Source organism: Phoca vitulina, unplaced genomic scaffold (assembly GCF_004348235.1).
Source record: "Phoca vitulina isolate PV1807 unplaced genomic scaffold, GSC_HSeal_1.0 scaffold65, whole genome shotgun sequence".
Taxonomy (NCBI): domain Eukaryota; kingdom Metazoa; phylum Chordata; class Mammalia; order Carnivora; family Phocidae; genus Phoca; species Phoca vitulina.
In genome coordinates this window covers 6905044-6976210 of record NW_022589768.1, presented here as the reverse complement: position 1 = coordinate 6976210, position 71167 = coordinate 6905044, and the positions used below count along the sequence as shown (strand labels likewise).

The following is a 71167-nucleotide window of genomic DNA, read 5'->3' as shown; positions in this document are numbered from 1 at the left end:
TTTGTGCTTCTAAAACCACCAGCCGCTCCCAGTTCGCGTGGGCGCGCAACTCCGCCGCTTGGGGTTCTGTCCTGGGGACTGCAGTTCACCTGCGCGCGACTCCGCTGCTGGGGCTTTCCACCCCGGGGGTTGCAGTTCACCGGCGGGACCCCGTTGCACCGGGTTTCCGTCTCGGAGGCTGCAGTTCGCGTGCGTTCGACCGTCGCTCCGGGTTTCTGTCCGGGGGGCCTGCGGTTCGGGTGCATGCGACCCCGCCGGACTGGTCCTCCACCCCGGGGGCTGCCCTAAAGTCCTTTCCCGACGCTACCGGTCTGCGAGTCTGTGCCCGCCTGCAGCGCGCACGAGGCTGTCACTCACCGGCGGTGTAGGATCCCCACGTCCAGGCACCCTCCTGCTGCCGTTTATCCTCCAATATCTGCCCGCAGGATCACGGCTCTCCGCTTCGTATCTCACAACCAACTGCCTGCGATATTCTGTTTGTAGAGATCCAGATCTTCTTACATCTCAGGCTGGTTTCGTGGGTGCTCAGAGTGGTCTGGTAGATATCCAGCTCAATTCTGGGGACCAGTTGAAATAGGGTCCCCTACTCCTCTGTCATCTTTCCCCCCTCCCTGATTGATCCTCTCTTAGTGCCTCCACCTCCTGCCACCCTTCAGGCCTCTACTGAGACTGGGTCCAGGGCAAGGCTGAGTTATGAACCTCATTTATTGACATATAAAATCCAAAGGTTTGTTTCCTTAAGATTCTGCTGAGCACACATTTTTAAAATATGAGTCCAGCCACTGGAAAACACGCCTCTCCGTTTGGTGACTGCCTTTGAAAGAACTGGTATGCTTCTGAGCATTTGTTTATTTAATATTTACAAATTAAATTTAGAATTTTTACAGCATTGATATTAAATATGTGTCACCTATTTTGAACTGTATATAAACTGTTTATAAGAACTGTATGCATTTCCGAGTATTAATCTCCTAAATTAACCTTTGAATTTCTGCAAAGTGCCTCACTAAGCATGTCACTTCTTTTTCTCTAAATGTAGTACATAAAAACATGCACAAGGATTACATTGTTTTTGAGCATTTATCTGCTTAATCAAAATTTGTGTGTTTGTGCATTCATTTAATTAATTCACAGTTTTTAATTTTCAAGAAGGGTAAAGATGGCTAGCCAAATATAAGAACTCTGAGCAACCACAAAGTAACTGCTTATACAGCTTTGGAGAAGCAGTGAAATAAAGGGTAATGCTGGGGAAGGGGAGCAGAGGTCTGAGGGTGGAGAGAAAAAAAACTAGAAACAGAAGAGAAAATGATGCAGAACTGCTAGACAAAGAGATGTTCCAGATATAAATCATCAATCAGTGTCATGGGCTGAACAAAGAGTGTTTGTGTCCTCCCAAAATCCACATGTTGAATACCCAATGTGATGGTATTAGGAGGTGAGGCCTTTGGGAGATAATTAGGTTTAGATGAGGTCATGAGGATAGAGCCACCATGATGGAATTGGTGCCCTTAAAGAGGACAAACAGACACCAGAGCTTCTTTCCACCCTATGAGGACACAGCGAGAAGGAAGACATCTGCAAGCCAGGAAGAGGGCCCTCACCAAGATCCAAATCTGCCCGCTCCTTGAACTTGGACTTCCCAGCCTCCAGAACTGTGAGAAATAAATGTCTATTGTTTAAGCTACCCAGTCTATGGTATTTTGTATTTTGTATTTTACAGCCCAAGCTATAATAAGCATGGCTAGGCCCAAGATAGGAAGTATGTAACCAATAATGAGTCCCACAGTGAACTCAGACACTATTCACCTCTGACTTCCCCAGTTGCCCTACATATTCAAAAGGACAGGTTCCTGGTTTATTCAATGATCACAAGCCCAAAAGAAAAACTTCTGGTAGAACTTCAAATCATGGAGAATAATTGGCTCTTTCAAGACCTTGGTTATTGAGCTCATTAAGAGTTATATTTGAGAAGAATAAGATTAAATTTTCACAATGAGACATAAAAAATATGATTTTATTAATAGCAGGTGAGATCTGCTAGAATGAAGTCTGTTTGTTACACTGGGTATGGCTCACTTCCCATCAGCCCCTGACCCTGGAGCCATTCTCTACCTTTTGGGTCCTTCTGATAGACTTCCTAATCCAAGCCTTTGGCCTTTTCTGGACTTGTAGAAAGGCCCGCCTTGCATTCTGTCCAGGTACATGGGATTATACACCACATTGGACTTGGTGATTTGGATAGTCCCACCCAGCTAATTTGTTTCTCCAATTGCCAATTGCTCCCTGCCACCACACCCGCACATGCGCGCACGCACACACACACACACACACACACAACCCTAGCAACCTCAGTTCCTTCTCTTCTCCACTCCAGGAGATCCCATCCTGTTTGCACTCAAGGTAGGGCTTGTTGTGATCCAAGGATTTAAGTGATTGAAGGACTATCAACCATGAGCACCAATAGCAAAAGTAGATTTAGCAAGCAAATTCTTAACATTTTTCACCATCATAACACTTGTGAAAGATGTGAAGAACTTAAGCATGATATATTTTAACAAAAGTCTCAAACCATTTTTCAGGGAAATAAGTAGGATATTATAGTAATTTATAATTATTCCATCAATAATAATTTATTAATCAATTTTAGATCAGAGCTATAAATATGGGCTAAAAGCAGTCTAGCTCACAGAAGTATTTCCTTCAGCCTTCATAACATTTTTTAAATATTGGGATTTTTTTGCTACCTTGAAAATGAGATGATTTCACACTAAAGGAACAATCATCTGGGCTTCCAGTTAAGATGGAGAAGGTCATGAAAGATAATCACTTGAGAAAACATCAGGTAAACCATAAAATCATATTTTGTAATCCCAACAAAGAGCTAAGGATGCAAAGAAATCTAAATGAATTAAATTCTAAAGAGAGACAAGCCTTTAATAATGAATAGAGTCTAGGGGCTGCTTTTATTCTTGGGGACATGCAGAGAAGCAAATCTGCAATAGATAGCGGTACTTTGCTGAATTAAGAGGAAATCGGATTAACTCATGATGGCCATAAGGGCTGACATGATGGATTGGATTCTGATTGAGCCCTCATGTAGAGATGCCACCCACTGCCCACCAATTCTCCCCCAGAGGATATTTATCAAGTACACAGCAGCATGTGGACCTGGGATGGACAGCAGAGCAAAATTCTCCCACAGGATGAAAATGTGAAAGCAGGAAAGGAAATCAGAGAGAGATCTTATAATCATTTAACATTTAGATCCCAAAGAGAAGCCTCATCCCATCCTTAAGGCATTTGAAACCAATGGTGATGAAACCATTATTTTATTGCTGAGAGAAGAAAGGACATCATGTTTCTGGGGATAAATATTACCTACTTCAGTTTCTTCTGTCCTTTTACACAGAACATCTAGTTTGTGATCCAAAATTACAATGAATGCAAAAGAAGGACAACTCTAATCAAGAGGAAAATGGTCAATAGAAGCAGACCTATAGATGACCTAGATAATGAAATTAACAGACAAGAACTCTGAAATGACAATTATAAATATTTTAAGAAATAAGTGTGAAGTATAAACATAATGGGTAAGAAGATGGAGAATTTCATCAGAGAAACAGAAACTCTAAATAAGAATCAAATGGAAATTTCAGATCTAAAAAATATATATATCTGAAATGAAGAAATCACTTCATAATCGACTGGATAAAGTAGAGGAAAGGATCAGTACACTCAAAATTAAGTCAGTAAGAAAAATTACAAAACTGAAGCACAAAGAAAAAGAATTTTAAAAAACAGAATGCAGCATCAGAGTGCTGTGGGGAAAAGAAACAAAAACAAAATAAACAGTGTATGTAAATGCAATTATCCAAAAGGAAGAGGAGAGAGAACTGGAGCAAAAGAAGTATTTGAAGAAACAATGACCAGAATTTTCTAAATTTCACGATACATACCAACCCACAGATCCAAGAAGCTCAATGAATCCCAAAGAGAATAAATACAAATAGCACAACTAAGCAAGTTATGGTAAAACCACTGAAAAACAAAGATGAGAGAAAATTTTAAAGCAGCCATAGAAAAGAGGGATATTAAATTTAAAGGACTAACCATAAGATTTATAGCAAACATCTCAACAATGTAAACATTGTTTATAGCAAACAATGGATTTTAGACAACAATGGGATGACATTGTTTAGATGCTACAAGAAAAAATGGTCAATCTATAATTCTATATGCTTTGAAAACATTATGCAAAAATGAAAGCAAAATAAAGACATTTTCAGAAAAACAAAAGAGAATATTCATCACCAGCAGACTGCACTAAAAAAATACTAAAGGAAGCTCTTCAGGCTGAGGAACAGATGGAGGCCCAGATCTTTAGGAAGGAATAAAGAGTATAAAAAAGGATAAATATTGGCAATCATACATATATATATATATATACATATATGACTATTGAAAGCAAAAAATAATAATAATAGCATTGAATTGTGGGGTTTATATCATGTCCAGATGTGAAATACATGAAAAATAGCAGAAATGGTGGGAGAGGAAGGAAACAGAATCATATTTTCTAAGATTCTCACATTGTTAAATGCAATAATACTGATCAATATTAATTTTATGATTTATTAAATGTGAAAAAAGTATGATTATTGTAATTTCTACAATAGACATTTAAAATAATACAAGAAGATACAGTTTAAAAGCCAACAGAAGAATAAAATGGAACAATGAAAAATGCTTGATTAATTCAAAAGAAGGCTGGAAATGAGGAACAAATATATAAGACAGAAATTGGACACATAGTAAAAGGGCAAACTTAAAGCCAGACATATCCTTAATTATACTAAATGTAAATATATGAAACACTTAAATAGAAAAAATTATCTAGATAAAGAATCAAATTATGCTATTTGCAAGAAACAAACTTTAAATAAAAGGACACAATTTGAAAGTAAAAGGATGAGAAAAGGCATACCATATAAATGTTAATCAGAAGAAAGTTGGTGTAGTTGTATTCATATCAGACCAACAGACTTCAAGACAAAGAATATTACTAGAAATAAAAGGAACATGTTATAATGATAATAGTGTCACTTTATCAGGAAGACCCAATAATCATAAATGCATATGCACCTAATAATAGAGCTTCAAAATACATGAAGCAAAAACTCACATAAGTAAAAGGAGAAATAAACAAATCCACAATCACAGATGAATATTTTAATTAATAGAATAACTAGTAAAAAATTCAAGAAGTATATAGATTTGAAATATTATCAACTACCTTGGCCTAATTAGTATTTATAGAAAACTATATTCAGGGGTGCCTGGGTTGCTCAGGCAGTAGACCATGCAACTCTTGATCTTGGGGTCAGGAGTTCAAGCCCCACATTGGGTCTAGAGATTACTTAAATAAATAAATATTTTTTAAAAAAACAAGATTCAACACTACAGAATATAACTTTTGTTAAATTCACATGGAACAGTCACAAAAATAATCCATATGCTGGGACATAAATCAAGTCTTTATAAATCTCAAAGGGTTAAAATCATACAATATCTGTTCTCTGACCACAGTGGATTAAAATAGAAACCATTAACAAAGCAAAACCTAAAAATCTCTAAATATGTAGGAATTAGGTAACACTTTTCATAACAACAAAAACAACTTCAAGTATCAAAGAAGAAATTTCAAGGAAATGAGAAAATATTTTGAACTGAAAAAACAGCATACTAAAATCTGTGGGATGCAGCTAAAGCAATGCTTAGAGGAAGATGTATAGCTTTTTTTTTTTTTTTTAAATTTTTTTTATTGTTATGTTAATCCCCATACATTACATCATTAGTTTTAGATATAGTGTTCCATGATTCATTGTTTGTGCATAACACCCAGTGCTCCATGCAGAACGTGCCCTCCTCAATACCCATCACCAGGCTAACCCATCCTCCCAACCCCCTCCCCTCTAGAACCCTCAGTTTGTTTTTCAGAGTCCATCGTCTCTCATGGTTCTTCTCCCCCTCCGATTTCCCCCCTTCATTCTTCCCCTCCTGCTACATTCTTCTTCTTCTTTTTTTCTTTCTTAACATATATTGCATTATTTGTTTCAGAGGTACAGATCTGAGATTCAACAGTCTTGCACAATTCACAGCGCTTACCAGAACACATACCCTCCCCAGTGTCCATCACCCAGTCACTCCATCCCTCCCATCCCACCCCCCACTCCAGCAACCCTCAGTTTGTTTCCTGAGATTAAGAATTCCTCATATCAGTGAGGTCATATGATACATGTCTTTCTCTGTTTGACTTATTTTGCTCAGCATAATACCCTCCAGTTCCATCCACGTCGTTGCAAATGGCAAGATCTTATTCCTTTTGATGGCTGCATAATATTCCATTGTATATATATACCACATGGAAGATGTATAGCTTTAAAGGCATCTATTAGGAAAGAATAAAGATGTAAAAAGTAATGGCCAATGATTCTACCACAAGAAGCTAAAAAAATATATTTAACTCAAAGTAGGAGAAAGAAAATAAAAGAGCAGAGAATCAATGAAATCGAAAAAAGAAAATTAACAGAGAAGTCCAACAAAGCAAAAATTTGTTGTTATTTAAAATTAATAAAATTGGCTAATGTCTAGTTAGAATTATCAAGGCAAAAGGAGATAAAACACAATATTAATATACGGAATAAAAAGGAGAGTATTATGACAGATCCTACAGATATTGAAAAGATAATAGGGGGATATTATGAAGAACTTTATGTTAATAAATTTGATAACTTAGAAGAAGTGAAAAATATCCTGTGAAAAACACCACCTTATGAAACTCATACAAGAAGAAAGAGAAAATCCCATCTTTGTTAGCTGAATTTGTAGTTAAAAACCTTATACAGATTAAACTTCAGACCCAGATGTCTTCACCAATAGATTCCTTTTTTTTTATTATTTTATTTATTTATTTGAGAGAGAGAGAGAGAGCACAAGCGGAGAGAGGGGCAGAGGGAGAGAAAGAAGCAGACTCCCCACTGAGCCGAGAGGCCAATGTCGGGGCTTGATGCAGGGCTGGGTCCCATGACCCTGAGATCATGACCTGAGTCAAAGGCAGATGCTTAACAAGCTGAGCCATCCAGACGCGCCTTCACTGATAGATTCTACCAAACATTTAAGGAACAAAGTAATAGCACCACCAAAAATGTAAAAAGGCAAGCCACAGACTGGGAGAAAATATTCACAGCACATATATCTGACAAAGGATTTGTATTTAGAATATATAAAGAATAGAGAACAAATATATATAATATATAATACATATTTTATATATATAATATACATCATACATATATATACAATATATAAAATAGTAATAAGTCACCCCAATTTAAAAAGAGGAAAAGGAATTGAAAAGGAACTTCACAAAAGAAAACATTGAATGGCCAACAGATATATGTAAAGGCGCTCAATATCATTATTCATCATGAAAATGCAAATCAAAACCATAATGAGGTACCACTGTGCACCTGCAGGAACAGCCAAAAGTGCTGGTGAGGACGTGGAGCCCCTAGAAATCTCATACATTGCTGGTGAGAATGTAAATTGACATAACCTTTATGGAAAACTGTCCATTTCTAATAAAGCTTCGTGACCTATTTTACGTCCTAGCAATACCTCTCCTATGTTTCATATATATATATAGTCATGTACATATTCATATATATATGAAACATACATCCAGAAAAAAGACTTACACATGAAGGTTCATAAACAGCTGTATTCACAATAGCCAAGAAGTAAAAATAATCCGAATATCCCTCAATAAGAGCATAAATAAATAAAATATGGTATTTGGTACTACCCAGCAATAAACGGAATGAACTACTGATAATGTGCAAGATGGACAATCTCAGAAGTATTATACTGAGAGGCCTGACACAAAAGAATTCATACTGTAAAATTTCATTCATAGGAAGTTCAAGATCAGACAAAACTACTTCATGGATATAGAAGTCAGTGGTCACCTTTGGTGGGAAATAGGCAGCTGCTGGTGGAAAGGAGCACAAGGAAACTTTCTGAGAGGTGAAAATGTTCCCTATCTTGATATGGATGGTGGTTACATACGTAAAATGTATACATATGTAAGAATTCATTAAAATGTGTGCATTTTAGGGAAAAAGATAGTCTCTTCAACAAATGGTGTTGGGAAAACCGTACAGCCACATGAAAAAGAATGAAACTGGACCACTTTCTTACACCATACGCAAAAATAAATTCAAAATGGATTAAAGACCTAAAGGTGAGACCTGTAACTCAACATCAAAAAAAACCCCACAAATAATCCAATTAAAAACTGGGCAGAGGACGTGAGCAGACATTTCTCCAAAGAAAACAACCAGATGGCCAACATACACATGAAAAGATGCTCAACATCACTCATCATCAGGGAAATGCAAATCAAAACCACAATGAGAGATCACCTCACACCTGTCAGAATGGCTAGAATTAAAAAAAAAAACAAGAAATAACAAGTGTTGGCAAGGATGTGGAGAAAGGGGACTGTTGCTGGGAATGCAAATCCGTGCAGCCACTGTGCAAGACAGTATGGAGGGTCCTCAAAAGATTAAAAATAGAACTACCCTATGATCCAGGAATCAAGCTACTGGGTATTTACCCAAAAAATACAAAAACACTAATTCAAAGAGATACATGCACCCCTATGTTTATTGCAACATTATTTACAATAGCCAAACTAAGGAAGCAGCCCAAGTGTCCATCAATTGATGAATGGGTAAGGAAGATGTGGTGTATGTGTATATATATATATATATATATATATATATATATATATACACACACACAGAAATTATTCAGCCATAAAGAGGAATGAAATTTTGCCATTTGTGACATGGATGGAGCTAGAGAGTATAATGCTATGCAAAATAAGTCACTCAGAAAAAGACAAATACCTTATGATTTCACTCATATGTGGAATTTATGAGCAAAGAAAAAAAGAGAGACAGTGACAAACCAAGAAACAGACTCTTACTAGAGAACAAACTGCTGGTTACCAGAGGGGAGTTGGGTGGGGGGGATGGCTGTAATAGGGGATGGGGATAAAAGAGTACACTATTCATGATGAAAAAAATTAAATTTAATTTAAATTTAAAACCACAGCATTCATCATAAAAAATTGTGCATTTTATTGTACATAAATTATGTCTCAAAAACAAAACCCCACATATATCTCATTTCTTTTGAAAGCATGAGACAATCTGGCAACACAGAGCCCACATTTGGCCACAGTTGGCTGAGGGAGTGCACATGCCACTTCACCACAGACCCCACCACTCTCTATTGCTCACCCCCAACCCATCCCACTCATTTCTGCTACCTGCCTGGGTCCAGATCCAACCACTTTAGCACATGGGTCAGGATGGGAGCCCAGATGAGGGGACCACAGCAACCGCCCACACAGACCACCAGCTATCGGACTAATCAAACTCTGGTTGTTTTCTGCCTGGCATTTGGAAGTAGGTCTCCTTCCTTCATACTGAGCCAACAATTCAACGGGGGCAGGAAGCCTCCAAAGAGAGATCCTGAACTTCTGAATAATAAAGACTGCTCAAGCAATTAACTGGAGAAATTAAAGAAATGTGACAGTATTTGCATTCCAACCTGGTGAAGCAGTTCATATTGATTACATTTTTTAATCATTTAAGCAAATCATGTGCAAACTCTATTTTAACAGTAATGTGCACTCCGTTTCCCAGTTCAGCCTCCAGATACAGAGCTCGGTCTTTGTCTCGTGGCTGTGCTGGGGGGGCACTGTGGGCAGGAAGCTGACAGTGGTGGGCCCGGGCATCACGTCCACAAGCCAGGGTCACTGGGCCTACTGGCCTGGCACCTCTCGGTTGCAGGCTTGTGATATTCGAGTGATTTGCCTACTGGTCAGGCCCAGTCTTGACCCTTCAGAATGAATATTGGCCAAATCAGGGGGACAGGGTTAATGGGCCCGTGGGAGGTCTGGGAGGAGCATGATGGAAGGGGCCAGGGCTAACGGATTCAGAGGAGGACTCATGAGGCAGTGCCTATTTACCAGCCAGTATGAAAATTTGTAATATTTATTAAGCAGCCTTATCATACCAGTGGTACTGGGCCGGAGCTCCCGCCAACTCTTGAGAGCCAAATGTGGGCACCTCTTCCCAATTCCTCATTTAGTGACACGACAGTGGTGGCTCAAAACCGGCCACAGTGGGAATGTTTACACCATGGAGATTGGCAGGAACTACAAAACAGCACTCCCACCCCACTGCCCACCACCTCCAAACACCTGTTCGCCTGCACACTGGTGGGAATGACTAAATATTCCCACAAGTATGTCCTACTTATATTCCCATTTTGCAGGTAAGGAACTGAGGTGCAGAGAAGTCAAATGACTTGCCCAAGGCCACCTAGCTATTGGCCACTCAGCTATTAAGTGACAGAGCTGAGCTCAAACTTCACCGTTTAGGGGCGCCTGGGTGGCTCAGTCAGATAAGCATCTGACTCTTGATTTCAGCTCAGGTCATGATCTCAGGGTGGTGAGACAGAGCCCCGTGTCAGGCTCCATGCTGGGTGTGGAGTCTGCTTAAGATTCTCTGTCCCTCTCCCTCTCCCTTCTCCCACCCTCCCTCTCCAAAAAAAACCCCAAAAAAATGAAAACAAAAAACTTGACCATTTAGAGCCAGAGTCCATATGCCTCACCTCTATATGACACTGCCCTTCTTCACTTCTTCCTCCCTCAAAAGCTTCAGTGGGCTATGGGCTCTCTGTCAGCCATGAAAGCAGAGAGCCTAAGTTACTAGCTATAGAAAATCTGGCTTCCATTCCTCACAGGCAGGGAAGGCCCAGGCCTTCAGAAGCACACTCCATTACTCGGGCTGCACTTCTTTTTTTTTTTTCTTTTTTAAGATTTTATTTATTTATTTGACAGAGAGAGAGAGCGAGAGAGGGAACACAAGCAGGGGGAGTGGGAGAGGGAGAAGCAGGCTTCCCACGGAGCAGGAAGCCCGACGCCGGGCTCGATCCCAGGACTCTGGGATCATGACCCGAGCCAAGAGCAGACGTTTCACGACTGAGCCACCCAGTCGCCCCTAGGGCCGCACTTCTTAAGGAGGACAAGAAATGTTTGCATCTAATTGGGAAAAATTCCTCTCCCCCCACCCCAACCCCAGAAATGTGCCTAAGGATGCCTTCTAAAATGCAAGGTGGAGTTTTCATTACACCAACAGGTGGACCATCCATATGCGGTGTTCTTGGTAATGAATGGGTATCCACATTCCCGCTGGGGCTACAGCTGCCCCGTCCTGCCTTCCTCACTCAGGTACTGGGTGCAGAAACCCATCCAGACCCCTTGGACAATCCTGGGCCCTGGGCATGACAATGTCGTCCGGCCCTGCATGGGGACCTGGGAAGGTTTCTGGGAGATTCTGGCCAGCGGCGCCAAGACCAGATGGCCAGAGAGATTACTGCAATTTGATTTCCACAAAACCCATAAACTTGGATGAGCTAATGTTCCTTCATATGCATTATCTTGTAATCCCAGGGAAAGCTGTGCAGAGCATAGAGCCTGGCTCTCTCTACCTCCACAGGCCCTGGTGTGCTGGGTAATCCCTGCTCTCCTGGGAGGGGGTCATAAAGGCCAAGGAGCCCTGCCAGGGGGCTGGGGAAAGATTCACCATGGCCCTGCTGGCTCCTCAGAGCCTGGAATTTGAGGACAAGAGGGGAGGACCTCAGGTTCTCAGAGCCTTCCAGAAGGAACTGGATGTCATGCTGAGGCCAGGCAGACTCCACATGGTGTCTAGACAAAAGCCCCAGGCTGGGAATCAGGACTCCCTGGGTCTCTCCCCTTTGCCTCTGGCTCTGCGTGAGACCTAAGACAAGAGACCCCTTCTCTGGGCCTCATTACCCTAACTGTAAAGGAATTCCCTGCTCTGCCCACTGCTATGTGAGAATCTGGCCAGCACCACCTCCTTGTGGCATGTCAGGAGCTGCTGCTGGCCAGATAGGATCACTTGAGGCCACCCTGAGGCAGGTGACCACCCTGTTGACTGTGCCCAATACCCAGGGGTGTCCCTCCTGGCTGACGAGGACTTGGATTTAAGTCCCAGCTCGGCCACTTTACTTCCCCAGCTCTTGGCTCCCCTTGTCTGTCCACCAGGAATACTGATATGGCCCTGCCTTCCTCAGGCATGTTGTAAAGTTCACATACATGTAGGACACTGGACAACGGAGGATGCAGCATAACCGTCTGCTCAAAGTAAAAATATGTTAAAATGAATCAAATCCCTGTGAAAATGTTTGAATGTTGGCATTATGCTTTTTTTCCCTGGCTCTGTGTTCCCTTTCAAATTTTACCTCCCCTGAGTTCCCACAAGCTCTTCATAATTCTGCCTAATCCTTATGAGCTCACGCTAACGTGTGAATGCCTTAGTTGGTGACTTCTGCCCCACCATTATCATTGCATGTTTGCATTGGCCTTCGGTGCCTTAACTCAGTGTGCAACAGGCAGTTGGCCACTCAGAGGCGCAGGCATGCAGGGAGGCTCTGCGGAAGGGTACCTTGGGCTTTCTGAAGCTGCGGGCAGCACAGCTTTTGGCCTGGAGGGTCTGGGGCTGTGTATGCATTTGTGTGTAGAGCCTCCCTGTGGACAACACAGGTACTGCCTGGGACCCACCCTGATCACCAGCACCTCATCACCGGCCCATGACAGCCCCCATCAGCATTGGGAATCCAGCCTCCTAACATCGCAGATGAGAAAGCTGAGGTTCGCCCCGGGGTGGGGCATATGACTTGTTCCAGATCAGACAGTTCCTTAGACATTCTGCAGACAGGAATAAGTGATGGGTAACAGTTGCTTACGATTCCACAGGCAAGAATGCCGAAACAAAGAACAGCTTGCCCCAGCCAGTTTCTGAACTAAGAATTTAGATTGGGGGGCCAGTGCACAGAGCACAGGTGCTCCCAAACCATTAGGGAAAGAGAGATCTCCATTCTCTCCTATTCACCTCGGGCACTGAGAGTCTCTGTGTTTCTGAAACGATATCTAGCCTACTGATGCAAAACCTGGTTACACATTAGGCTCCAGGAAAGTTTCCATGACTCAGTCAAGGGCTGTTCACACTCCACTCTCCAAATGGGCTCTGGCTGGAATGACCTGGATCCCATGAGGCTGGGCTCACTGCTGTCATTTGCTACCCAGCCAGAGAGGGCTGAAGATGCCCTTGAGCCACGTAGTTCAAGAATACCACAAGCTCCGACCCAAAAATATCCCGGAACAGGGAGGAGGGCCCACCGTACTCATTTATTCAACAAATATCCAACACCTACTCCGTGCCAGGATTTGACCCAACAAAGATCTGAGCGCAGTTGGAAGACAACCTGTCGGTCAGGGAAGAGAATATCCTTAAGTGTGAGTGTCAGCAGAACAGCAAGTCGGGTCCAATTAGGGGAAAAGTCACCCAAGCCAGGTAGGTAGGAAGAGGGAATTTAATCCAGGGAACTATTTACACAGGTGTTTGGAAAGACTGAACAAGAACGGGATGGTCAAACAATCCAGAGATGAGCAAGAGTAGAGGCCACCACCACCTCCGGAATGGAGGGACCGAGGAAAGAGGTGGTGCTGCCAGGAGTCTTGACTGTCCTGCAGGAATTGGAATCGAGAAGGCTGCTGGTGGGACTTGGGATCACAGAGGGGATACTGCCACCTAGGCAAAGAATGAGGAGAAACACGTGGCCCTTCCTCCACCCTCCCATCTCTAACCAGTACCTCTTCCTGGCCAAACCCAACTGGAACCCAATGGCAAGGAAGCTTGGAAAATGCAATTTTCAGAGGTCAGCACCCGCCTCGATGTGTGCGTGCAAACGCATGCGCACACACACGCTCTAGAGCACAGCGGGCGAAGGGTGAGGAGCGGCTCTGAGAGCAACAGGCAAATGACCCGAACAGCATGTGAGGTGAATATTCAAGTCTGTGTGTGATGTGAATGCTCAAGAGCACGCATGTGCATTATCAGTTTCAAAGGTGCGTGTGTATAGAATGTGCATGTGCATCTTTTAGTGTGACTGCTCAAGGGTGTGTGTGGATCAGATGGATTTCGAGGATGTGTATAAATGTGTGATAGGAGCCAGCATCCAAAGGTTTGTGTGTGATGTGAGCGTTCAAGGGTACGTGTATGTGTGATGAGAATATTTAAAGCTCTTGGGGGGTGTGTGTGTGTGCTGGGAATGTTCAAGGAGGTGTGTGTGTGCTGTGAATGCTCAAAGCTGTGTGACGTGATGTTCAAGGGTGTGTGTGTGTGTGGCTGTGTGAGAGACTGGTGAGAAGTGGGGATAGGAGAAAGGAAGTGTACGGAAACATTCTTTACGGACGTGGTAGAGAATGTGGCCATGTGTCTTTGTCGGGGACAGAGATGTATATAAAACTTGTCATTGTCATCTATGCACACAAAATGGCTAGGAGGAGGGTGTCCGGAGAAGGATGTGTATGAGGTGGGACTACAAGAAACATTTTTTTTTTTTTTTAGGAAAATAATATTCCATCCAAATGAGTGTCCCCTGCTCCTAAGCATTCACCTTTTAAAAAGTTAAATTCTTATTTTATTGATGCAGCTGCAGCTCAGGGAAGTTTTTGGACCTGCTTTCAGCCAGTTTGTGTGCCATACATAAAATCTACAATCATTGCTACAATCACCCCATATTCTTACTGGGTGAGGCTAGAATTACCCAACTTAATCACTCCCATCTCTGGCTTAAGAACTTTTCCAAAACCCAAATCTCTCTCCTTAAAAAAAAAAAAAAAAGTGCCAATTTGTCACCCTTATGGCCAAGTCTCTTTGGGGTATGTCAGTTAAAACATACGCTTCATCGCCTGATAATTAGCCACTGCAGATAAGAGTGTGCGGGGAGCGACAGAAACAACTGGGAACCAGATAAATACCATAGAATCACATCATATAAACCTTTGACTCTTAAGAATTCAAACTACTGTTCAGGGATTTTTAAAGGTGAGACTAATAATGTGTAAACAGTACGGGCATTTCCACTCACTGGAAATGAGCCTCCTGCTCTCACGGGCTCCTGCTCTGGAGTGAGCCTGAGATGGGTAGGCAACTCCATCTTGGATCCTGAACGCCTATCTTTGTGTGAGCATCTCGTGATAACTGAATGTGGGTCTGAATGTGTTCTTCCAAACTGCCCCAATCTGGGCTTTTCCTCGGGGTACATACACCTGCAATTTCCCCTTGGTGACAGGTACGGGAGTCCTAGTATTTTATATGACCTAGCCCCTAAACCCAAGCCACCGGTTAATCCTGTGCTCAACCAAATAAACCATGATTGGTTCCATCACGGGAGGAAACACCAGCAAAGTCTTTCTAAAGGATAGTTCAGTAGTCACTTTGTACATGATTTTGTGCACTGGCTTTAGAATCCAGCCCCTGGGAAGATGGGGCCTCACTGTAATAAGAGATCATGGAACCCATTCTCTTGGTTGGCAGGATGGAAGGATGGAAGTCATCCTTCAGATAACACAACTCTTAAGCATCTTCAAGATATTGTAAAATAAGTCCCACACGTACTGCACTCCAGCCTCACAGGACTTCTTTCAGGCCTCTGTGGGCATAGGCTCCCTACTCCTTCCACTGCCCCAGCTCACTTCTCCTTGCTCTTCAGGCCTCGGCTTGGCCATGTGTGTCCGGGAGGCCTTCCCTGAGCCCCAGACCAGGCCGGGTGCATAGCACTAGTGTTCCCATGGCCCCCTCCCCTTTGCTGGTTGATGGGTCTGTTTCCTGCCCCCACCCTCAGCCCTAAACCATTGAGAGGACTTTGGCCAGGAGTATTTTGATCAACATTTTATCCCCAGAGCTTGGCAGTCAAACCACCTCCTCCACAAATATTTGCTGAATGGTCACTGGAATGTTTCAGGAATTCACTTTGATGTTTAATAAACCTAAATGTCAAGGAATTCGTCTCATGTTGTAGTCTCCCAAAATCTCCCCTGCTGCATGCAAAGCTTACTGCCTCTAATCCAAAGGAGACTGACCAACTTCCCTTGTAGAAGTAACATGCACAGTTGAGGACCACGACTCTTGTCATTCTCCAAGTTCAGTGGCTTCAACCTCTTCAGTCTCATTGTTCTCAACTCCAAATCCTCTTCATATGCTCCCAAACTGCACCCATTCAGGCCTTTCCAGGGATCCGTGGGCCTGCAGCAGACTGGCCCTTGGTGACAGGTGCGGGAACTCGATGATACAAAGACAACTGTCTAGGCAGCATTGGGCAGCGGGTGGCTTTAGAGTTCAATCTTGGCTCCACCACACATTAGCTATGAGGCATTCATCCCTTCACCACCCCAAGCTGCTGACCAAAACGTGGGGAGAATAAAAGCTGCCATGTAGGGCTGACAGGAGAATCAAGTGAGGCAGCGGATGTGAACACGCATCTGTGTTGGCCGGTGGCACGTTGGCTTCAGGCTACCCCTTGGCCCCAGGGGACATGGCACTGGGGGTTCTGCAGATCCTGGGCAAGGAGCCTCTCTCCAAGGCGGTGGCCTGAGGCCAGGCGCTGTGAGATTGCAAGGGACAAAGTGGTTGTCAAGCAAATTCTGCCACCTTGTGGTACTCATGCATAAGATCCAACCCCACCTGGATCCTGAAGCCCCGCCTTACCCCTCTCCAGCCCCACCCTGCTTCTTAGTGGTGGTGGGGGGGGGCCCTCTCTCTTCTCAGCCCTGTCTATCCCAAGGCTTCCTGACCTGGAGGTGTCCTCCCAAACCCTGTAGTCCCAGGATGTTCCCAGTGTTGTCTATCAGGAGACCAGTCTACTCCATGGTCCATGGACTGTATTAGGGCCATTTTCCCCCTGCTGGGCCAAAGGAGAACCCAAGCAGGGGTTCTCTCCGCCCACCTCAGTCCCTTCTTCAGCCACCCAAAAGCTACTCGGTGCCTGGGCATCTGATTCTTCAGCAATTAATGGTGTGTCTGTACTTGCAAATCTTCTCAACAAAACCTGCTGCTGGCTGCTCTGGCCCATTTGAGGAGGACTTGGGGCAGGGTAGCTAGCGTGTGCGTGTGTGTGTGCGTGTGTGTACATGCACACGGACCTATTCCTTGCTCTGGACTAGTAATGCCCTTCCTGGCCATCTACAACCCAGCTCATAGGGCGCCCCCACTGCCAGGCCCTCAGCTGCGGCACTGCTTCAGCTGCCGGGGCCTCTCCCTGAGCCTGTCTGTTCTGGATACCTCTCCTGGATGCAAGAAGAGCAACTCCCCTCTTCCCTTCCCCTGGGCCTGGCACTGACACTCCAAGGTAGGTGGGAGGCGGCTGATGCCTGCAGGTACTGGGTATCATCCAGGCTTCCAGGAAATACAGCAGAGAAGGGGGGATGGAGGCTGCCCTCAGATTTTAGGCAAACAGCCTTTACCTTGCTGTGTGTGCTTGCAGCTTAGTGATCTGTGAGCTCTTAATAATTAGGTCGCTGACCTTTTCGCTGTGCTTTTCCCCCTGCTGGGGTAATAAACGGGTCCGCGAGTCCATTCTGTTGTTAGTGCTCCACCGGCCGGCACCTAACGATGGCTCTGGATTGCCTGGCCCGGGGTGGGACAGGGCTGGCATGCCCAACGAGCTGGATGTGGTTATGGGACTGACCTGCCACCCACCCATTTCGAAATCGGCTGCTGGAATCCATTAATCTCCAATTCCCCGTGTCCCTTTCCAAATAGGTCAGAAACGTTTGGTTGCCACAAGGTATCACCTGGAAAAGGTGAGAATGGGAGCTGCAAAAGCTAAAGATGGTACAGGTGGGTTCGGGAGAATTCAGGAGCCTAAATATGTTGGGTGGGGCAACATTAGCTTAGTGTTTACAACAAGGCATGCGCAGTGCGAAGTATTCTCACATACATGATCACATTACCTGAGAAAGAGGATCACCTTCCTCTTAGAGATGAGAAAGGTAAAGTCAAGAAAACTTAAGAACTAGCTTTGTGCACGGATCTGAGCTCAAATGCTAATCCCACGGCTTACTAGCGAGTCACCCTAAGCAAGTTAACTAAGCTCTCTCTGTTCTCACCTATGAACTAGGGCTAATGATGCCTGCCCTACTGGTTTGGATAGAAACGTATGCTGTAGGTAGGGGCCCTGGTACCATTTCTCTGCTTGGCCAATAGTGACAGTACAAGTGACTTATGTAAAAGGAGATTTCAGGATGGAGCAAGCAAGCCTAGTTGAGAGAATGTCTTATTTTTTTAAAGATTTTATTCATTTGAGAGAGAGCGTGCGTGCGTGGGGTTGGGGCGGGGGGAGATGGGGGCAGGAGGAGCAAAGGGAGAGGGACAAGCAGACTGTGTGCTGAGGGCGGAGCACCACGTGGGGCTCCATCTCACAACCCTGAGATCATGACCTGAGCCGAAAGCAAGAGTCAGAGGCTCAACCGACTGCCCGGAGAATGTCTTTTAAAATAGGGTCGGGAGGCCACAAGGGTGGAGGAACTTAGGCCCGTCCTCATCCCTCATGGGGGGGGGGGGGGGGGGGGGGGGGGGACTAGGAACTTCTTGCCAGCTACAAGCCTTCAGCCTGGACTTCCCTTACTCACCACCCCTGAATCATTTCCATTCTTCACTTTGAAAAGAGCCAATTCAATCCCTCATTTGCATTAACCTAGTTTCAATCCCTGTTTTGCATTGAGGACCTGAATGAGAGCTGTACTTGTGACCTTTGGCCTTTTTCACTCCATCCCTTCCTTGTCTTCCTCAGGATGCACAGTGAGGTTTTTGCCTGAGACCGGGTATCCCAAATGGCAGAACTAATTGCCCAAATAAAACACCTGTTTGCTTAAATTTTCAGTGAATCCCTTCTAGGTTGACACTTGCCCAAGGTCATAAAACAAATTCAAACCCAGGTTTCCTGACTCCCAAGTTCAGGGCTCAGGGGGAAGGAGGCTGGTTCACTTAAGTATTTTTTTTAAAGCATGGCCACCGAAGCAGGCTCTGCCCTAGGATTTGGAAGTTCAGTTAGGTGTAGGAGCCACACAACTCATTGTCCTATAAAGTGCTAGGTCTAGAAGCACATACATGGTGCAGAAAAGGCACAGCAGGAGGGTCTCCTGAGGTGAAACTACCAGGAAAACGAGTTCGTAAGAGTGGTACTATTTTCTCCATACTACCAGCAAAGGTAAAAAATAGAAGTGACTGGAAATCACTTGGGAAGGCAAAGACCAGGAGGGAGCTCAACTTTTAGAGCAGGCTTCTAGTGAGCTGGGTAGTCTGTTTTACATGTCTTTTACACACACACACACACACACACACACACACACACACACACACAGTGGCATTTTCTTCTGAGGGTGAACAAGCATGCTCAAACCACAAGTCCTAATTCCAACCTCTCACACCTTACTCTTTCTTCCTCCCACCGTCTTCTTGGAAGGTGCCCATCCCCTGAAACACAGAGAACATCACCTCTTGGTTCCCTAGTGATCTCCCCAAAGGATACACTAGAAACAATTTTTTGGTCATGTCTGGCAGCCAGTGGAAGATTCGAGCTGGCATTCAGCATATACAGTCATTTTGACCATAATGCCAAAAAAGCTTGCATTCTGTAAAATCACACTCCAAAAATAACAAGGCTTCTGGGAAAGGGGGGCTAGGGCAGACCACACAGAAACAATGGGATTTTTGTGGCCAGAGCACAAATTAAACAGGACCAAGCCCAGTGACGCTACTGCAGTTAAGCTCCCACTGGCCACGTGCACTGGTCCCTTGCACCTCTACTCCTGGGGCTCATGCTTCTTCCTGACACACACAGACTAGTTCCATCAAAATAAAAAACGTGATCCAGAAAGGGACCTTCTTCATCAATTCTGTAAAACAAAGGGGAGGGTGGTGCCTTCCCAGCATCTTTCTTTCCACTCCATCTCCCTAGACAGCCTAACACAGTGGAGACGCTAATAGGGATTTTTGAAGCTACAAAACCAGCCTCTAGTCATAATAAAGGAAGGTACTTCCATAAAATTTGCGGCCTTTTTCTTAAGGTAATTCAATCCTGTCCCTGATCACTTCAAAATATTAATGTTCTGGGGAAAACGTTATAGGAACTAACCTAATTTCGGGTTATTCTGACACCATTTCTCTATTTACCAATTGTATATGTTATTTCCCATTAAAGAAACAACTTTATACCAAAACAGAGCATCTTAAAAACAGTCGTTAATTCTGGTACCAATTCCAATGTGTGAGTTCTTCCCACACAAAAAGCAATTCTCAGATGCTAGCTGGGTGTCCTACAATTCAGCTCAATTCTGACACCATCTACCTGGAGACAGCATCAGATCCAACAGGTTAAGGGCTCAGTCCTACAAGATACCCCCACCCCCACCCTGCTCCCCCAACCCATCAGATGCCAATCACCTGTCCAGGCACCTGTGCTTCTGAAAAACAGGTTCAATCGGACGTTCCAAGGACCACCCCCAACTTGGGTTCATATACTTTGCTAGAATGGCTCACAGAACTCAGAGAAACATGTTACTTACTGGAATACTAGTTTATTATAAAAGGACATAACTCAGGAACAGCCAGATGGAAGAGGTACGCAGGGCAAGGTAGGGGGGAAGGGTGCAGACCTTCCATGCTGTCTTGGAGCACGCCACTCCCCCCAAATCCCCAAGGGGTCACCAACCCAGGAAGCTCTCTGTCCACCCATCCTTTTGTATTTTTATGAAGGCTTCATTTCATAGGCAAGACTAATTCCATCACTGGCCATCGGTGATTGAACCCAATCTCTAGCCCCTCTCCCCTCCCAGGTCAGGCGGTTGGACTGAAAGTTCCAACCCTCTAGTCACATGGTTGGCTTCCCTGGCAACCAGCCCCAATCCTTAGGTTACCAAGGGGCTTTCTAAAACTCGCCTCGTAAACATAATGAAAAACACCTTGATTGCTCTCAGCACAGGAAATCCCACAGGTTTTAGGAGTTTTGTGCAAGGAACGGGTACAGAGACCAAATATATATTTCTTACTATCAATCACACTATCAGTCTTGAATATAGTCTCCACCTCACTCTGGTGATTCCTTCCCTTCTAGACTGGAGGTCCCTGAGGCGAATATGCAGCATAGTTCACGTCTACAACTCACCCCAAAACCCAGAAAGAGAAAAGCACCCCTGGTCCTATGTCTGCCCTCTCCTAGCACCCATGTTTCACTCCCGGGGCAGCACGACTGCCTGTGAAATCAGCAAGCCTCAGCTCGGGGACATCTCCCCACTGCAATGAGGTTCAGGGCAAGGAGGACATATCAGGACTAGGCACCTCAAGTTCGATCACAGAAAGCAACTTCCCCGACCCTGAGTGAGAACACAAGGCTACATCAGAAGCAGAAACAGAAATCCCATTTCACCAGCTTACATCACACAGGCCAGCTGTCTGAGGAAACCAGGAAGCTGGGATCCAAGATGCAGCCTGGCTACTGGAACGACTATCCTGTGCAGACGGAGGCATGCCTGAGACCCGCCCTCCCTTCCACTCATTTAGCAAATGTTCACTGAGTGCCTTCCGCGTGCCAGGCACTGGGACCAGTGATGACTCAAGCAACGCAGGGGGATCGAGAGCCCCAGCCCAGAAGCAAGAGATCAGCCTTCTCCTCCTGTGCCATCAGTGACGTCAGACTCTTAGCTGAGTCCCATCTAGCCATGATTTCCCCATTTGTAAAATGGAGGGGACAATCGGAGCCTGTTTATTTCACACAATTGTTTCAAAACAGATAGGACTAAATTGTTTAAAAATTGCTTAAAAATTAAAAAAGAATGAAAGAAAAAAAAAACAAGAAAGAGAAGAAAAGAGGGAACCTGAGTGGCTCAGTCAGTTAAGCACCTGCCTTCAGCTCAGGTCATGATCTCAGGGTCCTGGGATCGAGCCCCACATCGGGCTCCCTGCTCAGTGGAGAATCTGCTTCTCCCTCTCCCTCTGCAATCCCCCCACTCCTGCATGCGCACGTGCTCTCTCTTTCTCTCTCTCATTAAATAAAATCTAAAAAAAAAGGAAAGAGAAGAAAAAAAGGAAGAAATTTTCCTAGGCTAGGCAGATACACTTTCATATCAAATACAAAGTGAGGAAAACACAAAATGGCTAATGGCTAAGGAACTGCATAGAACTAGTTTCTTTGCATGAGCCTAGAAGCTTTCACAGAACTCGGGGTTTTTAGAAGGTCAATTCATTTCCTTCGGTTCTCTCTTTCTGGGTCCAGGAAGCTAACTGATTCACTATGAAGTAATGCAACACTCAACTCTCAGCCTGGAAACAAGGGAAATCACCCTAAGAGACGGCTCTCTCTACACAGGGAAAAGCCAGTCGTCCTCAAAGGACAAAATCAGCCGAGACCCACACGGTGATAAACTCGTTTATTTCTCTGAATTTAGTTGGCTGCGTGCTGTTCCCTGCAAAGACGGGACAAGCACATAATGTCCTCGAGGTCCCGACCACAGGCCTGGTCGAGGATTGTCCACTGGCGGCCCCGCCCATCAGAGGTCCAAGAGAAATCTCCTAACCTGGGCCAGGTACTTCGGTTTCAAATAGTCACCCAGCTCCTCCTTACAGACCCAGACATGACGGCCCTTCTTCCCGGTCTGGGAGAAGTCTCCAGTTAATAGCAGTGCTTTGAAGAAGAATACTTTGGCCCCGAGGCTACTCTCTGTCCGCATAGCTTGAGGGAACTTGAACTTGTAGTGGCCACAGGGGGCATTTCCCAGGAACTTGGCTTCCAGGTTGTTTTCTGAAGGGAAGAGGGGAACATTTGGAAGATGAGGATGCACCCACCTGTTTACTCTGGCTCCCCAAATCACTGGGGGTCTCTGTGAGAGCCATTTCCAGCGCGAGGTAAAGCAATCCCTGAGAGTGAGGATGAGGGTCATTCCTGAAGAGCCTGTCCCCCTCTCCATCCATGGGCTCACGGGCTCTAGATTCACTGGGTCCATCCCATGTGCCAAGCTACTGCTCTCAGACTGAAGTCAGCGATGCCATTCAGAGACCACTACCTGGAATCAGAGCACCAAGCTTCTAGACTCAGCTCAGCCACCGTCTGCTGATGAAGGACCAAGACACTTAGTATCTGTAAAGCAAAGCTCATTAACCTTTCAAAGGGAGTGTCATTTGAAAAGCATAAAAAGGACCCAATTTGACTTCTGTGGGGTGAAAACATTGTAACCAAAGTTAAAAGACAAAGACAGATGGCTGGATATTATCTAGATCTATAACAAAGGGTTAACAGCAACCGAGCCATTTCAAAGGAAAGGGGAAAGGACAGATGAATGACAGCATTTGGAGAGCCAGCTAGCTAAACAGGAAAAATAAAGCTGGATTCCACCAACCTCAGTCCTCACATCAAAAATGATACCACACGGATCAAAGATTTAACAACAGAAATTTCACTTTTGTAAAAAGACTGTGTATTCTGGATGGTGGTTTCATGGATGTTTAATCTTTTCTGAATTTTTCTGTATTTTCAAGTTTTTCATTAAAGGAAAAAAAAAAAAACCGAAAGAGTACTAGAAAAAAATGTGGGACACTTTCCGTATAATTTTTGAGAGGGAAAGCCCTCACCAAGACACAAAATTTTAAAAATCCATAAAAGAAAAAACTATTGGGGCGCCTGGGTGGCTCAGTCGTTAAGCGTCTGCCTTCGGCTCAGGTCATGATCCCAGGGTCCTGGGATCAAGCCCCGCATCAGGCTCCCTGCTCGGCCGGAAGCCTGCTTCTCCCCCTCCCACTCCCCCTGCTTGTGTTCCCTCTCTCGCTGTCTCTCTGTCAAATAAATAAAATCTTTAAAAAAAAAAAAAGAAAAAACTACATAAAACTAAATCTTTCTACAAGGAAAAACGAAGCATAAGAGTCAAAGGCAAAATGGCACACTAAGAAAAATATTTTCAACACACTCCACAAAGGAAGGGTGTCTTCGGGTGTAAGAAGTACTGAGGAAAAAGCCAACAAATCTACAAGAAAAGTGAACTAAGCATATGAAGAAGGAGTTCACAGAAAAATAAATACCGCTGACCTATAAACTCATTAAAAGGTGCTCAATCTTATTAACAACTAAAGAAACATAAATTCAAACAACAACATGTCATTACTGAAGTCCCAAAACTTGGGAGCTGTCCACTGCCTGTCAAGGACAAGAGAAAAATGGGCACTCTCACACCATCGGGAGGGGGAGAAATTAGTGTGAACCACTATCTTTGGCAAGAGTTACCAATTTTAGGGCGCCTGGGTCTCGGCTGGTTAAGCGACTGCCTTCAGCTCAGATCATGATCCTCGAGACCCGAGATCAAGTCCCGCATCGGGCTCCCTGCTCAGCGGAGTGTCTGCTTCTCCCTCTGACCCTCCCCTACTCTCATGAGCTCTCTCTCTCATTCTCTCTCTCAAATAAATAAATAAATAAATAAAATCTTAAAAAAAAATTACCAATTTTAATTATGTGTACCCTTTCATCCAGTGACTCTGCTTCTAGAACTTGATCCTCCCAGATACATTTCTCTGCCCGCATGCACAAAGGTGACTACGCAAGGACGCTCATTACAGCTTACTTGTAAAAGCAACAGACTGGTGAAGTGAATGCAGTACACGTGTATTATGAAATCGTATGCTGGGGTTAGAAAGCGTTAAGGTATGGCTTCACATGCTGATAGACAAAGATGCTTAAAAGCTGCATAGAAGAGAAATGAAGGTATATAACCATGCTCCTACTATGTGGGGGAGAAAAATCAGATGAAGTATGTATGTACTTGCAATTTCTAAAAGGATATACCAAAAAAATTAAATAAATAAAAAACAAAAGGATACACCAAAAACTGTTAACAGGGGATGTCTCTGAAACAGGAAAATTACTTCTCACCCTGTATTACATTTACTAGACACTGTTTTGATAATTTTCTTTTCACCATATATAACGAATTGCTTCTCTCAATACTAAAAAAACAAGAAACAAAAAAACCACTATTGGCCTCAGAAGAGGAAGTGATATATGTGAGCTCACCTACAACACAAAATGCCAATAGGGGGTATCTGTGAGTGGTGGAATTACACTGGCTTTATACTTTATACTTTCCTGAATTTTCTCCTTATTTCACTGAATATATACTTATTTTTCTATAATCTGGAAAAAAAAGTTAAAAAATATAGTCAAATCAAGAAGAAAAAATAGTTTATTACAAACTGGGTAAAGAATCACAAAGAAATGCAAGTAGCCAGTAAACACATGAAAATATGGTCAATCTCACTAACAATCAGGAAAATGCTAATCCAAAAGAGATCATTTTGTACTAACTAGATAGGCAAAAACTAAAGAGACAAGTCCATGTGTCGGTGGGGTCTAGACAAACGGGTATGTACATTCTGCAGGACAACTGGACAGTACCCGTGGAAAACTTCAATGTGTTCATCCTTGACCATTAATTCCACCTCGAGGAATTCCATCTTGCAGGACTTGGGAGTGAGGTGCCAACGGGGAGGAAATAAATGGACTCTTTTACATGTATGTATATATATACACATACACATACACACACACACATTTTTACATTTCTTGAGCTTCTCTTGGCCATTTTAATTATTTTCTATTATTTGCCGTTTTAATAACTTTGCAATAAATCAACATGTTTTCTTTGTTATGCACCTGTTTAACAGTGGTATGTCGTTCGTAGGTTTCCTCTCATGCCTATTTATTACAGCAGGAACGTTACAAGGAGGACAGTGAGTTCCGAGGTGGAAGCCCTTTCCACGTGGCACACGGGAGGGAGAGCAGAGCATCCATCATGTATGTGTGAGGGAAGCTGGGCATCTGAACAGTGATCCCGGTGAGAAACCCACATGCCACCTCCTCAGGGACAGCTGAGGCCGTGGGAGAACCGCGAAGATCCCCACCCACTCCATTCTGTCTCGCTTCCGCTCTTGCAGGCCACACAGGGCCCTCGTGGGGAAGGAGCAAGGGGGCACTCCGTGCTGCTGCTTCGTTAGCAGGTGCTCGTGCTGGTGACAAAGGGCCAGTAGAGCGCTGTCGATACTGCCAAATCTACATGCTCAATAAACACTCAGCGGGCATCTACTGTGAACCAGGCTGAGAGCTGGGATGACGGGGATGATACTGCCCGTACCTTTAAGGGAGTCAAAATTCTAGCTGGGGGGGAGAAATGTGTCAATACACAGATTACAGGCAATGGAGTAAGTGAAAGAGCGTGTTCTCCACTAGAATGTAAGCTCCCACAGGACAGGGGTAGTGTCCTGTTCATCATGGTGACCCCACTGCCTGGACAGTATCCAGCAAACGGGAGGCTCGGAGTAAATGTTTGCTGCATAAAGGTTATGGGAACCTAGAGGGAGGAGTAGCTCTGTCTACCTGGAGGCCTGGAGAAGGTCCCAGCACAGAAGGTAAAATGTACAAGCTCAGTCTTCAAAACTGAGTAGTCAGACCAAGGAGGAGTAAACTGTTCCAGTCAGAGGCCAGGATGCCACAGAAGAGATGCATGAATGACCACATTACTGGAGGAATGAAGAAGGTCTGCTAGGTTGGAACTCAGACTATACGTCAATATGTGGTCAGATGGGAGACTGGCAAGCTCAGGACCAGAGCAAATGGATTTGTAGGTCATGCTTGAAAGTCTGAACTTTTATGGGAAACCTTCTAGGCAGAGAAGTGTTTGAAAGGTCATTCTGGAAGCACTGAGGGGCATGACATGAAAGCAAAGGGAACTTATTTAGCATCCACTTCAAAGGTCCAGTGCCATGGTTCTCAACCACTGTGACTTCACTCCCCAGGTAGTATCTGGCCATGTCTAGGGACATTTTTGGTTGTTACACTAGGGGGAGTGGGAATGGGCTAGCGCTACTGGCATCTAGTGGGTAGAGGCCAGAGATGCTGTCAACCATCCTATAATGCTCAGAACAGCCCCCACAAAGAATTCCCTGGCCCCAAATGTCAACAGTGCCACGGATGAGAAAACATGATCTGGTGAGAACCAAAAAGGGTGACAGCTACCACTGTGGGAATAAAGAAAGAAATACTGAGAACAGACCAGGCAGGACTCGAGAACTTCGGGATGTCAGAATGAGGTCAAAGATAACTCCGAGGTTTCTAGTTGGGTAAATGTATTAAGCGTCAGGCCAGTAAGCAAGGCTGCAAGGATAAGAGGTGCAGGCTGAGAGTGGTAGGATTGTCCATTTTGAAAGTACACACTAAATTTTTCAATCTCGGCAAGGGACAGGGAGAGCACAGGGATGGTGCCTGCCAGCCCGCATCCCCAGAGGGTATTTTAGCAGACCCCGAGATGTGTGTTGAATTGAATGCGTGCCCCTCAAGCCAACCATTTTAAGATAAGCAAATAAGCCTCTAGGCACTTTCCAGGTGGCGGCCCCTGTGCTGGGCCCTGGGGCAGAACCTAAATCACAGCAGAAACAGCTTTATCAGAGATAACAGATTGTCAAATACTGAGTCACCAAGAAATCTTCCTCAAAATGACACCAGACTGCCAAAAAATGAAAAATGTCCTCATTTTCAAAGAGACACTCAAAAGTCAAAGTCAATTTTAGAAGGCAGTGGATTACCTAGACAGAGACATTCTGAGAGACCAAGTACTTCTTCAGGATCTGAAGTATGGGCTAAAGAGAGAATCATGAGTGAAAGGCCATATTCCAGATATGAAAGAACTAAACACACTTCATGTCTTTTAAGTTCTCAGCACAATGATGTTGCTTAAAAAAAAAAAAGGATAACTCTATGCAGAGCAGATCAGGAAAAGATCCATCCTACGAAGAGGTGAAATAAAATCCACTTCCTCAAATAATCCATATATTAAATTAATCAAAAACATGGCAAAAGATAAAGCCAAACAGCAAATCATGATCATTTTTATGAACAATAAATAATGAAGCTTTCAGTGGTGTAAAAACTGAAAAACATTTTACTGTAAATACTGATGATTGGAATCCTGTCTGAACTGTTCCACTCGTGTTCCAGAGACAGAAATGCCACTAAAGAGAAGGTGAGTAGGACCCACGATGGCTACCCACGACAATAAAATCTTACAATCGTGGGCTCAAGGGAAGATGTGGGCCAATTAAACCCAAGAAGGTACTAGAATTATCTATTCCTATGTAATATGCCAAACTGTGGAAACCTGGAAATGAACATTCTATACTTTGCTGGGGAGACAACAAGGTTTACTGGGCAGAAATTGAAGCTCTCCATTTTTCAGGTACAAGAGCAGTTGTTAAATTTGCTGAATGAGGAAACCACGAAGAAGCACCCTTACGCAACACCGACCTGCTCAAAGAGAGGCACGAGAGGAGGAAGGACCTACAACCAAACTCTTGAGTTCCGCAGAGGAGGTAAAGGCCAAACAAGAGGATCTACTCAGCCAACCCAACAGTTTTACCAACCTCCCCAGGCTTGGAGCTAAGACCAAGCAGAGTCTTTATGAAGGAGCCATTGACTAAAATTTCCAGATCAAATCCTGTTGTCAGACCTCATGCTTTCCCTTCAGAAGCAGCAGCCACTGTGGTGGATATTATTATTTAGCGAGTGAAAAAGTAGATTTTAGGAGGAAAAAAATTCAACCCACACAAAGGATGGAAAAAAAATATGGAGTTCAAGAAAGCGAACACTTTTTACAAGTGAAAGAACTATTTCTTCTACCATCAATAAGACCAACATGCTATATTAAAAAGAAAGAAAGAAAAGAAAAGAAAGTTTTAAAATCTCAGTGGGACAAAGTCTCTCACCTGATCTAAAATTCTTTCTAGGTGAAATTTTTATCGATTTCAAAGTTCCCATTAACGACACACTTCCAATCCTTCCAGCCATCCTCACAAGTCAGTCTGCAAATCCCACGGCTGAGTGTGAAGGGAGTCTTGTGAGCTTCAGATAGAGGCAGAGAACTCACCTGAGAGCGCGGCCAGGGTTCGCTCCGCTGTTCCCCGGAGGGTTTCCCCAGGCTGCCACTCTGCCTGGGGAAGCATCCAAACATCCTGGTCTCCAAGCTTCTCTTTGACCAACAGAACAAGGTTCCTGTCTAGCTTCCGGTGCAGTGAAGTTCTGTCATTCTTTTTATCAGCTTCTGTGAAGAAAAGGGGATCAGAGAAGACAAAAAGACTGTAATCTGCTAGAACCAAGGAGAAGAGAGTTTTTACAGTCTTCCTTTAAGGTAGAGCTATAACCTTTACCCTCTTATAATCAAATTATGACCCTGACCCATCTCTCTAATTCAGACCTCTTTAAGGGTAGAGTCTCACAATCTTAAGAAAACTACAGTGTAAGAAGAGAAAACCAAAAGCTGAACTTCTCCTTTGAAGAGCACAACGCAAGGTACTTTGAGCTGTTGGAAAAGAAGCTATACCCACACTACTTCAAACACTACTACTTCACTGGCTTTGACACTATTACTGACTTAACTTGGCCCCACTTTCTCTGTTCTTCAGTCTCCATCTGTGAAACAAAGGTAAGAGAACTCAATCCTCTGCTTTAGGAGAGATTTCAGAGGAAACACAGGAAACCCTAGTGGGAAAGGCTTAATTTCCCCCCACTCTCACTCCCAAACTCGGAGGTAAACTCAGATAACATTCATGAAGTTTAACTGAGAGAGAATAGGTTATCACAACACCCTTACCTCCCACTCAAAACTAACATCGACCTTTAAAAATTATATTAGGGGCGCCTGGGTGGCTCAGTTGGTTAAGCGACTGCCTTCGGCTCAGGTCATGATCCTGGAGTCCCGGGATCGAGTCCCACATCGGGCTCCCTGCTCAGCAGGGGGTCTCCTTCTCCCTCTGCCCTCTTCCCTCTCGTGCTCTCTGTCTCTCATTCTCTCTCTCTCAAATAAATAAATAAAATCTTTAAAAATAAATAAATAAATAAATAAATAAATAAATAAATAAAAATAAAAATTATATTAGTCTGGAAATGAGGAACAGGGAAAAGAATTTATTTTTCTCCCACCTGAAAGAAGTTTTGCAATCATTTGCTACTTAAAATACAAAGCAGGGGCTAAGCAAATGTCCTCTGTCTGGGAACCGAAATACCCCCCTTTCCCTTCTTTCTTGCTGGCCTGAAAAGACCACAAACCTGTTATGCGAGCTCCAGGTTTGAACTGTAGAAATTTCTGCTCCCATACATCTTCCATATCCTGCACCAGCAATATATTCTGTTCATCTTCTTCTTCATCATACAAGTCAGCTTTCTTCTTTGCCAGTCGTTGGGCTTCATCCAAAGCACGAAGCTCATGGTCCGAATACATACTTCTCTCTACCTCAATCTGGGAAAATTAAAGGACAAAAAACAAAACAAAACAAAAAACAGGCAGAAGAGAAAACAGAGCTATAGCACATTTGACATACTCAGAAGTTTACCACCCAGCATAACCAGACATACAATCAAAACACCACAGAAAAAAAAAAAAAGAAGGGGCGCCTGGGTGTCTCAGTCGTTAAGCATCTACCTTCGGCTTGGGTCATGATCCCAGGGTCCTGGGATCGAGCCCCACATCAGGCTCCCTGCTCGGCGGGAAGCCTGCTTCTCCCTCTCCCACTCCCCCTGCTTGTGTTCCCTTTCTCACTGTGTCTCTCTCTGTCAAATAAATAAATAAAATCTTTAAAAAAAAAAAAAAGAAAAGAAAAAAAGTCACCCACACTTTGGGCTTGAGTTACATTTGCTAAAATGTTAGAATGTGATTGGAGGTCAAGCTGCTACAAAGAACAGAGGACTGGGACAGGCACTGCCTGCCCACTTAACCACACTCCAGTCCTGTCAGTCCTTGATCTCACCATGGACTTCCCTGCCTCAGGGAGTTCACAGATGTTGTTCCTTTTTCCTAGAATGTTTCCCCTCATGCTCTTCTCCTAGGAGATTCCTACTCATCCTTCAGATTTCAATTTAAATATCACTTCCTTAGGGAGATATTCCTTGACACTCCCCATAAAATCAAATTAGATGTCCCCGTTAAAACTTTTTACAGTACCCTGTGTCTTCCTTTATAACACTTAGCAGGCTCTGCAGTTATATAGTCATATGATTATTTGGTTATTGACTGGCCCACCTCCACTAGACTGAACACGCTGAGAACCAGAGGCATGTCTGTCTTACTCATCTCTAGCACTTAACACAGTGTCTATACAAAATATGTGATAAGTGACTATCTATAAAATAATAAACTATTTACAGAATAAGTTTATAAACCAAGTAAAAAGTACGAAGTGAAGTTTAGAGCTCTCAGCAGCCAACACAGAAAACATCTCAGATTCTAGGGAAACAGCAACCTTCAATCACTACCTGTTGGGATTTGAGCCCCTCACAGCCACTACACTGAATATTTGCCCGTTTCCTCACTTGCCACTCACACAGACAGACTTTATCACTGTCACCTAATAGATGCGCCCACTACCGTCTCCTAAAACACATCACAGACTCTCTCCTCTCTAAATTATCGACTACCTACGATAGGAACTAAGTCGTCTTGTCACCACCGCATACCTAGTGTGTTCAATGAAAAAGAAAAGCAACTCTAAAGAGTTGCCTAACGTGACAACAAAGACAGCCAATGAAAACAAACTTATTGAACGCCTTCTAGGTACCAAACCAACCCAGTAAGGTGGACACCGATGCTCAGGTTGAGTACGCTGAAGTTCAGAGAGATGAAGTGACTTGCCCAAGGTCACTCAGACCGGTGCCGGAGTCGGGATCGAACCGTGGCCCACGTGCTTCTGTTGGTTCCCCACCGGCACCTCGAAGCCGCTAGCCGCACCTCAATCCTACCTGTTGTAGTAGAGCCGCCATCTCTTCCTGCAATGGAGTCAGCGGCTTCGAGACCAGCGGTGGCCGCTGCAGGCACACCGCGCCCAAAAGGCGCCATGGAGACCCGCTGCTCGAGGGTGCAGCCGCAAGGGCCAGGCTGCGAAAACCCAGGCTACCGGCCCAGAGCCCCTCGAACCGCCTCCAGCCCCTCGCCACCCCAAACAGAGTCCGCCTTACGGACGCCGCCATTCTTCTACCCTCCCACAATGTACCGCGGCTCCCTGCGGGGTCCTGGGCCAATCCCATGCTCCCACAAGGCAGCGCGGGAGCGGCAAGACGGAAAGAGTTCTGTCGGGTGAACAATTAGAACGAACCATTCCAATATGGAGGGGTGGGCGAAGATCTCATGTTAGAAGGTTAGGGGAAAGGGAAGAAATTTCCAGTTGACACTCGAAACGATAGTTATTGTAGAGCATTTAAATGGGAATAAAAATCTTTAGTGGACCTTATGAAGAGGACTGAGATGACTTTCCTTCTACGCCCTCCCCCACAAGCGCTCGTGGTGCGGGCCGCTGCAGCTGCGCCAGGCTCCGCGGTCGTCGCGGACGGAAGCTGACGGGGGTCAATCCAAGTCATGCAGGTGGTACGAAAGACGGGGTCTTGGTTCTTGCGGTCGTGGGCTTGGCCACCGACGCCCAGGTAAGAATGATCACGCGCACACACACACGCACACACACGACTGCGCTCCTGCCTGTGTCCCTGAGCCGCCTGGACTGCAGTGGCCTTTAAGCCTGACCTCACCGAGCCTTCCTTCTCCGCAGGGTCGTGGCCGGGGCGCCGGCCTCCACCATCCACACCGGCGCCCAGCAGCTGCAAGACGCGGCGGCCAGTCAGGAGGTTGAGGAGAAGGCGGCGGCTCCGGCTTCGAGCCGCAGCAGCTTCAGGTGAGGCCCACTTAAGCCCAGCTGTCGGGACACCGGCACGGCCGTCCAGAGCCCGAGAACCAGTGAATTCCCAACTTTGCCACTTGACGTCTTTGGGACCTTATGCAAATTAGTACCTGAGCCCCAGCTTTCTCGTCTACAAATGGAAAGGATGCCGAGAGAGTTTGCGAGGATCAGATGAGATGAACCTTGGCACAAAGTGGGCGCTCTGTGAACAGTTTGATGAAAGAATGAGTGAATGTCGGAGGTGTATAGTAAATATCACTTTTTCCCTCTGAGAGGGGTATCACGGCAGACCAACAACCTTCCCTGGGCCTCGGATGCAAAATGGGAGTTGGGGGGCAGGGGGCGCTACGCTGTGGTGTAGATTATTGAGTTGGGGCAGGGTGGATTTTGTGCTCAGCCCTGGGGACTGGCCCGTTGCTTTCCATCAGTGCCACGACCCCTATGTGCATTCACATCCATTTAACAAATATTTACTGAAAACCTGTTTGGTGCCAGGCACTGTGCTAGGGTGCTGGGAATACAAATACAAAAGATCATTCTTCCCCCACGAGTAGGTCACAGGCTACTGGGGAAAACAGACATGCAAGCATTTTCAGCATAATCTGGTCAGTAGTGTGCTGGAGGTAAGAACTGGTTGCTTGGAAGTATGAAGGAATGAGTGTCTCACTCCTGAGGAAATCAGGCAAGACTGCTGGGAAGATAATGTGGAGCTAAGAACTGAACTGAATGAGAGTTCAGCTGGACAACATGGAAGAGATGATTTTAGGCAAAGCTAGTATTCTGTGTAAAGGCATGCAGTATGAAAGCACATGGTATATTCAGGTGTCTGTGTGATGGCAGATGAGGCCAGCAAGAGAAGGAATCAGAAAGCTGAGGGTCTTATCTGTAACAGTGCGACTTTCACACTCTTCCCACTGTAGACGGTGGGGAGCTCCTGAAGGAACTTAAGCCAAGATCCTGTTGGAGTCATTCAACAACATCAGGCACTGTTTTAAGGCATTAGGGACACATCAGTGACCAAACACCCAAAAAACCCTGCCCCCATAGAACTTAAATTCTAGTGGATAGGGGGCAGTAAATAGAAAACACGTAAAACATGAGGGTATGACAGATGGTGAGGGTGTGCCTAGTGTTTGGGAGGAATAGCGAGAAGGTCAGTGTGGAGGAGTGAGGAGTAAAACAGGAGATGGGGGAAGGGGATGAGTGGTGCAGCAGATACACGGGGTGCATCTGTTCCGGCTTGTAGGACTTCGTGAGGACTTCAGCTTTGACTCAGAGTGAGATGGGAAGCCACTGAGAATTTTGAATAGAGAGTTGAAATGATGTTGCTTCATTTTAAAGAGTCCCTTTGGCTGCCGTGTCGATATTGAACTGTAGAGAAGTAAGGATGGAAGCTGGGAGACGTCTTCTAAGCAGTTAGAAGATTTTTGAAATAATCCAGGCAGGAAATGATGGTGGCCTGGACCAGGATGACAGCTTTTGGGGTAGGACATACAGAAAGTGGGACCAACAGGATGTGTTCATGTAAGGTGTGAGAAAAGGAGAGGAAGGAAGGAACACTAAAATTTTTGGCCTAAGCAGCTGGAAAGGTGGAGTCATCATTTCTTGAGATGGGGAAGGCTGCAGGAGTTCGGCTTTGCTTAAAATTAACATCCAATGGAGATACACTGTAGGCTTTTAGAAATGGGGTTCAGGGGACTGATCGGGGCTAGAGACACATATTTGGAAGATTCATCATATCGGTGATGTTTAAAACCACAAGACTGTACAAGATCATCAAGAGAGTAAAGGTAGATAAAGAGGAGAAGAGGTCCAAGGACTGAACCCTAGAGCTCTAACATTTAGAAATTTAGGAGATGAGGAAAACTCGGCAAAAGAGACAAAGACGGAAACTCCTGAGAGGTAGTAATAAAACCTAGAGGGATTTTTTTTTTTTTTAATGTAGTTCAAGGCTGGAGAGATCAGCTGTGTCAGATGTTGTTATGATAAGTCACTGTGCTGATGACAGAACTGCTCATTGGATTTAACATGGTGAGTTGGTTGGTGACCTTGCCTAGAGCATTTTTGGCAGAATAATAGGGCTAAAGTCTGATTGGAGTGAGTTCAAGGAGAATAGAAGACAGAAAGAAACGTCAAGTGTAGTCAGTTCTTTGAGAGGGAGTAGAGAAATGGGCAATAGCTCAGGGAGGCTTTGAGATAAAGAGGTTTTTGTTTGTTTGTAGGTTGGGGAAATGACAGCATGTTTTGCTGATGGGAATGATACAGGATGGAAACATTGCTGGAGTGATGTCCTTGACAAGTGGAGCATCATAAGAGGAGAGAAGGCAAAGATTGTGGGCACAGATGTTTGGTAGTGGAAGCTGGGAGAAACTCTGATTGCTTGTATTTCTCTACGAAGGTCATCAGCTGGCCGTGAGGAGACAGGAGGGAAGTGGAGGCTTCCACTTCCTACCTAGACAAAGGAAGGTATAAAGTAGTCATCCAGGAGAGTGGAAGGATAATTGAATTGGGGACATGCATCCAGTGCCGAGGGCCCACTCGATGTTAGAAGTCATTAAAATAAAGCAGTTCTCAACTGGGGCAATTTGGCCTCCAAGAGGAATTTCAGCAAGATCTGCAGGCATTTGGGGTTGTTACAACTCAGGACAGTGGAGGGACAACTAGTGGGTAGAGGCCAAGGATGCTGCTGAACACCCCGCAACACGCAGGCCAGCCCCTCACCACCAAGAATTATCTTGCCCAAAATGTCAATAGTGCTGAAGTTGAGAAACCATGCTATGTAGAGAGACCAGTCAACATTGGTGTGGATTTTTCTCTAGCCAGCTGTGCAGAGGCATGCCCAGGCTCAGAGTGGCTGGAGAGATGGATTCAGCCAGAGTTGGGGTTTGCCAGGAAGGTACGATGAAGTAAGAGGAGGCGGAGGACTGAGGGGGTATGCAAGGGAGCGATGATAATGATTGGTCATGAAACTTACTGGAGGCCAGGAGAGAAGAGAAGGCCTGGGGGTGGTGAGGGAAAGTGAACCAGTGGGAGAATCGGAGCGCTTGGAAGGGTTCCTGGAGTGGGGGTGGCATGGGTGTGCCTGGAGGTGCTGCTTGAAACCAAGGTCATGATGAAGTTGCAGACATGGCAATGACAGAGGCCAGGTATGACCACAGGAGGAAGTAGCCAGGCTAGGATAGAGGACACAGGATCATTGGAGAAAAGGAGGTCAAGAAACAGAAGCCATATAGTTGGAAGGATCTTACGGAAGCCGTATGTATAATTATGACAGGAGTGGTGAGCCAGGACTATCAACGCTGCATTTTTCTACATTTATTTGCATTTTTAAAAAATCATCTCTAGCCACTGTGAGAACCCTGATCTAGACATTGTATTGAGTTCAAGATCTTTCTCTATCTCGGTGTAATCTGTCCTCTGGCCAGATTTGGGTAGCACCCAGTTTGCCAACCGTGAGGCCAGGCTTTCTTTATCTGGGGATGGAACTACAGCGGACCCGGCCCAGGTCCCAGCGTCTGGCGCACTGTCAGGGTCCGTTTGGCGTGGTTGCCCTCCGTCCCGTACCTGAGCTGCTTGCGGTGGAAGTCAGCCCTCCCAGACCTTCAGCGGGAGAGAGCAGAGGCTGTTTTCAGTCCTCAGCCCTTCTGAAGAGACACCGTGTGTGCTGGCCCCTCCGTTTTCCTGGTTGTGAGCACGGGTATGAAGAGGCAGCAGACCAGTGTCGGTGGGCTTTGTCTTTCCTTTGTCTGGGCTTCCCCCTGGTGAACCACTTGTTCGTTTGTACATTGGACCTGGTCGGTTTAGAGGCCTGATCTTGTCTGTGCCTTTAATTAAATGGTTCAAGTTCCAAATCCTCCCGAGTTCAGAACCCTTGCTGTATATGAAAGCATTACACTAGTATGGTCAGACTTTAGTAGGCTTAGTTTTTGGACCCCCCCACCACCGAGTCAGTAGGGGAACTGATCCCTGGGGAAATGATGATGTCCTCTCAGAGCCTCGTCTACTTTCCATCTTGGCTTGTAGGTTGAAAAGCTGGCAGCCTGCTGAGGGGCCGAATCGTCTCCAGATCAGGCCTAGCAGGGAGGAACACACTTGTAACTCTTGAAGACCATTGCATTATTTTCTCTTTTGTTTTTTAAAAATCTCTCTAGGAAAGCCGGTGGGGCTTGGCGGCAGGATGGCTCTCCTCTAATATAGTATTTTCTTTTTTTTTTTTAAAGATTTTTTATTTATTTGACAAAGAGAGACACAGCGAGAGAGGGAACACAAGCACAGGGAGTGGGAGAGAGAGAAGCAGGCTTCCTGCGGAGCAGGGAGCCCAATGCGGGGCTCGATCCCAGGACCCTGGGATCATGACCTGAGCTGAAGGCAGACGCTTAACGACTGAGCCACCCAGGCGCCCCACTAATATAGTATTTTCTAAACTGCAGTCCGTTGAATTTCAGGAGGCATGAGGAGGTATAAACACGGGTCTGGTGCGTGTAGGCAGGATGCACCAGCAGGCTTACTCACGTCTGCAATGTTGAGGGACAACTGTATGTTTGAGTAAAAGGAAGGACAGCGTTGCAGACTGGGCTTTGAATTGAGGCAGGTCTCCTAGGCCCAAAACCTGGCTTCCCTTGCTGACCCTGTTCTCCTATTTGTATCTCAGTTTCTCCACCTGCACACAAAGAATACTGACCTAGAGGTAGCCAGAGGACAGATTACACCGAGATAGAGAAAGATCTTGAACTCAACACAATGTCTAGATCAGTGTTCTCAACCCTGGGTTCGCATCTGGTTCACCGGGGATATTTTAGGAATAGATTCTCAGGCCCCATCCAGAAGTGAGGGTGGGGATTAAGCATCAGAATCACAAGATTCTGCCATTCAGCCAGCACGGAATGCTACTGGTCTAGGCTAGAGGTTGGCAAACTGGGTGCTACCCAAATCTGGCCAGGCGCCTGGTTTTTTGTAAATACCGTTTTACTGAAACACAGTCACACGCGTTAACTTACTGTTGTCTGTGGCTGTTTTTGCACTCAAGAGGCAAAGCTTAGTAGTTGAACAGAGACTCCGTGGCCAGCAAACCCTGAAGTAGTTACTATCTGGCCCTTTACAGAAAAGGCTTGCTGACTTCTATCATGGGGGATGCTGGATTTTTTTTTTATAGTAATGATACTGTAAGTATTATTAAAATTATTTTGTCCTTTTTTATAAAATAGAGAGTCAAGATACATCTGAAACCAGAAGTAGAGATTTGACTTTATTTTAGTTGCAGAAAGAGTGTCCCATAGAGAGTTGAAAATACTGATCTGAATGTACTAGAAGGGACACAGGAAGGTAGGGAGAGTGGATTAAATGCTCTTTTTCTCCTAGTGGAAAGTCACTAGGTGTGTCCAGAGTCGACACTCGAGAAAAGACCACCTCGGCCCAGTGTTCGTGGGTACACTATAGCACCAGACCGACTGGGGGCAGCTACCCCAGGAACAGGTCCGAGGTGCAGCGCTGCTGGTTTTCATTGACTTAAAACAAAAAAAATCGGGATTTACCTAAAGTGTTTCTTTAATTACAGCATTTACCCTCCAGTTCCAGGACAGGAGAGCCCTCTGAGGTGGGCAGGAAAGAAATTCGAGGAGATCCCAATCGCACACATTAAAGCGTCCTACAACAAGTAAGTGGAAGGAGCACCTGGGCAGATCTCAGCGGGGGGTGGGGGGGGCTTCTTTCTCCTTCGTGGGGGAGGGCAAGCCCAGGGGCCTGCGTTCCACACGGTCCCCTGGCGCCCCTCCTCCTCGTTTTGAGAAACCACCTCTGTCTTTATAAAGTTTCTTCAGATTTCATGAAAACATGAACTAGGTTGGGCAGATCCTAGTGTTAAGCTTTCTCTGCCTGCCTTAGGACTAGTATTTCCTAGTTCTGCTCAAAAGTTGGAGAGAGTGTTTATTAGGGTGCATGTGTTAAGTGTTACTGGGTACTGGGGAACAGAGGATGGGTGAGATATACATGAGAGAGGTGGTTTAAGAGTCTATGATTTACTGACAAACTAACCAAAATGTAAATCTGCGAGTAAGTATTGTCCCTTTGAAGCACTCACCTTGGGCCACTGTGCACTGACCTCCAACCTCATAGGGCTACACAGAGTCGTGATTCAGTGTGTGACTTCCAGATGAGTGTTGGGGCCTTCCCAGGTGCATGTTGGCAACAGAAACCTTGCTGACCTCAGGGACAGCTTTGCAGGCCGGCCCCCACTGGGAGGTGGGCTCATTGCTTAGTCACAGCCTGCCCAGGAAGCGATTCAGAGAACCGTACAAGGGACTGTCGGTGGTCAGGGATGGCGTGTGGAGCACAGCTGAGATGCCAGAGGATTCATCCCGCATTCATGTGACAAGCTCGAAGTGAGAGCAGCTGGGTTTCTTTTTCTCCCCTTCTCAGGCTAATAAGGACCTAGGTTAGTGCTCTCTGTGTAAGCGCCTCTGCTGAAGTTGTGTCAGGGACGAGCAGTTCTCCTGCGCTTCTGTTCAGCACGGAAAACCCGGGGAGCCCTGCCCGGGGGAGAGGGCAGTGGTAGCCGGGCCAACAAGCAGACGGTCCGGACCCAGGTCCGCCCACCGGCCCCCCCCAGCACGGCTCCTCCACCTCCCTCTTGACCGGAGTCCTCAGGGAGCTCCTCAGACCAGAAGATTCAGCGATGTTGGCCAAGGGGACATGAAATGCATGTCTAAATATTTCTTGAAGTCAGAGATGACTAGAAAAGTTTCACTTAAAAAAAGTTTTGTGATCGTGGAACAGAGTGTCATTAGCATTAAAATGATCCAATATGGGAATATTGCTCACTTTTTTAGGTACGAGAATGGTTTTATGGGATTTTGTTAAGTCATTATCTTTTAGAAATACATACTGAAATATTTACTGATGAAATGATGGGTCTGGGATTTGCTTCAAAATAACCCATTGTGGGGGAAGAAGGGAGTAGAAACAGAGTTTATAGACAAGACTAAATTGGATAGGAGTTAATTCCTGAAGCTGGGCGATGGGGTCCATGGGTGTTCATATACTCTTCTGTTCATTTTCGGGTATATTTGAAACTTTCCCTAACAAAAGCCTTTTTTTTTTTTTTTAATTACCTGATGTGAAACATCTAACTTCTTAGAAAAAAAGCCCGACAAAGGTATCAAATCTTAGACGCTTCTTCTGGATGACATTTAACCACCCCGGATTCTGCAGCTTGTCTTAGACTCCTAAAACAAAATACCACAAACAGGGGGCTTAAACAACAGACGTGGATTCCTCACAGTTCTGGAGGTCCGGGAGCAGAGAGCCAGCGTGGGGGGCTTCTGGTGAGACTTCCTCTGAGTCTCAGGTGGCCGGCTTCGCGTTGTGTCCTCTCATGATGGAAGGGGCGGGGGAGCTCTCTGGGGCCCCGTTCGGGAGGGCTCCACCTCCACCCTGATGACCTACTCACCTCCCAGAGACCCCCCCCTCCAAATACCATGAGGTTTGGGGTTAAGATTTCAACATGAATTTTGGGGGGACACAAGCATGCAGTCCATACAGAGCAGTCCTTAGATGATATGACGTGTCCATTTTTGATGAGGTTTAGGGGGTGATTCTGACCTTTCTTGACACCTGCTATAGGAGTTCGAAAAGCATTCATCTGAGCAGCTCAGAGGGGAAGCGGCCGAGTGCCCTTTTCCTTCGCACGTGGGCTTGCAGGGGCCTGGCTTCGGTGCTCTTACTTCCCTGACCGGTCGTTATGTGCTGCGTGCCTCCCTGCTTCCCCAGCACACAGATCCAGGTGGTCTCGGCCGCTCACCAGCCCCTTGCGCGCACTTCCTGTGGCACGGAGGGCTTCCGGAACGCCAAGAAGGGCACGGGCATCGCCGCACAGACAGCAGGGATAGCCGCCGCCGTGGTGAGTGTGTGCTTTCTGGCTCCTTCTGGTGGTGCTCCGGCCTCCGCATGGCTGATCCCGTGAGGAGGATTCTCCTCGAAGCAGTGGTGCCCCACAGCTCTGGTTCGATGCCCCAACCTTGGCGGCAGTCGGAAGAGGTCTGTCTCTCTCCTTCCCTCATGCGATACCGATTTCATTGTGAGCTGTTGCGGACCTTTCTAGAAGCCAATTGGCAGTGTGCTCCTATTAGTATATTTATTGACCATCTACTATACGCCAGACCCTTTACATTCATTACCTTAAATGCTCAGAAGACGCTCAGAATTACCCACGTTTTTGAGAGCCAGTTAAGATCCAGAGTGCTGCTTGCTTTGAGTCATTGGTCCGGGGCCCCGGCCTGTGCGCGGTCTACCATAGCGCCGGCCTTACGGAGTTCACGTTCTGCCAAACAGGAAGTATTTCCTGAAGGAAAACCTTGGCCTTCAAACAAAGCTTGGTGCCCCAAAATATTATTTGCTGTGTATTAATGATCATCAAAATACAATACAGATTTTATACACTTGAAATGTCAGTGTTAATAGTGGCTTCTGCGTGGTAGGTTGAGTGACTTCTGTGTGTTTTCCAGACTTTCTATAATGAATAACTGCTTTTATAATCAAGAAAGAAAATTTTAAATGATAACACTTAAAATTTTCAATGATTTAAAATAACACTTTTTAAGTGGGTTATTTAAGCGAGGCCTTAAAATTCTGCCTTTACTGAGAAAAATGTGAGCCGTGTTCCGAAATCTCCATCAGGTGGCAGTGCTGCCCCGGTTAACAGGGATCACAGTCGGCTGTAAATATAGAATCCGACACGTGCGGTGCTCTCTGCTCGTGTCTGCCTAGCACCGTGACCATCTGTCCTTTACTGCCGTCCCTGTTTTCTGCCTGTTTACATATGTGGGTGTCTTCTCCCCGGAGCGCTAACCACTTGCTCCTCCTCTCCAGAAAGCTGCGGGCAAGGGCGTGACCCACGTCCGAGTGGTGGTGAAGGGCCTGGGCCCAGGGCGCTTGGTAAGTGGCCGGGAGGCTCTGCAGCGTGTGTGCTTCCTTCGTGAGAGAAACGGGGCTTGAGCACAGAGTCAGGAGAGTAGACAAGCCCTCTCCTGGATTTCCAGGATGGCTTGAGTGTCTTTCTGGTCTTCTAACCTACTGAGCTTCTCAAAAGCAAGCCCAGGTCACCGAGTTTAATTCATCCCCAAAGAGGTGACATCTGTACTAACTTTTCAAGAAGAGCAAGGCATTAGCCAGGTGTGCGACGAGGGAGGGGACATTCCAGGCAGAGGACACTACAAAAGGGTAATGCTTAAGGTGGGTTGGGGTTTACAGGTAGTCTTGGTTTTCAGATCATAAAGCACAAGGTGGGAAGTGGCAGGTGCTCCTAGAGAAATGGACAGCAGCGAGGACGCGGTGAAGGGGTTTTGTTGGGAGTCTGTGGGGAGAGAACAGAGTCAGGATTGTAGGGATCAGAGCCCCCACCCCGTCCGTCTCCAAGCCCTCCGTGGACGTGCTGGGTCCATGGCATTTCTGCTGTTCCTTCTGCTCCTTCCAGTCTGCCATCAAGGGACTGACCATGGGCGGCGTGGAAGTGATCTCAATCACAGACAACACCCCCATCCCACACAACGGCTGCCGCCCCAGGAAGGCTCGGAGGCTGTGATGAAAGGAAGCGTGTGGCTGAACCTGGCAAGTCCCACCTCCAGCTGGACCTCGTAGAAGGCACACTGTCCGAGCTCTCCCCAGAGCAGGGCTTGCTGGAGACCCCCTTGCGTGGCGGCCTCGCTTGTCCCTTCGACTGGAGACCGGGGTGCAGAAGGGACTCGAGAGGAGCCCCAGGGCAGCTGCGGCGCAGACTCCGCAGCCAGGAAGCGCTGCTCTGCAAGCTACACGCACCTCTGCCCCTCTGCCGCCTGTCGTAACGTGTGAGCTCTGGCTTGCCCAGTTGCGGGCAGTGATCCCCGTGGCCTTCCGAGAGTGAGGGCGCGGGGCGCCTGGGTGCCGCAGTCTGTTGAGCGTCTGCCTTCCCTCGGCTTGTGGTCTCGGGGTGCTGGGATCGAGCCCCGCGTCGGGCTCCCTGCTCGGCGGAGAGCCTGCTTCTCCCTCTCCCTCTGCTGCCGCTCCCCCTGCTCGTGCACTCTCTCTCTCTATCTAATAAATAAAATCTTTTTAAAAAAAAATGAAAGTGAGGACGTGACTGTGAATGGGGAGGGGAGACCTCAGGCAGAGGGGGAAACGTACGCACGAGCCGTTGCTTACCCGGCAGCCTCCTCCCTGCTCCCAGATGTTTCCTTTCGGGCCCCAAATGGAGAGCTGCTTGCCTCCTCCCTCTGGAGTATTCTGGTGGTAGAAATCCCACCGATAACGGGCATGTTTAAAGTTAGCGCCAGCGGTGTGGGAGGACTGCCTGAGCTCCCCCATGGTGACGTCTCCTGCGCACGCGCGGGGGCCTTCCCCAGTCCCAGCGCCCGAGATGGCCCGAGATCCAGGGACCCCGAAGGGAGGAGGGAGAGGGGTATGAGACGGGATTCCCTCGAAAACTGGCTGGATGGAGGGATGGGCAGGAGCAGTGGACGGTGGGGAGCCCCAGGCAGGACTAGCTGCTCAGCGATCGCCTCTCAGCTCCCGGACACCACACGGGAGCCCAAGGCGAGGGGTCTAGAGACCCGACAGGAGGGACCCCGCCTCCTTGGGCACAGAGAGGGCCAGGGTGGAGAGCATCGCAGACAGGAGGGAGCAGGGCGCGTCCTCAGGAGCGCCGTTCCTCCCATGTGAGCAGGGACCAGGGACCGGCGGGCTGAGCACAGAGAGGTAGTGCGATCAGCCTGGACTCCAGCGACTTCATCCACAGGTGTCCTCTTAGGAAAGTGACTGTGTTACACAAGGTTGGGGGGGCGGGGGGGCGGAGACCACAGCTTGGGCATGAATTTAAAAGGAAAAATATCTCCCTACCGCCTTCTCTTCTGTCCTCAGCAGGTTCACTTGTGACCCTTGACTAAAGAAACCCAACTAGAGGCCTGTTGGATTAAGGCCATGGCCGGAAGGAGTTCCACCGCCTCACCGTCAAACTGCCCCTAAACATGATTCATGAAAAAACATGAGCACTCGCTCATGCAGCTCCCGAGAACCGCTCTGGGATTTGATCCGGGTTGGCCTTTATTCGGGTGGACAGAGGACAGTCGGACAGTTTATCAGGCAGGGCCCAAGCAAGAAACAGATGGTTCAAAAGGCTGAGAAGGTTAATGAGGGCTCTTTACAGAGGTGTGGGCAGGCTTGAGGGAATAAACACCCCGGAGCACTCAAGGACTAGCCAGAGCCCGAAGCCGTGTGTGTGTCCCTGTGCCCCCCGCCCCCCCAGCAGCCGGCAGGGGCAGGAACAGGAGGAGCACAGCCTGTGCCAAACCCTGGCCTGGCCGACAAAGGAAGGAAATGCCCTCACTGTTCCCCTCCCTCCGATCACCTGCGGGCATCCCGGTGGCTGAACCCAACCAGAAGCAAGAACGGAGGGGAGCAGGCTGGTGTGGTCCTGGAGGGTCGGCCTCCTAGGCCACAGAATGGTGTCCTCTGTCATTCCTGAAACCCTCTATACACTGTCGTGTTAGAAAACGTTCTTTTATTTATAGGAGGGCTTTGAAATGGAAGGGAGCGCTCAAGCACGGACAGGACACTGGGAGCCGTACAAGATCAATGGCCTTGGGCCCAGAAACGGCCAGATCCCACGGTCCAGGTGTGCCGGAGAACGCGCACTGCCTTATCATGAGCTCTCAGTGCTGTGTCCAGGCTCCGAGGGGCCAGTGAAGCCGTGCTCTCTGAAACTATTACCTCTTCTTCATTGGTCTTGGCCTCTCCTCGGGAAGACTAAAGTACAGTCCCCGAAGCCTGACCGATTAAGGCAGTCATCACTGACTTAAAATGCTGGCCGCCCCACTCCCTGCTGCCATAGTCCCGAGAACAGGTGGGCCGTGTGCTCGCACCTCCCTGGGCCAGAGAAGAGGCAGAGCTGGGCAGTGCGGCCCGAGTTCGCACAGAGTGTTGGCATCAGCTTGTGTGACACACTCCCTCCCGCCCTGGCATCAGGGCCTCGGATTATTTCCACGAGGGCATCCTCAGCTTTGCTCCTACCGGCTCAGAGCTGGTGGCCCAGGCCTGGTTACATCAGGGAAGCCTCTACGCAGGCAAAAGGACAAATACGACTTCTCTCCTTTCCGCATAGATGCAGTGTTTTCCCTTCTTGGAGCCAAGGTCATCACCTGACACCGAGATGTACCGTCACCACCAAAATAAGCCTGCCTAACGCTCGAGTCCCTGGAGGCCGGCAGAGTGTCTCTGCGCTTGAGGGGAAGCCATTCTCCAGTCGCCTCTGCCTGCGACCTCGCTCTGACGTGTCCATTCAAAAAAATGCATATATACCGTCCCCCTGGGCTCCTTTATCCTTTCTCCCAGTGCTGGACAGACACATTGCTTTGTAAATCTGAGTAGTACCAGTGCCAAGTGATCGAGAGCAGTCACTCTGCCAAGGCAGAAATCGTCCGCTCAACCGAATTAAGCAAACGTAGGTTGTTTTGCACAAACAGGTCGGGCATCGCCGTCACTGTCCTGTATGCAGCTCACAGTCTAAGGAAGCTAGACAGACATGGGGCCGAATTAGTCAGAAGTTCCAGAAAAGAAGCACGAATGGCCCCCTCAGCTTAAGGGATGCTAGGGAAGGCTTTCTGGAGACGGCAGGCAAAAGAAGCAACTGGATCAGCGGGCGCCCTTAGGATCAGAAGCTGGCAAAGCATCAAGACCCAGGTGAACGAGTTAGGGGTTATCGGGTTACGGGATATGGCTTGCTTGGCATGGAGGGTCCTGGGGTTCAGACTGGATAGGAAGACAAATAGAGGGAAAAGCTGACCAAAGGATGAGAGAAGAGGAAGGAGTCAAACACGAAGAATAAAGAGCAGGTTCGGCAGATGTAGAGAGGGGGAGGTGGGCGTGTGGAAGTTTCTAGACAAGAAGGAACCTGAGTGTTAGGGACTTTCAAGCTCGCTCCTTTACAGGTGATGAAGTTAGGTATGTAGGCGTCTAAAACCGAGTGGGAATAAGAATCCCAGAGGTTTAAGGCAAGAAACTCTGAGCTGCGGGAAAGAAAGCTGTCAGTCTTACTGCTGAAGCTGCAAAGGGAAGTTGGGGAAGGGGACAGAGAAGAAGGCTGTGAGGCTGAAGGCCCCCAAACAAAGTGGAGTGGCCCAGAGAAGAGGACAGCGTGACCCCAACGCGCGGCCACTGTGCGTGTGTGGTGCAGAGTTGGGGGAACTGAGCTCTAGGGGCCGGGGGGTGGCTAGAATCCCAGGGTGGACGCAGGCTGCGGGCTGGGGCGGGGCTGCCCGACTGCGAAGGGAGTACACACAGAAGGGCCCGGTAGTGCCTGAAGGGGGCAGGGACAGGGACCTGCCGTAGCCCCGTCAGCCCAGGAACCTGGGTCCCTGGTCTACACAGGAACCTGCTCTGCTTCTAACCTGCTTTTGTAAGGAACACAAAGATCAGAAACCATGAAAACATGCTCAGTCTTGGGGCACCTGGGTGGCTCAGTCAGGTAAGCATCTGCCTTTGGCTCAGGTCATGATCTCAGGGTCCTGGGATCCAGCCCCGCGTCGGGCTCCCTGCTCAGCGCAGAGCCTGCTTCTCCCTCTCCCTCTGCCTGCCGCTCCCCCTGCTTGTGCTCTCACTCTCGGTCTCACTCTCTCTCTGTCAAATAAATAAAATCTTTTTTAAAAAAAGATGCTCAGTCTTACTAGTAACCAGGAAATGGGAATTAAAATGCATGACCGTCATTCCCCAAATGATGTGAATCAAAGCCATGGTGGGGGTGAGACTGCCCAGGAAAACAGTGGAGAAGGAGGAAGACAAGAGGCCAAGTTATAAATGCTGGAGGAGGACGAGGCTGCAAACGAGGCGGGGGTGGTGTCTCGGAAGCCGAGGGACAAAGTGCCGGCTGTGGCTAAGAGTTCTAGCAAGATGAGGACCGGGCAGGGCCACCTGCATTTGGCAACACGGAGGTCACCACCCGCCAAAGGGAAAGTGGCTGGGAGAGAGTGGGAGGTGAGGAAGGAGGCCGAGCGAGTCTTCCTTCCGGTAAAGGCTGTGTCATGGCAACAGGGAACATGCCAGGACACCAGCACTGTCCCCCGAGACGTGGTGAGCCAGGACTCAGGGTGTGGAGGCGCCCTGGCCTCAGGAAGGAGAGGCAGGTGGCTTAGATCTGGGGAGAGGCAGCCCTCAGCAAGGGGGCAGGAAGCCAGGCCTCAGCAGGGAAACTCCGGGTGACAGGCGTGCGGCTGGAAGCTGGAGACAGCAGGGGGTTCGACTGGTCCCCAACAGCACAAACAGAACATCCTTGCAAGCAGCACTCAGGGGACCTTGCTTCCCCTCCACATTGCATACAGTTGTTTGCAAAGAAAAGGGCCGTTCCTCTCTGATTGCAGGGAAGAGAAATAGCGAGAGCCTCTTCAGCGGGAGGTTCAGCGGTATCTGTCACCACGGCAGACAACGGAGCTCTGGCTGCAGAATTCCCCTCTAGGAATTTATCCTGCGGGGCGGCCCTGTCCCAGAGAACTCCCTGCGCCATAGAAATGCTCCATCTCCCCACTGCTGCCTTGCTGGCCACCAGCCCCGAGGGGCTCTGGAGCCCTGAGATGTGGCTAGCATGACTGAGGAGCTGAATTTTAAGTTTTCTTCCATTCAAGCTAATTGAAACGTGGAGAGTAGCACGTTGCTGGCGGCTACTATATTGGTCAGTGCGGCTGAGGGCCTCTTCAGGTGTGGAGCAAAGATGCAAAGATGCATGTTTCCTGAGGCCCTGTGGGTAACGACCAAAGACTGCAACCTCAATGCCCATCGGTAGCGGGCCAGCTAAAGACATTAGGGCGCATCCATGTAATGGAATGTTAGCCCTGAAACAGACCAACAGGTACTGCTAAGTGAAAAAGAAAGGGGTTGTGGGGGGACAATGTGCATAGTACAGCCATTAATTTTTGTACAAAGGACAGGATACGTGTCCATAAATATATATGCATTGAGTATCTGAAAAGACATACCTCCAAATGGTAGCATCTCTGCGGGAGGGAAACAGTAACTGGGAAAGAGGCGGAGAGAAGACTTCACTTTTTACCTTTTCCATCCTTACAATAGAGTGCCATGTACACACTGGTGCTTATTCAAATTAATTAATGAACCAACTAAAATAAAATAAAAATAGAAATGAAGGACTGGTTTGTTTTAAAAAATGTATAGAAGCTGCAGAATTAGATATTATATAAATTATCCGCTAAAGTATGCATGTAACATTTTTAATAGATATTTTAAAAGACCCTGTAATGCCTCCCCCCCCCCCCGCCCCCAATCCTGCTGATGGTCCAATATTTGGGGGAAGACATCTGACTTGGCTCGGAAATTTGTTCCGGTAATCAATCTGGCTTCTCCCCTCTGCCTGCCCGGGTTCGAATTAAATTGGGCACATGCTCTGCGATTTAGCATAACAAGTCTTGCCAGAGAAGCTGGCCTCCGTGTCTTTATTGCTTGGCTGGAAGGAGGGGGCAGACAGAGCGCAGTGTTCTGTTTCCATAGTGCCCCGAGGCAGCTTAACCACCTTGGATTTGCGTAATCCCCTTGAGCGGAAACGAAATGTCAACTAAGGGGCAGCAGAGTGTCCAGGGGGCCCTGGCCAGCGGAACAAATGTCGACGAGACCCAGTTGAGCAAAGACTCCACACACAGGCTGCCAGGCCACACTCCCCTTCCCCCATCAGATCTCAGTTTCCCCCTCAGGTCAAAGAGGGGGTTGAGTGGGATGTAGCTCTGGCGTCCCAGGAGCCTGCGGGCCGTGTATGGCCGGAGGAAAGCCCAGGTCCTGAGACACGAGTGACCGCGTTGGGGGAGAGCCTCAGGGGTGTCCCAGAAATGCAATGGGCTCTTCTCCCCCAACCCCGTGCCTTCCCCAGGGCTCCTCCGGCTGCCCATGCCTTCTAGCCTGCTGAGGGGGGACGAGCTTGGTCTTTGGAGACCAGCTCTGCATCCATCTGAACCTCTGCTTCTCCCCCTCTGAGGGCTGTTAGGGCATTTGCTAAGATGAGCGGGTACTATCCTCTGCACAGCAGGTGCTCGCGCAGGGGGCCCTCCTCCCCTCACAGTGCTCCCTCAGGCTCTGGGCTGTGGGGACCCGGCCGGGAACACAGTGGTGAATGCAGGTGCGGGCCCATCTTGCCACCATCATCAGCGTTACTTTTCAAAAGCTTTTTTTTTTTTTTCCTGTGATTTTAATCAGAAAATGTTCTGTAGGAGCCAATCACCTGTCCTCCTACTCCCTTAAATCCACTCAACTGTAGATTAAGCCAGATTGTTAAAAATTTGCAGCCAAAAATTAAATTAAAAAGCCAAATGACTCAAGAGTCTATCCCTCAGGGGTCTCTCTTCCCTCCCTCCTTCCTTGAAAATCTATCAACACTCAGATATAATATGTGTGAAACCCGGTCGCTGCCCTAAGCAGCTTAGAGGCTAGCGGAAGAGACAAATTCTGGAAAAGTCCATTGTAATAGCATCGGTACTACCACAGAACAGGGGCACCCGTGTGTGTTTTCGGGGTGCAGAAGGCAAACTGCTATTTCTGGGTGGGAGAGAGCCGAGAAGCACCAAGGCTGCTGAGTCTCACAGCAGGGGCCTGGGGGGCTGCAGGTGCGCCCTGGGTGGGCCCTGCACAGACGGGCTGAAGGGGCTCCCTTCTTGGGCTCTGCTTCCCGGGCCCCCTGAAGATGGAGCTCTCCAGCCCCTGAGCCGTGTGAGTCGAGGACAAAGCTGCTTCCAGCAGAGGACAATCAGGGGATCCTGACAGCCCGTCCCTGGGAGCAGGCACTTTTTTTTTTTTTTTTGTCCTGTCAGGATTGGGATAATTGGAGCATTAACGGAAATGCATTTCTCACCTATTTTCTGTCTGATTGAAAAGTACTTTGCAGTCATTTAGAGCCCTCACACCCCCTATAATCAGAGCTCACATCGCTCTGACGGAGGCAGGAAACTGGGTCACCACGTGGGCCCAGGGCCTCCCAGGACACAACCAGCGGAGTGCAGGCCCACCCCCCTCACAGGCCCCCCAAGGACATAGCCAGCTCTGTGCAGCCCCCTCGGTGAGGGACAAGTTTCAGGCAACAGGCTGAACTTGGATGGAGTCTGACAGGATCTGGTTTTATTTTCCTCTCATCACTGCCTCAAATCAACGATGTCAGGCCTCCCTTTCTACACTGAAAGGGAGTGAACCTTTCACTGAACCTCCAGCCCAGGAAGACACCATGGCTTTGTTGTTACTTTTTAAAAATTTTTTGGAAGGGCGCCTGGGTGGCTCCGTCATTAAGCATCTGCCTTTGGCTCAGGTCATGATCCCAGGGTCCTGGGATGGAGCCCCACATTGGGCTCCCTGCTCGGTGGGAAGCCTGCTTCTCCCTCTGTCTCTCCCCCTGCTTGTGTTCCTGCTCTCGCTATCTCTCTCTGTCAAATAAATAAAATCTTTAAAATAAATAAATAAATAAATTTTTTTGGATTTTTTTTTTTTTAGTTAATATATAGTGTAATATTACTGTCAGGTGTACAATATAGTGATCCAACACTCCCATCCATCACCCGGTGCTCATCACGACAAGTGCCCTCCTTCATCCCCGTCCCCTATTGACTTCTAAGAATAAGTCCCATTTGGATAGTTAGCACTCTCTTTCAGGGATCCAAAGTCCAGCCAAACCCATAACAAAACTTCAATCTGGCTGTCCTGCACTTCTCCCTGCCCGTCTGCAGCCTCTCTCAAGCGTGGTGGGAAGGCGGGGGGATAGGATGGGGCTCCTTCCCCAGTGCCCACTGAGCCACAGGAACCTTGGGGATGCCCCACTGACCCCGGCCCCACCAGACGCCAGCAGCATGGCTTACCCAACCCTGACTCTGCCCCTGCCCTCCTCCACCAGCCTCCCTCCTCCCAGCCCCTCCTGGCAGGAAGCAGAAGCAGGTACCACCATCTGTCCAAAGATGTTCTACCCGAGCTCCCGGAGACGCCATAGGTACTTCGCTCCCAAGAACTCTCATGTAGAACCCGGCCTGAGAGGTGGCTTGGAGCAAGTTCACGCCTTTCCTGCAGCTGGGCACTCTCCTCTTCCGATGGGCACCCTGAACTCTGCCAGCCCTCCCCCCATCACTTGACTTCAAAGCCCAAGGCATTCCCGGCCCTATGTAAGGTCTCACCAAGTAGACTGGGAAGGAAGAAGAGACCATCTCCACCCCGCTGCTTTGGCCGGGGAGATGTTGGAGTTTCTCCAGCTCCGTGGTGTTGAAAGGCGGTTGTGGTAGGGGCAGCAGTGTCCCCACCCTGGGGTCAAGGAGAGGCAGGGGTCTGAGGTCACCCACACCCACACTCGCTCTGAAAGCCCAGCCTTCCTGAGCGGACAGGGGCAGCAGCTCCCTGGAGGGTCTGCCGGGATGTTCTGGGCCCTTCTGACAGCGTTGTAAACACCTAATATCCAGTAACAAATCCTGTTCAACTGAAAACAGCCAGAGTAGTTTCTGTTTCCTGTTAACTGTACACCTTTCTGAATTTCCAGTCTCTTCCTTTGCCTGGATGGCGTGGCAGTTGCTGGATCTGTTTTGATACCTTTTATTACATCCTGCATGGATGCGACTAGTCCTCATCCTTGACTATGCACACGAGTCCCCAGAAGACCCTTGTTAAAATGCAGGTGTCTGATTCTGTGGGTCTTGGATAAGGCCCAAGAATCTGCATTTTTATTTTATTTTATTTATTTATTTGACAGAGAGAGACACAGCGAGAGAGGAAACACAAGCAGGGGGAGTGGGAGAGGGAGAAGCAGGCTTCCCGCCGAGCAGGGAGCCCGATGCGGGGCTCGATCCCAGGACCCTGGGATCATGACCTGAGCCGAAGGCAGACGCTTAACCGACTGAGCCACCCAGGCGCCCCAAGAATCTGCATTTCTAACAAGTTCCTGGTAGTGCCTTTGCACTAACCCTACTGCAGGCCTGCTGAGTACTTAGCATCTACTGCCCTCGGCTGTGGGCCTTTAGCTGCAAAACCAAGGCAGCAGGAAGTGGCCCCTTTACCATCCTGCACAAGCGGGGCTGGGCCAGGTGAGTGGGGGGCACAAAGGTGAGTTAGACGCACTCTAGAGGGCCCCCTAGAGGGCCCTCTAGGATCACAGCGAGTAGCTCGTACTGCGCACAGAGCCTGGTGGGCAAGGGGGACACAGCCTCCTGCCTCCTCCACACCTTGTGAATGAAGAAGTCTCGCTTCCCAGACACAGGTCACCAGTGCTTCCTGGTTGGACTCGGGTTTTGGGGACCAGCACTGTAGAAGCACAGGGGAGCAAGGCAGACACTCTGGCTGGGGCTGGGAGGGGGAGTGGGCTGTGGCTCTGAGCTGGGTCTTGGCACCAGTGACAGGGTGGAGGGCATCATTGGGGAGGAGGCAAGGAACAGCAGAATCACTACTGAGAGGAAGGGAAAGGGGGCTGGCCAGCCACACGCTCTGGAAACAGCCCCAAGACAGGGTGGGACAGGGTGGGGTGCAGTGGGGGCAGGGGCAGGCCGGGAATGCTGAGAGGAAGGATTGAAAGGGGGCTGAGGCCACGCTGGGAAAGCCGTACAAAGGAGTTTGGGGTGCGCCTAAGGCTCCTGAGCAGAGCTCTGTCAGAGACATGACAACGTCCCCGAGCAGAGGGAGGTGGTGGCCTGAGGAGCAGGGACACACGATAAAAAGGTTCTGAGTTCACATGTCCTCCCACTGGCCCGGGGTTACAGGAACCCAGACCTTATTATTTATCTTTTATAAACAGTCTATTCATTCAGGTGGCTTTCATGTTTCTTCAAAAGTTAGAACACTAAATGGAACAATAGAAAAGGACATGTTGTCCATTTAGATGACCTCATAAACATGTGCCTTCGAGGGGCAGGTAGAAAATACTGAGCGCAGCACTCAATAAACATGGGTTGTGTGTGTCAGGTGAATGAGCGTGTAAGGCCGGAGCAAGATGCCTGGGGTGGGGGGTGTCCCGGAGGAGTCCGGGTTGCCCCGATCAAGGTGGTGCAGCCTATCCCTTTGGGACCATCCTCTCTGTTCCTGCATCGGTAGCCCCGAGTCAGCAAAGTGGCGACTGATCACTAGGAAATTGCAGATCTTTTCCCTGAAATGTCTAACAGATATCTTGACCTAACATGGCCAACATAACACCCTTTCCCTCTCCCTGTCTTACCCAAGGCAACTAATGGAACCGCTTGCCCAGTTCAGGCCGAGAAACTTTGGACGCATCCTTGATTGCTGCTCCTTATCCAAATTCCTCCGCTGGTCAGTTGGCCTCACCTCCAAATTAGATCCCATTCTGACTTCTCACCGTGTCCGCTAACCCCCTAGTCTTACCTGGCCTGATGCCTGGCCTCCCTGTGTCCTGTCATGCCTTCCCTCAGACCGACCCATTTCCCACCCAGCAGCCAGGGGGGTCTTTTTAAAACGTAAACCAGGGGATGTCACTCGTTTGTTGCTTTTCTTTTTTTTTTTTTTTTTTAAAGATTTTATTTATTTATTTGACAGAGAGAGACACAGCGAGAGAGGGAACACAAGCAGGGGGAGTGGGAGAGGGAGAAGCAGGCTTCCCACTGAGCATGGAGCCCGATGCGGGGCTCGATCCCAGGACCCTGGGATCACGACCTGAGCCGAAGGCAGACGCTTAACGACTGAGCCACCCAGGCGCCCCCCGTTTGTTGCTTTTCTTGTTTAGCTTCTGCTTGTTGGCAGGAATGTAACTCCACAAAGGTGGGGGCTTGTGGATTTGGGGGGCCCAGGGTGGAAGAGAGATTAGGCCCGTAATGAGTGCTCAGCAAAGGGTGGGGGCGGCGGGGGGGGTAGGGTGGCTCACCTCTAGCCTCAGTTACTCAGGGCTGCCCCCACCAGCTCCACACTGCAGAGGAACACTCCCCAGCTGCTGGCTGAGCCATTTTCCAGAAAAATACCATAAGTGTTGGAGGGCATTACGTAAAGTGATTTTTACAATGGTTTTCTAGAACATTTCTGGAGAAACATTCCAAAACAATAAGTAGAAAGGCTCTGGATTACCAACAAGGTGAATGGCTAAAATGATACGTAGGGGTCGATTCTAGAGTGTTACCCGGAATTCAAAACATTAGCCAGTGTCTGGTTCTGAAGAGACCCCACAGCAGTGTTTCCAAATGTGGCAAAAGAATTTAGAAATGAAGGTGAGAGATATTTTTCTTTTTCTTTTTATTAGGTACTTAATAAGTATTTACCGAATGAATCAACTGCTTGTGTAATACGAAAAAGAAGGTATGCCCAAAATGTTGCTTTTAGGTGTGAGACGGACTGGGATGGCTGCAGAAGCCGTATTCTGGAAAGGGGTCACTAAGGAACCCTAGCATTCCACACTCACCTCTGGGGGCTCACCCATGTATTCTCTGGCCCCAAGGTATGCAAATATTTATTTTATTGTCCTCCTGTTTGGAATGTATTTTTCATAGCTGCTTCAAGCCCTTTATGAAATGAGACAGGAAACAGAAGGGCAGACAAAACAAATGAAACCAGCAGACCCAAATCGGAGGTGACAAAGAGGCCCGGGAAGAGAGGAGAATTGAGAGTAGGTCAGGAGAGACTGTCCGTCCCAGTTACGGACTCCGGGCCCATCATTCTAGCTTTACATCTTCCTTTCTGGAAGGGAGAAGATTCTCTGATCAAAAAGCACCCGGCCCGCAAGAGGTGGGAGATTCCATGGCCTGAGCCATGGCCCTGTCACCTCCTGCTGCCATGGGGACAGAGATTAGCAAGTGCTAAGCTCCCAGGGCTGGGAGGTGCCGGCAGGACCAGCCAGAAGGGCCCACTATGCCTCTCCCCCGATGGTCACTGAGGTTGTTGGGTACACCTAATCCAGCTGTCAGCCCACACTCGCCCTGCTCTGCAAACAACAGCTGGTCCGGGCTGGGCTCCACGGCAGCCCATCTGCCACCCGCCCTCCCCGGCCGGAGATTCACGGGTGTCTTTAAAGGCCCTTATCCCTTGGAGCATCTCCCCTTGTTCCCCCTGGCTTGGATCTATGGCTCAGCTGGGGATTTTCCATCCTTCCCACAGAGCTTTCTGCCGCCAGCGAGTCCCAGATACGCCATCTGCCCTCCTGAATCCCACGTCCCTCCCCGGGGCCCCTCACCACACGCAGGGGTGAGGGAGTGACAGTGCGGCAGACTCAGGTCCAGTTTGAACTCTGGTTCCAGCTGTGTGACCTTCGGCAAGTTACTTAGCCTCTCTGTGGCCTAGTTCCTGATAGAAGATGGAGACAATAGGAGGCGCTCCAGAGAGCTGAGAGGATTAGCACAGAGAAGTTTGCACAATGTCTGGCTCAAGTGCCCAAGAAAACGCCAGCTGACCTTCCAGAAGGCACCTTGGGCAGCAGACATCCCCTTTAACTCCAGCGGGGCCTTCAGCTCTGTGTGTCTGCCCTGCAGTGAGGACAGCCAAAGCAACAACTTTATAACCCTCTTCAGCACGTGTCCTGAAACCTAGGAAGGGACCTTAAGAATCCAGTGGGAAGACTATAAAGCGAAAGGCCTGCCCGTGAGTTTTGGCCCTGTCGGAGACCCCCATGTTGTTCTGAGTTGCTTTCCCAGTCTAAAAATTGGGAATTATTTTGCCTCATCCTCATGACTCCAGCAGTAGGTTCTCGACAATTGTACGCTACTTCCAGATGTGAACTGGATTTAGAAGAGGCAGTTTTGGCGCGAAGACTTCAGTAGCTGGGACTCAGGACTGCCTTAGGAAGGGAGCTGCCCACGCGGCCCTCTCGCAGAGCTGGTGGGAGGGGGGTGGCTGGGAGAGCCTCGGCTGCAATGCCCTTCACGGGAGCCGCTCCTGGCTCCCTCTCGGAGCTCATAAAATGGAGGGTCCCTCAAACCCAAAAAGAGATTCGAATGCTGGGGGAACCAAACAAACACCAATGTCACTCGATGGTATGAAAAGCAGAGCTGTACGCTGAGCCCACTAACATCACTCAAGAGTGAACGGAGGCCTTGGACTTGAAACTGCTGGGAGGCTCTGAATTAGGCGCCGTGTGAAATGGCCCTCAGTTCTGTGACACTTGAGTCCAGCCACAGCTTCGTATTTTCTGGAGAGGACAGCCTTCCACGGCCTTCCTCTGCACGGCCACCCCCTCCCCGCCGGGCCAGGCTTCCTGTTGGCCCGCGGCTCCCACGACATAAAGCACGTGCCTAGAAGGTGCCTGCAGGCGGAGGCAGGCCAGCCTTCGTCTACACAGCGGGGGAGCCTTGAGGTGGTGGCTTCCTATTTGCACCTCATCAATAAGAAGCAGCTGGAAGGGAAGCCAGAACCAAGGGTTGTCGTCCCCCGTGGTCTCTCCAGAAATGGGAAAAGCTTAGGCCTTTCCTTTCATGGGAAGGAGGACAGGAAAATGCCTGGTTAACCCTTCCGACACTCGCTCGCTCCACCCAGGCCCTCGGAGAGGCTGTCCGCTCCCTGAGAGGGTGCTTTCTGCCGCCCGTGTCGGGCACGGACTGTGTCGGGCGTGTGGCCCCTCATTTCATCCTCACGACCCTGAAGTCCGTATTCTTGTGTCTATTTACTGGTGAGGAAACTGAGGCTGAGCGAGGTGACACCAGGGGGCCAGAGACAGGGAAGGGCTGGCGTCAGAATTCTAGAGGCCAAACATGCTGGCCTCACTAGACGCCCTCCCTCAGTGAGAGGTGAGCGAATGTGCCCTCCAGCTCTGCGCTCCACTCCCACCTCGGGCTCTCGCGGGTGGGGTCCCCACTGCCTTCTCCTTTGCCAGCTGGCCCGGCCCTGCATGAAAGCAGCTGGGGCATCAGAGTCCGAGAGAACTGGATTCACTCCCTGACGATGCCCCTCACGGCGTGCGTTATTTGGAGCAAGTGACGTCTCCGGGCCTTGATGGGCTCATCTGAAAACAAGAATATGGTTACTTCCTTCACAGAGCTGTTCAGAAAGGTGGAGATGCACGGCAAGGCAGGACAGTTCTAAAAGAAGCTCTGGATCCGGGCCACTCGGGCTCACATCTCGACTCTTCCGCCCAGTGACCGAGGGCCAGTGGCTGAGTGACCCAGAAATGTCTCCTCATCCCTCCTTCCTGGTCTTCCAGGTGCTGACCGCAACAGTGTCTGCTTCGTGAGGTTGTGGGGAGGATTTAAGGTGCTAATGAGCATGCGGTTCCAAATACCATGCTTGGCACACAGTAACTGATCAATTGACTTTAGCTACTGTTGTTATATTTTCTTCCCAACAAAAACACTGCCCGGGGTGATCTTGGCCCTTCCATCCTGACCTCCAGTCTAGAACTCTGGCTCTCCAGGCTCATTACCCAGCCTCCTGGGGATGCCTCACTGGGTGTCCCACGGAAAACCAGCCGTGTCTGATACTGTTCCTTCCACGACAGCCTCTTCCTGGGTCCCGAGTCTTGGATTTTATCATGTCAAATCCACTCTGGAGCTGGAGCGGTCTGAAAACACAAATCTGACACAAAATTTCTCAGATGACACTCTGCAGGGCTCTCTAACTGCAAGCCCTCAGCAGGCCACCCCCTTGGGCGCTCCTGGCCTCAGGGAGAACCTTGGCCTCTGGTCTTGTACGCCAGTCCCCTAACGGGCCCCTCTGGCTGGGCTCTCCTTCTCCTCCCTTTCGCCTCCCCTCCTCACCAGGCTAACCCCCGTCATCCTTCGGGACTGGGCTTAGGTGGCATGTGTGCCAGAAGTTGGCCCTGACCCCACCAGTGGGGGTCAGCCACCCCGGGTTTCTGCTCCCGGGACCCCTTGCGCACCTGTCTCTCAGCTGCTTTCAGTGAATCCCCAGCCCATCTCCTTGTCTAACTCCCCAGTGGGCCCGGAAATGCAGGACTGCCAAGGTCACACCTTCTGGTCCTCTCAGCCCAGTGCCGAGCTCAGGCTCTGATATGCCGAAGCAGCTCCAGAAACGTTTGTGGAACGAATGAGCAAGTACAAGGGGACCTCTGCGCGCAGCCTCCCTCACCACTGTGGCTGCAGATGGGCGTGCAACAGGCGTGAAGTGGGGTTACACAAGCCAGTCTAGAGGGGCCCTAACCACGGGGCTGTGGGTCTCCTGATGGCGGCATGAAAAAGGATATTTTACAAAACCTCAAAATTGTAAAATCACCACATGTGCCAAATAAGCGTGTCATGGAGCAGCACCTTGCCTCACAACATCCAGTTGCAGCCTCTACGGAAGAAGCATCTGGGAGGAATCGGGGCCTGAAGTCGGGCCCCTGAGCCGCCATCTCTTAGACGCCGTGAGGAATGGCAAGTTCAGGTTCAGGGTGGTGGATGCCTCCCCACGCCCTCTTTCCAGAGCCTCAGGAAACCCAGGGATGAGGCTTTCCTTTTCCCCTTGTCCAAGACGGGGTGCTCCCAGGGCACCCCCAAGTCCATTCTGAAAGGCAGACTCTGCCTCCTATGGGGGAGATCATTCTCTCTTCCCCAGAGTCTCTCCACTGCACTTCACAATCCCAGCGGACCTCTCTAGACCATGTTACTCTATCTGTGTTATAACCAGTGAGGTTCTTTCTGTCTGCTCTAATCGTGCACTTGAAGGAGGGGTGGGATGGGTAGTTCAAGGGTCAAGAGGTTTAGGCACCACATCTGGCTTTGCAGGAATACCAGGTTCAGATCATTTACTTCTTTCAGGGAATTAGCCCTCAACCCAGGGACCCCTTGCCCGCGCTCCCATGCTAGGCTGTGACAGCGGTGGACCGGCCACCTCCTTGTCTGGAGAGAAGCAATCAGATGTGAGGGCTGCCTGTTGCTAGGGAGCCACCGGCAACAGCTGGCTGCGAAATAAGTCGCGGCCTTGGGAAAGCATGTTCCTGGCCGCTAATTAAATGCTGCTGCAGCATCTCCTCCTTCGGGGAGCCACAGAAATGCGCTGAATTAATGCAGGCAGGAGCAAGCAGGGAGCAGCGGGTGCACAAGCCTGCGAACGCCCCTCCTGTCTGTACAAAGGAGAGTCTCGCGGGGCAGGAATGAAAATTGCTCAGCCCCCCGGGGGCTAGTAAACAAAACCCCGGCCTCAGATGCTGCAGCTCAACTAGCCCACTGGGTGCCCACTGGGTGCCCACCTAACACCACCTCGGCTGCTCCAGGGCAATTCATTGGCTAACTACTTTTTTAAAAAACCCATTAAATCCCACTTCTGGGTCTATATCCAAGAGAACTGAAAGCAGGATCTCCAAGATATATTTGCATACTCATGGTCACAGAAGCACTATTCGTGATAGCCGAGAGGCGGAAGCAGGCCAAGTGTCCACTGATGGATGAATGGATAAAAAGTGTGGTATACCATTTAATGGAATATTATTCAGCCTTGAAAATGACGGAAATTCTGACACAGCTACAACATGGACAAACCTTGAGGACATTATGCTAAGTGAAATCAGCCAGTCACAAAAAGACCCCGGAATGGACAAATACTGTATGATCCCACTGACATGATGTCACTAAAGTAGTCAAACTCATAGAAAGCACAGTGGCGGTTGCCAGGGGCCAGGTGAGGGGGAAATGGGGCATTACTGTTTAATGGGTACAGAGTTTCGGATTTGCAAGATGACAAAGCTGCAGAGATTGGCCGCACAGCAATGGGAATATATTTAACAATACTGAACTGTACGCGAAGAGATAAGCTGGTACATTTTATGGTTTGTGCTTTATAGCAAAGAGGGCACGTACTGCATGGAGCACTGGGTGTTATACGCAAACAATGAATCATGGAACACTACATCAAAAACCAATGATGTAATGTATGGTGACTAACATAACAATAAAATAAAATTTCTAAAAAAATTGAAAAAAAAACTCATTAAAAATGTTAAGTAATACGTGCTGACATTAAAGAATTACGAAGATAAAGGAAATAAGCTAAAAAGTAAATGCCCACCTTCCCTTGCTCCCAGGTCTGCTCTCCAGAGGTAACTACCGTTAACAGCATCTTCAGTATTGCTTTCCAAAGTCGTCCACGACTCGATGAGCATGTGTATATTTCTCTCTATACTGACTTCAATTTCAGTACATATTTTAGGTTTTTTTTTTTTTTTTTTACTTTTACAAAAAATGGCATCACACTAAACACAGCTGCTCAATTACTAGTAACGGCTCACAGAGCTTTCCAAATCAGTATGTACGGACCTGCCCCGTTATCTTTAACAGCTGTATCAGATCCGATCTTACGGACATCTTATCATTTATTTTGTCTGTCCTCTATGGATGCGCAGTTAGTAGTTTCTACTTTCTCATAATGAGAAAGCTGCAATGAAATAGCCTTGCACATAGTCTTGCTCACGTATGCTTAATACATAGAATTTAACTGGGTTTTAAAAATGAGCCTTTATAAGAAAAAAAGAAGAAGAAGAATGTAGCAGGAGGGGAAGAATGAAGGGGGGGAAATCGGAGGGGGAGAAGAACCATGAGAGACGATGGACTCTGAAAAACAAACTGAGGGTTCTAGAGGGGAGGGGGTTGGGAGGATGGGTTAGCCTGGTGATGGGTATTGAGGAGGGCACGTTCTGCATGGAGCACTGGGTGATATGCACAAACAATGAATCATGGAACACTATATCTAAAACTAATGATGTAATGTATGGGGATTAACATAACAATAAAAAAAAAAATGAGCCTTTATAAAGACACTGCTCTTTGTCCTTCAGGAAGTCTGAGTCAGCTTACTCCCCCACCAACAGTGTGGGGAGAGCACACTACATTCTTGACGATATGGGGTCATCAAACATTTAACCTTCGCTAATCTGATGGGTGAAAAATAAATATCACAAACATTTTCATATAGCTCTGGATCATGTGTATTTATTTTTTCTGTGAACACCCTGCTAATAAGACTCTTTGCCCATTTTTCGCTTGGGATTATTCATCTTTTCATTATATATTTTTTAAATGTTTTAGACTAAGGAAATCAATCCTTTGATAAATGTCTTGTCATTTGTCATTTGATTTCTGATAATTTTTGTTATGAGTAAGTTTCCATTTGTTTTTTGCTTTTTTTAAAGATTTATGTATTTATTTAAGAGAGAGAGAGAGAGCACAGAGGGAGAGGGAGAAGCAGGCTCCCCACTGAGCAGGGAGCCTGATGTGGGGTTCGATCCCAGAACCCTGGGATCATGACCTGAGCTGAAGGCAGACCCATAGGTTTCCATTTGTATGTATTCAACTTCATTGGCTTTTTTCCCCCCCTTCTGAAAAGGGGCTTACTCACTGCACAATTATAAACCGAAATCGGGAACCCAAGAGCACCTGGGTAATCACTGGTCCACTTTGTGAGGGTCTCCCATCTTTCTCTGACCTTGGCATTCTGCCTGCCCTTCCCGGAACCCACTCTTTGCAAGACCCACAGAAATGTACCTGAGTTCCACTCCAGCTCTTTCCACTCTGCCTTTTCAAAAAATCACTATTTTCCTAACACAACACTTTTCAACCTTCTAAAACTCATCCCCCTATTTGACAACCAGGACAATCTCATGTCCCTCCAAGATTTTGAGGAGATGTGTCTCAATTATGAATCCTTTTCTTCTGCATAGCCTCATCAGAGATTTTTTTTAACTCTCTGCAATTTGTAATATGAAAACTTAACATTTTTTTTCATTCTCCCAATAAAAATATCAACTTGTTTTTTCAAAAGAAACTTCCCTCAAGATTCTAACATGCCCACTACCTCGATTTTATCTGTAACCTACCCTGAGTTGACAATCACTTTTCAGATAAGCTTTATTCTTAAAAAAAAATTTAACCAGGTTGACATTTAAAAAATTTTTTTAACAACTGACTTTGGAAAACAATCTAGAGGCAATTTATTCTGAGTAATACATCCTTCCTTAAGGACAGATTTAAAACCTCCTAACACCCCCCCCCCAAAAAAAACCTTTAAAAACAAGGGAGAAGAAACTGAGTTTGAAAATCACCTTTATTTTCCTTCTGCGTTCCCCCACTCAGAATATTTCCAATCCCTCCCTTTTTTTTTCCTTTTAGTAGAAACATAGACCCCTCTCTGCTCTTTCAACAATTAATTGAAGCTAAGTGACTGTCTCCTCTCCTAACCCTGGGAAGTTAATTACTAAGTTTGGAAGAGAAACAGTAGCTGACGACCAGGACATCTCTGGTCGGAGGAAGATGAACAGCACGTGCAGCACAGGGCCCAGGAACCCCGCTTCTGGTGGCAGCCAGGCCTTCATCATCAGAGTTAGTAAAACAAGACACAGAGAAGCCGCGGGCTCCCACAACACAGCCATCCACCCCGTGGCTCCTCCTTCCCAACTCCGCGCTCAGGCTGGTTACCTGGCAGCTTCACTGAAGGCGCACTGGGAGAGCCAGAGCGACATCAGGGCACTCTTTCAGACTGGGAGAAAGGTGCAGGCATACCTCATATTACTGTATTCCTCAGACATGCGGTTTCACGGGGCAAACCCCACGTCTAGCAAGTTTATTGTTCTAATAGCATTTACTCACTTTGAGCCTCTGTATCACATTTGGTAATTCGTGCAATATTTCAGTTTTTCATTATATTAGGGCGATCTGTGACCCGTGATCTTTGATGTAATGGTTTTGTGTGTGTTCGGACTGCTCCGTCCACCAGCTGTTCACCCCTCTCTCTCCCTCTCCTCGGGCCTCCCTGATCCCTACTTGAAAGTAGGCCAATCAACAACCCGACAATGTCCTCTAAGTGTCCAAGTGAAAGGAAGAGTCACACATCTCTCACTTGCAAAAAAGCTAGAAATGAGTAGGCTCAGTGAGAGGAAGGTGTGTTGAAAGTCTAGATAAGCCGAAAGCCAGGCCGCCTGCCCCAAACAGACAAGTTGTGAATGCAAAGGAAGAGTTCTGGAAGGACATGAGAAGTGCCACGCCAGCGAGCGCATGAATGATAACAAAGTGAAACAGTTACTGCTGATATGGACAAAGACTTAGCGGTCTGGACAGAAGCTCCAACAGCCACAACATTCCCTTAAGCCAAAGCCTAATCCGGAGCAAGGCCTCACTCTCTTCAATTCTGTGAATGCGGAGAGAGGGCACGAGGCTGCAGAAGACAAGTCTGAAGCTAGCAGAGTTGGTTCATGAGGTTTAAGGAAAGACGCCGTCTCCGTAACACCAAACTGCGAGGTGAAGCAGCAAGGGCTGATGGAGAAGCCGCAGCGAGGTCTCCAGAAGATCTAGCGGAGATCATTCATGAAGGTGCTTCCACTACACAACAGATTTTCAGTGAGGACCAAACAGCCTTCTATCAGAAGACGATGCCATCTAGGACTTTCACAGCCAGAGAGGGGAGGTCAGGGCCTGGCTACAAAGCTTCAAAGGACGGGTTGACTCTACCGTTAGGGGCTAATGCAGATGCTGACTTTAAGCTGAAGCCTGTGCTCGTGTACCATTCTGAAAATCCTAGGGACCCGAAGAATTATGCTAAATCCACTCTGCCTGTGCTCTATCAACGGAACAACAAAGCCCAGACAGTACATATATTTACAACATGGTATAAATATTTCAAGCTCACTGTTGAGGCCTACTGCTCAGAAGATTCCTGTCAAGATATTACTGCTCATTGACAATGCACCTGGTCCCCCAAGAGCTCTGACGGAGATGCATGAGGAGACAGATGTTCTTTGCACACCTGCTGATACAACATTCATTCTGCAGCCTATGGATCTAGAAGTAATTTCAAGTCTTATTATTTAAGAAATACATTTTGTAAGACTATAGCTGCCATACATAGTAATTCCTCTGCTGGATCTGGACAGAGTAAATTGAAAACCTTCTGGAAAGGATTCACCATTCTGGATGCCATTAAGAACATTCGTGATTTACAGAAAGAGGTCAAAATATCAATATATCAATATTAACAGGAGTTTGGAAGAAGTTGATTCCAACCCTCGTGGATGACTTTGAGGGGTTCATGACGTCAGTGGAGGAAGTCACTGCAGATGTGGTGGAAACAGCAAGAGAACTAGGAATAGACATGGAGCCTAAAGATGGGACTGAACTGCTGTGATCTCATGATCAAACTTGAACAGATGAGGAGCTGCTTCTCGTGGAAGAGCAAAGAAAGTGGTTTCTTGAGATGGGATCGACTCCTGGTGGAGAGGCTGTGGAGATTGTTGGGACGACAACAAAGGATTTAGAGTATTACATACACTTAGTTGAAAAAGCAGCTGCAGTGTTTGAGAGGACAAACTCCAATTCTGAAAGAAGCTGGACTGTGGGAAAGAGGCTATCAAACGGCATCGCCTGCTACAGAAAAATCGTTCATGACAGGAAGAGTCAAATCGATGCAGCAAACTTCACTGTTGTCTTATTTTAAGAAACTGCCCCAACCTTTAGCGCCCACCAGTCCAAGGCAAGACCCTCCACCAGCAAAAACATTACAACTCACTGAAAGCACAGACGATAGCATTATTTAGCCATACTTTGCACATTTAACAGACTATAGCATAATGCAAACATAGCTTGTATGTGCACAGGTAAACAAAAACATTCGACTTGTTCTATCGGGATACTCATTTTCTTTCAGTGCTGTGGAAGGAACCTGCAGTATCTCTGAGGTGTAGCTGTATTCGGAAACCTTTTCAGAAACTCAAAGGTTGGGGCCTATAACTTACAAATCCTTATGTTCTTAGCTCCTGGCACTTTGTAGGTCCTCAATAAAATTGAAATACGTAAGTGAACAAATAAGCCAACCTACACACTAGTGTGAAGAGGGAGAAATATGTGGAATATATTTTCAACCTCGAATAAAAGATACCTTTGTTGGTCGTGCCCCCTGTAAGGGAAGGAGTGGACACAGAAGGAGTGGACACAAAAACATCAGAATTCCCTATTAATGTTATTGGTAATCAGTAAAATAGACCTATATAAATCCAGGATTTGAATGGATTCTGACACAGGCTGGATTACAGTTTTACCTACGTAATGATGAGCAAATCACTTAGTCTCGGCATTTTTCAAATACAAGGTGTTATAATGCGAAACATACCATTATTTGTGTGTTAATTATATATTGTTATATGACAAATTACCCCCCAAATTCAGCAGCATAAAACATTTATCTCACACAGTCTCTGAGAGTCAAGAATCTGGAAGTGGCTTGGCTAGGTGGCTTTTTTTTTTTTAAGATTTATTTATTTTAGAGAGAATGTGCACATGAGTGGGAGGGGCAGAGGGAGAATTTTTTTTTTTTATATTTATTTATTTATTTTAGAGAGACGGGGGGAGGGCGCACGGGTAGAGGGAGAGAATCCCAAGCAGACTCTGTGCTGAGTGTGGCTTGGCTGGGTGGTTCCTCTTCAGGGTTTCCCCTGAGGCTGCAGTCATCCATTGGCTTGACTGAGGCTGAAGGATCCACTTCCAAAATGTCTCTCTCACATGGCTATTAGCAAGAAGCCAAGTGGGTCTCTCCAGAAGGTTGCCTGGATGTCCTCATGACAGCTGCTTTCCCTGAGTGAGTGATTCAAGGAGGGGTGGGGGGTGGGAGTAGATGCAGAAGCCTAGCCCTGAAATACCTTTTATAACCTGGGCTTGAAAGTGACCCGCTCACACTTGTGCCGTTTTGTATTAGTCACACAGACCAACCCAGATCCAACGTGGGAGGGAACTACACAAGAGAATAAATCTAGGAGATGGAAACATGATGGGTCACCTTAGAGGCTGGCTACCAACAATGCGTCACTAACAAAGAAGAACCCAGATAATAATACCATGACAAGGCTTTCTTATTACTTGGAACTACTATTTTATACTGTATTAACCATGCCTTTTATTTTTTGATGCTTTGACATGTTAGGACCTCACTGACCCTATAGGGACTGGCCCTCCCAGGGTTAGCTAATTCCTAGAGATAGCAAACAACTCACCTGGGAGTGTGCCTTTATTTGCACACCAACCAATCCAGAGCCAATACCCCAACCACCTCCTTTATGGTAATCTTACACTCTGGGCCACTATCTGCCTGCCCAAATACCTCAGAGCCAGGTATCAGACAACTAGGAACAGTCCCTATATTCCAGAGCCCACCAAAATTATTCCCATTAGCCAACCTTGCCCTGCTCCTTCTCATAGAAACCACAATAAAGGGAGCCTGGATGGCTCAGTCGCTTAAGCGTCTGCCTTTGGCTCAGATCATGATCCCAAGGGTCCTGGGATGAAGTCCCGCATCGGGTTGCCTGCTGAGTGGGGAGCCTGCTTCTCCCTCTCCCTCTGTCCCCCCTCCCCCCTGCTCATGCTCTCTCTCAAACAAATAAATGAAATCGTAAAAAAAAGCTCTAAAAAAAAAAGAAAAAGAAAAAGAAACCGCAATAAAGGCCCTCAACTACATTTCCCCTGGCTCCCCTACCTCCTGAGTGACCCAGGTGCTTCCCCACGGAAGCAAGGCATGCCATGCCTCCTGTGTCTAGAGACCTGTAAGGAAAACAGACTTCTTCCTCCATGACAGTCATCTCCATGTCTGTGTGTCGAATTAAAACAAGTCCTAGGACCCTTAAAACATATACTTATCCAAAGAGCATTTTAGGCCTTTTTTTGGAGTTAGAGGCAGGAGAGGCATGCTGAAGAACAGCCAGTGTCAGCCTTTTTCATCTGACTTCAGCTCTAGTGTCATCTTCTTCCTATTTGGAATCACATGGCCCCTGGAAGTTAATCAGCTTCTGTTCAAAGTCAGCATGAAGTTCCGACAATTTTGGTTCACACCTTAGTGATTAGTCCTGTGCTTTGCATGAATTGGTCACACCAGGCCTCTCATTGCATTAAAACTTCTTCCATTTATTCCAAGGCATGTGATAGCTTTCCCTTCATTCATGTGCCCTGTTTGGTGTTTGACACGCAATCCTTGTGCACTAAATCTCAGCATGCCAATAAAACCTCATTTACCAGTGGTTATCTTGCTTTCTTTCTTAGTTCCAAAAAGCCCTTGGTTGCTGCTTTGCAAAAATATATGGCCTCACGTTCATTCCTTCAGTGGCAAACCTTTGCTTCACTAATACCAAAATTAACCACGCTACTCTGCATCTGTCTCTATACAAAATAACCTTTCATTTCAGCACCAAATCACAGTGTAATCTTTTTGAAGACATTTTAAATAGCATGCACATGGTATCCCCAATGCGTATTACTCAACAGGGCTGACGACAAGTGTGTCACATGAACATGTGACAACAGCAGTGACGTCACAGTCACTGTCTAGCATCACTGATGAGACACTGATATTAGATACACTCCAATCCTGAAAAATGCATCCCCAAATTGATGAAATAAAGGAACACCTTCCAATATAAGGTACTTACCTAGCTTCTGGCCCCACAGTAAATGCTTAATACGTGTTCACAATCAACAACAACAAACTCTCAGCAAACAAGGCTCCTTGGTGCAAAGAAGGTCAGGAATGTTCTGGTCTTCTCAGACATAGCTCTGCCGGGGACAGAGGCCGTGGCAGTAGAAGGGCAACACCTCAAAAGCCCCTGGTCTCCTGTGCAAGGGTTGGGCCTGGAGAAGGGGCAAGCTCATGCTTCTCGATCAGCAAGGAATGAAGAGGCACCATCAGGGCTGAGTATAGTCTCTCTAACATGAAAGAGGCAGGAGCCCCCCACACAGACCAAGAAATCTAGAGAAAGGCAGCTAGCATTTATTAAGTACTTACTGTATTTAGAGCTTTAATTAATACTCAGTTAGTGCTCACATCAGCCCTGCAAAGTAAACATCAGCCCATTTTACAGAAAAACTGGAACTCAGTCAAGTTATTTTATGAAGCCCAGGGTTTGCACCTGGCCCCACTCGCAAGCCTGAGCTGTTCCCGCAGTTCTGTCGGGACACCACGGGTAAAGAACGAGTCCTACCACGTATCTCTCTCCTCCTGCACTATTTCTGCTTCTGATAATCAAATGTTGTGTGATGGAAAGAGTCTTCAGAATTTTTCTTTTTTTCTTTTTTTTTAAACAGCAGAGGGTTACAGCTATAAAGGGTATACACTGAGCAGATGAATGTTGTAAATAAAATTGCCCTCTGGAACATCAAAATCACTTAATATGCTCAATTCCTTTCGAAGCACGTAGTGCAGAGAACTGTTATGCTGATTACCAATAATTATAATCCATTCATTAAGGAAAAGTCTCTAAGGGCTTCTACAAAGGAACACTTCATGGCTGAGATGGAGTTACTCGGTGTACTTGAAAATAATGAAGCTACTGTTCTTTTAAAAATTATCTAATTTAGGCTTTTCACTGATTTACACTGTGCTTCTCTACAAGGACTCTGAATGAAAGAGGTTTTGCTGAATTTAAATGGAGCCTTTCTCTCAAAGGTCCAGAGCAACTTGGCACTGATCATTGACATGCCGGCCCCTGGAGAGTAGAGATGAGAGGAGAGAGTTTCAGGGAAGAATTGCAATCTGAAAGAGATATCCCTGGAAGTCTCTGCTTTTCTTAAACACTTTGATTCCAAAGAACTTGTTTCTCCAAAGATTCTTGAGATTCACTGGACATCTGTAGAGAGAAGGCACTAGAATTTACTGAGAGCAGCCTTAAATCCTTTAGAAACTAAGGTAATATGAACACGTAGGGGTTGTGAACTTCATATGGGTCAAGTGCTCCATGAGCTGAATGCTTTCTCATTTTAGTTACATCCTTTCAGGTACAAGAGGCCATCCGAGGTATGCAGGGGCTATAGGATGCAGGGGCTATAGGCGAGCCAGGAATCTTACATAAATCCAGGAACAGGAATCATAATTGGGCCTTTTCAAACCCAATTTAAGAAGGTACCCAGCCAGCAGGAATGTCATGACTCTTTCCACAGGGGACCAGCCTTCCTCTTTGCATCCATTAATTTGCTTTCAATTATAAGAAACAAAAAACCCAATTCAAAGTGCCTTAAACAGTATGGAAACTTATTGTCTCACAGAACTGGAAATCCAGCTATAAGGTGGGTTTCAAGGTTGTGTGATCCAGTCAACCGTGTCCTCTGTGATCCACGTTCTTTCCTCTCCATTCTGCCCTCCAGGTCAGCTTCCTCCTCAGGCTGACTCTTTTTGGATAGGATCATGGGTGGTGGATAGTGGAACCATGGGCTACATGGTTCCTCACTGACATTTTCAAAAGAGAAATGTTCCCCCAGCAGTTCCAGAAACCTTTACCTCACAGTATCATTGACCTGACTTAAGTCACATGACATTTGTAAACTAATCCCTTCTGCCAACTGCTCTTGACCTAGTTCTAGTTCTGGTCACTAACAAGGAGTATAAGCTTACCATGCTTAGTTTAGACTGCTCAGGGCATATCCCCAGAGTGAAGTCAGAGGTGTGGGTGGTGTGGGGAGAGGAAGGGGATGGAAAAAAAGGAAAACTGAAAACAGTTCCTAAGTTATTGCCTGAAGTAAATGGGTAGACACTGAAGCCATATGGTAGTTCTTGAAAGAAAAACAGGTTGGGGGGGTGGCGGTGGGGATCAAGAGCACTGTTTTGGATGTGCTGGTTTTGAAACACCTATTAGATATTCAAATGAAGATGCCATGTAAGCCACGGGATATAGGAATTTGGAGATCAAGGGAGGGGTCAGGCCTGGAGTTATAATTTTGAGACACATCAGCATATAGCTAGAATTTAAAACCTGGGGAATGGAAGAAATCAATTAAAGAAATTACAGACAGAGGAAATGAAGTGAGGATCCAAGGCCAAGGGCTGGGGCACTTAGTATCTACACGTAGAACTGAAGAGAAGTCAGCACAGTGACCAAGCAGCAACAATCAGCAAGGCAGGAAGAAAACCAGAAACACGTACTGTCCTGGAAACCAAGAGAAGCAAATGGTTCTTGATAGAGAGAGAAATGAGTTATGCCCAATGTCGGGAGGCTGAGTATGAGAGGGAAAGGGGTGAGCGCAGAATTGGCACCTGGAGTCACTTGGACACAAGTTTCAGTGGAGTGGGAGGACTGAGGCCTATGTGGAACAGGCAGAGGAAAAATGGAACGTGGTGGGGTGACAGCGTTTAATTTGGACAACTCTCCTGAGAAGTTTTTCTGTGAAGGGTAACAGAGAGATGGGCGGTAACTAACGGGGGAAAAGAGGCCAGAGCAGGAGGTTTTAACGAAAGAAGATCCTAGAGGGTATCTAACGTGCTGACAGGAATGACCTATCAAGAGGAAGATGCAGGAAAGAATCATCGCCGGAGCGAAGGCATGGAGAAGTCAAGAAGAGACAGGATTCAGTGAGCAGGTGGAGGAGCTGGCCTGCTACAGAAGCAGGGCTACTTCACTCGGGAGGAAAGGCAGGGAAGGAGCCCACATGCCAAGTCACGTGGTTGATATGGTGAAAGATAAGGGAATTCCCACCTGTTTCTATTTCTGTCATGGAGTGGGGGGCAAGGTGATCATGAGAAATGCGAGGACGAGTTGTGAAGAGAAATGAAGGTGTCAAGCAGCAATTCCAGGGAGTGGGAGAATAAACAGACGAGGAGGGTATATGAGGATGGCTCAGTAGTCAGACGTAATGAAAGACACGAACAGGGGAGTGGATGAGTAAGGTGGAGGGAAGTACAAATTGAGCTTCAAAAGGCTAGGAAATGGGCCCAGGGTCACAGAGCTAATGGGCAGGAAGGCAGCGATTCACACTGAGGCCCAAGTGACTTCACACTCCGTGCTCTTTCCACGCTGCGAGTCCCTCAGGCACAACTGATCGACCCAGTACAAAGACAAAGCTGCAGGTAAAGTGCGTCTACAAAGAAAGATTCCTTGAGCCCCACAAACGTGACTGCTGTGGGACCCTGATTTTGTTATGACCTACAAAGAATCTAGGAGGATGCCTCAGTATTTCACCCTTCCCGATGCCGCCCAGGGATGTCATCCTAACCCTCCCGTTCTCCTTTGGATTGCCACCTACAGGCCTGTCGGCTTATTTCCAGTCTCCAGTGCCCCTGACTTCCGGACTGCTAAACACGGTCTTTGTGAAATTCAGATTAGTTCTTCCACTGCACAAAATCCTAGCACCACGCACAAGACTCTTCTTCACGATTCGGCCACATTCCCCTGGCCTCCCCCACAGCTCGTGCCGCAGCCCTGTTATTTACCATTCCACAGCCCTGACGGCCCTTTTCATGCTTCTACACCTTTGGGCATGCTGGAGCTCTCCTTGAAACGTCTGTCCTCGGCCCTGGTTCACACGACACACTCGCATTTATCCAGTTCCAGCGTCCCTTCCCCAGAAGAGCTTTCCTTCTCCACCTCTCCTTCATCCTCCTCCACCATTCCCAGACAACCGCTATAGGGGCTTTGGCCGTACTGCATTAAAATTCTCTATTTCTCTCATCCTCCACATCAGAGCACAGCATCTACCTGACTCATACTAGGTGCTCAAATCCTGTGTTGAATGCTGAATGAGAGTGAATTTAGCTATTCAATACCGAAGATGATGAAGTGAGCTGAACTGCTTTTA

The 71167-nt window shown here is 47.5% G+C and overlaps 2 protein-coding genes and 1 pseudogene across 2 annotated transcripts; 2 read left to right on the top strand and 1 right to left on the bottom strand.

The window, feature by feature from the left end:
• Positions 1-22067: 22067 nt before the first annotated feature.
• MRPL46 (mitochondrial ribosomal protein L46) lies at positions 22068-32071 on the bottom strand. The gene is made up of 4 exons (XM_032392079.1): positions 31822-32071; positions 30136-30325; positions 28958-29131; positions 22068-22800 (listed from the first exon to the last, which is right to left on the bottom strand). Exons 1-4 carry the CDS (start codon positions 32047-32049, stop codon positions 22550-22552), a joined length of 843 nt encoding a protein of 280 aa, XP_032247970.1. The 5' UTR covers positions 32050-32071; the 3' UTR covers positions 22068-22549.
• Positions 26802-28786, top strand: LOC116624199 (annotated as a pseudogene).
• A 126-nt stretch (positions 32072-32197) lies between the features above and the next one.
• On the top strand, positions 32198-42734 carry MRPS11 (mitochondrial ribosomal protein S11). Its single transcript, XM_032392101.1, has 6 exons — positions 32198-32499; positions 32622-32744; positions 38305-38403; positions 40515-40644; positions 41613-41678; positions 42217-42734. Exons 1-6 carry the CDS (start codon positions 32435-32437, stop codon positions 42322-42324), a joined length of 591 nt encoding a protein of 196 aa, XP_032247992.1. The 5' UTR covers positions 32198-32434; the 3' UTR covers positions 42325-42734.
• The last annotated feature ends 28433 nt before the right edge of the window (positions 42735-71167 follow it).

Bases quoted from the DNA above. Each gene is read 5' to 3' on its own strand.
- MRPL46 (XM_032392079.1), bottom strand. From the start codon at position 32,049: ATGGCGGCGTCCGTAAGGCGGACTCTGTTTGGGGTGGCGAGGGGCTGG. The intron at 29,132-30,135 runs GTTTGTGGTCTT...TTTTCTTCACAG, and splicing joins ACCTGGAGCTCGCATAACAG to AAGCTGATAAAAAGAATGAC. The intron at 22,801-28,957 runs GTGAGTTCTCTG...TCTTCCCTTCAG, and splicing joins AACCCTGGCCGCGCTCTCAG to AAAACAACCTGGAAGCCAAG.
- MRPS11 (XM_032392101.1), top strand. From the start codon at position 32,435: ATGCAGGTGGTACGAAAGACGGGGTCTTGGTTCTTGCGGTCGTGGGCT. The intron at 32,500-32,621 runs GTAAGAATGATC...CCTTCTCCGCAG, and splicing joins GCTTGGCCACCGACGCCCAG to GGTCGTGGCCGGGGCGCCGG. The intron at 32,745-38,304 runs GTGAGGCCCACT...CTTTAATTACAG, and splicing joins TCGAGCCGCAGCAGCTTCAG to CATTTACCCTCCAGTTCCAG.